The sequence below is a fragment of the Neomonachus schauinslandi genome, chromosome 6, assembly GCF_002201575.2.
Source record: "Neomonachus schauinslandi chromosome 6, ASM220157v2, whole genome shotgun sequence".
In the NCBI taxonomy this organism is placed as follows: domain Eukaryota; kingdom Metazoa; phylum Chordata; class Mammalia; order Carnivora; family Phocidae; genus Neomonachus; species Neomonachus schauinslandi.
In genome coordinates, this window is record NC_058408.1 from 57,585,953 (window position 1) to 57,658,041 (window position 72,089).

The window sequence follows — 72,089 nt, forward strand, 5'->3', positions numbered from 1 at the left end:
TCTGGTCAGAATTTTCTATGCTTTCAGAAAATAAAAAGTTTGTTTTCCCTGAACATGTACTACATACACCATTCATTTCTTTGTTCAACAAATATTTATTGTACCAACTACTGTTTTAGACATCTAGGATATAATAATTAATAGCCAAAAGCCTCGTAAAACAGAAACCTAGTAGAGTGGAAAAGCAATAAGCAAATAACAGAACACAAACAAACAGATATAAATTGCCAGGTAGTGGTGAGTTCCATGTAAAAAAAAGATAAAACAGGGAAAAGGGATAAAGTATGTATTGGTATTACTTGTTTAGAGTGGTCAGTGATAGCCTCTTTAAGGGTTGACACGTGAGCTGTAACAAAATGAAGTAAGGGAGCAGCCCTTCCATGGTTAGATTTCTCTATATATGACTTGTATCTCCAAGTAGACTGTAGACCCTTTAAAATGAGACCCAAATCTCTTATTTTTTTTAATTTTATTTATTTATTTATTTGAGAGAGAGAGAGAGAGAAGGAGCAGGGGGAAGGGCAGAGGGAGAGGGTGAAGCAGACTCCCCAGTGAGCAGGGAGCCCAATGCGGGGCTAGATCCCAGAACCCTGGGATCATGACCTGAGCCGAAGGCAGATGCTTAATAGACTGAGCCACCCAGGCACCCCCCAAATCTGTTATTTTAATATAATGACTCTAACACAAGCACTGAACATTAAAAGTACTCAGTAAACACTTAGGTGTTTGAAAAGACATTTTATAGTAGTTCATTCAACCCTTTCATATTATGCCACCAAACTGATAATTCAGCTCTTTTTGAAACTGTACTGCTTTAGTGCAAAAGGAGCAGACAGACATGATGAAGATGAGAAGCCAGATACTCTTGTCTAGTCATCTGTCTGCAAACCTCAGCGAGGTTAATGAGGACCACACAGTAGCAGACTCTGAGACCACCAGTGGATGTGAGGAGGAAAGGGACCACATCGAGAATCCTCTCAACCCATCAGAAGGCATCCTAAATTAATCAGATTAACAAATGGAGTGATGCATAGAGAAAGAAGCCACTTGCTCACAGTTGTGTAGCTAGTTAGTGAATGCACAGAACAGTACCAGGTGTCTAACCCGCCACTGAATGGAGTGTTCTTGCTGTAACAAAGATCTGCATTTCTGGAAGAACTGTTGCTTGAAAAAAACAACTAACGGATTTAGTTATACTGGCACTACAATGTCACGGTAGCTGGATATAAAATCTTGTGGCTGTTGGCAATACTGCCTTTCTAGGACAGCCTTTCTCTGCAAAAGGAATCCTGCCCTCAGTGTCCCTGATAGATGACCACGCAATCCCTGCCTGGCCTTTCCCTCTGATTGTGCTGCTGGACAGCTCTCTTTACCCATTAGAAAGGTGAAAAGTTAATCTAAACGATTTTCTTCATTGTCTACAAAGGCATACACCGTGGTGAAATCAGATGATTTTATAATAGATATTTTAATAGAAAGAGTATTTCTATTCAATACCTGGCCAGTAAAGTTATAATTTAAAAATATATCTGCTAGAAATGTTAAATAAATGATCTGTCTGGATTTGTTATTTCTGATGCCTCAGAAACTACCGTCCTCAGAAACAGAAAGATCTAAAAGGTTGGATTTTTTTTTTCAGTTTTAAATTTCATTTTTATTTTTAGTTTATGATTAACATACAATAAAATTTACCCATTTAAAGTATATAATTTAGTGGCTTTTACTATGTTCATAAAGTTCTGTTACCATTACCACTATCTAATTCTAAAATATTTTCATGACCCCCAGAAGAAAACCAGTACTCATTAGTTGTCATTCTCCACTCTCCCTTTGCCTCTGCCTCTGCTAACTACTAATCTACTTTCAGTTTTTTATTTTTTTATTGTTATGTTAATCACCATACATTACATCATTAGTTTTAGATGTAGTGTTCCATGATTCATTGTTTGTGCATAACACCCAGTGCTCCATGCAGAACGTACCCTCTTTAATACCCATCACCAGGCTAACGCATCCTCCCACCCCTCTCCCCTCTAGAACCCTCAGTTTGTCTTTCAGAGTCCATCATCTCTCATGGTTCGTCTCCCCCTCTGATTTCCCCCCCTTCATTCTTCCCCTCCTTCTATCTTCTTCTTTTTTTTTTCTTAACATATATTGCATTATTTGTTTCAGAGGTACAGATCTGAGATTCAACAGTCTTGCACAATTCACAGCGCTCACCATAGCACATACCCTCCCCAGTGTCTATCACCCAGTCACCCCATCCTTCCCAGCCCACCCCCCACTCCAGCAACCCTCAGTTTGTTTCCTGCGATTAAGAATTCCTCATATCAGTGAGGTCATATGATACATGTCTTTCTCTGTTTGACTTATTTCATCCAGCATAACACCCTCCAGTTCCATCCATCATTGCAAATGGCAAGATCTCATTCCTTTTGATGGCTGCATAATATTCCATTGTGTATATATACCAAATCTTCTTTATCCATTCATCTGTCGATGGACATCTTGGCTCTTTCCACAGTTTGGCTATTGTGGACATTGCTGCTATAAACATCAGGGGGCACGTACCCTTTCGGATCCCTACATTTGTATCTTTGGGGTAAATACCCAGTAGTGCAATTGATGAATCATATGGTAGCTCTATTTTCAACTTTTTGAGGAACCTCCATACTGTTTTCCAGAGTGGCTGCACCAGCTTGCATTCCCACCAACAGTGTAGGAGGGTTCCCTTTTCTCTGCATCCCCGCCAACATCTGTCATTTCCTGACTTGTTAATTTTAGCCATTCTGACTGGTGTGAGATGGTATCTCATTGAGGTTTTGATTTGGATTTCCCTAATGCCTAGTGATGTTGAGCACTTTTTCATGTGTCTGTTGGCCATTTGGATGTCTTCTTTGGAAAAATGTCTGTTCATGTCTTCTGCCCATTTCTTGATTGGATTCTTTGTTCTTTGGGTGTTGAGTTTGATAAGTTCTTTATAGATTTTGGATACTAGCCCTTTATCTGACAAGACATTTGCAAATATCTTCTCCCATTCTGTCAGTTGTCTTTTGGTTTTGTTGACTGTTTCTTTTGGTGTGCAAAAGCTTTTTATCTTGATGAAGTCCCAATAGTTCATTTTTGCCCTTGCTTCCCTTGCCTTTGGTGATGTTTCTAAGAAGAAGTTGCTGTGGCTGAGGTCGAAGAGGTTGCTGCCTGTGTTCTCCTTTAGGATTTTGATGGACTCCTGTCTCACATTGAGGTCTTTCAACCATTTGGAGTCTATTTTTGTGTGTGGTGTAAGGAAATGGTCCAGTTTCATTCTTCTGCATGTGGCTATCCAATTTTCCCAACACCATTGGTTGAAGAGACTGTCTTTTTTCCATTGGACATTCTTTCCTGCTTTGTCAAAGATGAGTTGACCATAGAGTTGAGGGTCCATTTCTGGGCTCTCTATTCTGTTCCATTGATCTATGTGTCTGTTTTTGTGCCAGTACCATACTGTCTTGATGATGACAGCTTTGTAATAGAGCTGGAAGTCCGGAATTGTGATGCCGCCAGCTTTGCTTTTCTTTTTCAACATTCCTCTGGCTATGCGGGGTCTTTTCTGGCTCCATACAAATTTTAGGATTATTTGTTCCATTTCTTTGAAAAAAGTGGATGGTATTCTGATGGGGATTGCATTGAGTGTGTAGATTGTTCTAGGTAGCATTGACATCTTCACAGTATTTGTTCTTCCAGTCCATGAGCATGGAACGTTTTTCCATTTCTTTGTGTCTTCCTCAATTTCTTTCATGAGTAGTTTATAGTTTTCTGAGTACAGATGCTTTGCCTCTTTGGTTAGATTTATTCCTAGGTATCTTATGGTTTTGGGTGCAATTGTAAATGGGATCGACTCCTTAATTTCTCTTTCTTCTGTCTTGTTGTTGGTGTATAGGAATGCCCCTGATTTCTGTGCATTGATTTTATATCCTGCCACTTTACTGAATTCCTGTATGAGTTCTAGCAGTTTTGGGGTGGAGTCTTTGGGATTTTCCACATAAAGTATCATATCATCTGCAAAGAGTGAGAGTTTGACTTCTTCTTTGCCGATTTGGATGCCTTTGATTTCTTTTTGTTGTCTGATTGCTGTGGCTAGGACTTCTAATACTATGTTGAATAGCAGTGGTGATAGTGGACATCCCTGCCGTGTTCCTGACCTTAGGGGGAAAGTTCTCAGCTTTTCCCCATTGAGAATGATATTCGCTGTGGGTGTTTCATAGATGGCTTTTATGATATTGAGGTATGTACCCTCAATCTCTATACTCTGAAGAGTTTTGATCAAGAAAGGATGCTGTACTTTGTCAAATGCTTTTTCTGCATCTATTGAGAGGATCATATGGTTCTTGTTCTTTCTTTTGTTAATGTATTGTATCACGTTGATTGATTTGCAGATGCTGAACCAACCTTGCAGCCCAGGGATAAATCCCACTTGGTCATGGTGAATAATCCTTTTAATGTACTGTTGGATCCTATTGGCTAGTATTTTGGTGAGAATTTTTGCATCCATGTTCATCAAGGATATTGGTCTGTAATTCTCCTTTTTGATGGGGTCTTTGTCTGGTTTGGGGATCAAGGTAATGGTGGCCTCATAAAATGAGTTTGGAGGTTTTCCTTCCATTTCTATTTTTTGGAACAGTTTCAGAAGAATAGGTATTAATTCTTCTTGAAATGTTTGATAGAATTCCCCTGGGAAGCCATCTGGCCCTGGGCTTTTGTTTGTTGGGAGATTTTTGATGACTGCTTCAATTTCCTTAGTGGTTATAGGTCTGTTCAGGTTTTCTATTTCATCCTGGTTCAGTTTTGGTAGTTGATACATCTCTAGGAATGCATTCATTTCTTCCAGGTTATCTAATTTGCTGGCATAGAGTTGCTCATAATATGTTCTTATAACTGTTTGTATTTCTTTGGTGTTGGTTGTGATCTATCCTCTTTCATTCATGATTTTGTTGATTTGGGTCATTTCTCTTTTCTTTTTGATAAGTCTGGCCAGGGGTTTATCAATCTTGTTAATTCTTTCAAAGAACCAGCTCCTAGTTTCGTTGATCTGTTCTACTGTTCTTTTGGTTTCTATTTCATGGATTTCTGCTCTGATCTTTATTATTTTTCTTCTCCTGCTGGGTTTAGGCTTTATTTGCTGTTCTTTCTCCAGCTCCTTTAGGTGTAGGGTTAGGTTGTGTACTTGAGACCTTTCTTTTTTCTTGAGAAAGGCTTATATTGCTATATACTTTCCTCTTGGGACTGCCTTTGCTGTATCCCAAAGATTTTGAACAGTTGTGTTTTCATTTTCATTGGTTTCCATGAATTTTTTAAATTCTTCTTTAATTTCCTGGTTGACCCATTCATTTTTTAGTAGGATGCTCTTTAGCCTCCATATGTTTGAGTTCTTTCCAACTTTCCTCTTGTGATTGAGTTCTAGTTTCCAAGCACTGTGGTCTGAAAATAGGCAGGGAATGATCTAAAAGGTTGGATTTAAACAACTTTGCCATAGCCATGACACTAAACTTGGGCCCTGTTTAAAAAAAAAAAAGTTATGCCATAAAGAATAAGAATAAATGTAGGCTTTCAAAGACAAATTGTGTGTAATTTTTCATCTTTTTCAAGCAAATTATTAAAAGGCAGGAATCTGGAGTTAAAAGACATGATGAGTGAAGTGAGTGAAGAAAATTGTCACCAAACATATGGTATTAGATTTAAATTAAGCAGAAGCTAGAGAGGAAATAAACTATATTTCTCTTCCCCAAGCCTGCGGCTACATGTACATTGGTGCCATCAAGGATGTTGACTCTTTTCTGCAAATGTTTAATTTTTCTTGGAAACCACAGAAACTAAAATGATTGAGCAGTGTTTCTTCATGAACAAGGATATTCACCCTGGTCTAATCTCCAAAATGCACAAAACCAAAAGACCCACCTGGTTAGCAACAAGTCTGCATGACAAATTATTTTTTTAAAGAAATACAGTTTCATTATTTTCACATACATAGAAAAGAGTATATGAGATTGACAAAGTATAATCTACGAACAGTCCTTTTAGAAATTGCTTTAAGGAATAAGTAAAGATGATTTGCAATCAGCAAATCATTATTAGCCTACAAAGACCTTGAGAATTTATTTTTCCCTTAAAATCACCGTTTTCCTGGGGTGTCTGGAGGGCTCATCAGTCAAGCGTCTGCTTTTGGCTCCAGTCATGATCTCTGGGTCCTGGGATGGAGCCCTGTATCGGGCTTCCTGCTCAGCACGAAGTCTGCTTTTCTCACTCTCTCTCTCAAATAAATAAATAAAATCTTTTTAAAAAGTCACCATTTTCCCAGATCTTTTTTCTAATTTACTTAATCTATTAATAAGTAAACAGAAAATAATTCTTGCTCCAAAGCCTCAAATTTTTAATCACTACCTTTTTAATTCTTATTTACCTGATTTTCACAAATACACTAAAATGATAAAACACAGGAGTATCCAACTTAGTTGACTGCATTCCATCAAGACAGGTGGTCAAATGCAGAACTTTCAAACCCATTAAATTAGGTCAAGGAAAAAAAATAATTAGCACATAAAATATGTGAAATCACCCACTCAAGTACTGAAATAAGACCAAGTAATAACATTCCCTCCCCCCAATTTTTAGAACATTCTCAACCCTTTTTTGATAATTTAATAATAATTTTAAGAACATTTTTGACCCTATTTGAATAATTAGAATTTCAATACTTATAGCCCAAACCTAAATTTTCCACAATCATTGGCAATGGATTTCTGTAACATTTCAACATTAAATTAAATATAGAAATGAAATTTATGTTACCACATGGCTCAGTTTTCAATTTCCCATTATCACTAAACTTTAAAACCACTCTAAATTCCTCTTAATTTTTTATGAGTAGCATTTAGTGCCTGAGTATTGTTTTACATATTTATACAGCAGACCTGACCTATATTTTAGAACTAATTCAGCAGAACTTACCAAGAGTATTCTTCCAAAGAGCCACCTTGAGTGTTTAGAATTTTCTACTCCCTTTGGATTCATAAAGATAGTTAAGTTTGGGTATAATATTGTTATCAAAGGAATGGAAGAATATTAGAGAGAATAAAATTCATGTCTAAAAAGTCCGTCTGTCCTTCATTTTCAAAAAAAAAAAATGTTGGTAAACACATAGTAGAGATAATTGGGAGTTTGAAAGATGAATGAGGATAATAATAAAAGTTGTGTCTGGAGGGTGAACCTGGGATTCACACCCTCAAAGCTGGTGTCCGGCCTCAGACAAGCAGAGTCCCACTGCTGCTTCCACCTGGGTGGTCTCACCAAGGAAGATGAGCACTGGGACTTTACCCCAGAAGACTTCCAGGCCTACTGGAGGGGATGAGAATTGACACACACAGACCAGGTAGGAGAAGTCTCCACAGGACGGATGAGGGCACCTTGGCATTGGTAATACAGAATTTCTAAAGGGTCAAAAAAAAAAAAGGACAAGATTTAATGAGGTTTTAGAGGTGAACTCTATGGGATCGTTTCAGTGATGGAAGCCCAGAACTGCTGTCCTTGCAAATGGCCCCTGTGACAGAACTAACTGCCAGCTGAGGTGCCTTCCACACCTAAGAAGGACGCTATGGAGGACCTGGAAACTCAAGACCTACCTGTGTGTCTCCCTTCCATACTCACTAGCAGGGGGAAACGGAAGGGCAGCTTTCCCAAACACATCAATGCAAACAGTTGACTAGAGTCAAGACACATGGATTCAAATCTCACTTTTGCCTCCTCCTCACTCAACCATGTTGTCTGGTCCTCTATCTACAATAGACTCCCTTCCCCACCCCCATCTCATCCTCACCCTAATCCCCACCCTGTCACCCGGCTACTTTTCCTTTTAGCACTGATCACTCCCCGCTGCTGTATGTTCACTTGCATGTGTGTTTCTTTCTTTGTTCTTATTTTCTGTCACCACATCTAACATGTGAACTCCATAGGGTAAGAATTTTCCTTTCCACATGGAATCCTGGTAGCTAGAACACGTGTGTAGAGGCAGTGCAGATCATAACAGGAGATTCTCTGTGAAAAGGGGGAAGGAAAGGAGCCCATGTCAACTGAACACCCACCCCTTGCTCTGAATCAGGCAGCTTCTGGACCTCTCCAAGCACTGTCCCTCCATCTTCACAATATAATAAGCTTACGGGTGGGTTTGCCACCTTGCAAAGATGAAAGAAAGTAGGTTCAGAGAGGTGAGGCAAGGTGCTCAGAGTTTCAAAGCCTGTAAATATTGAAGGTGAGTTTCAAATCTGTATCTGTCTGCTCCAAACCCATGACCTTCCCACAAATTATAAACTGTAAAGTGCTGTATAAGCATATGAATTGTCTATTATTACTATTTCATGCTTAAATTATACTAGAGCTATTTGAAAAAATAGTTATAAGAATAAAGTAGGGCCTCGAGAACTACCTGATCTGGACTCTCAAAGACTTTCAAAACTGCACTTCAAACAATATTTTTAATGAATTGCTACAGGATAGGGGGCCATGGGTAAGGAATTAGCTTCAAAATGCAAAGAAAATAATAAAGATACTCAAATATTTCTGTGGATACAGAGCTGCAAAGTGCTGTCTTTTGGGGATCAGGGTCAGGGGAAGGACTAGTTCATATTTTTATAAATGCTATAGAAGAGGGAATACACATTGAAATTTCCCAATTGCCAACTAAGTATTTCTCACAATACAATGCCAAATTGGTGGAGAGAAACTGCAGAATGTTCTTTCCTAGCTGTGTGAAGAAGCAGAAAAGCAGCTGACAGAAACATAAAGTGTACTATATTTACAGATTAATGGGTCCAGCCACCAGTTAGAATCTGAGAAAGGCATCTAGAACCTGAGCAAACGGATGCTGGACACTATAAGCCCATGCAGCCTTGGCCAGTTTCACCAGAGTCTTAGGCATTGTTGGAGAGATTAGTATATGCACCAGAGAAATCATGAGCTTTATAAAAATGACCAGGCACCCACATCTGGGACCTTCATCCCCCCATGGAAAACAAGGGAGGTCCCAGAAAGTTTTCATCAAAATGACAATCAGTATAGAGTTGAAATCAGAGGAAAGTTTGACAAGATAATGACTTTTCAGACCAAAAAACAGAAAACTGGAGAAAAAGGAATCTTAAAAACCTTTAAAATCATGAAGACAGCATGACCCTGAAGTCTGAGAAAACGTTATTGTTACATGGACCGCCCTGAGTCCTGTTTCGCAAATCCTGTCGGTGCTGTGCCTGCAGAGAACCAACTGGTAAAAATTCGGCAGCCATTACCCCATTCATTCAAGGGCCATTAATTGAGGCCATCCAGTGAGCAGGGCACTGTTCTCGGGATGCAAGGGATATATTAGTACACAAAGACAAAAAATCCCTGCCTTCCCAAAGCCTGCATTCCAATGAGGAGACAGATAACAGGAAATAAACATGATGTATAAGAAAATTGTGCAGCAGTTTTAAGTTGATAAAGATATGGAGGGAAATGGAGCTGAGTAAGAGAGTGAGAAGTTCAGCAAAGTTGCAATATTAAATACAGTGGATACTGAGAAGGTGATATTTGAGCAAAAACTTGAAGGAAATGAGAGTACAGCCATGGAGATATCTGGAGAAAAACTTCTAGGAAGAGCAAAGAGTCAGCGCACAAGCGTGGAGGCAGGTGCCTCATCTCCTTGTGCTTGAAGAACCTGTGCCGGCCTGATGAAGGGAGTGCAGAGAAGTCACTTGGGGGTGGGTGGACATAGGGGAAGGGAGGTGTGGGTGGATTGTGAAGAGCCTTGCAAGCTACTGGAAGGACTTGGGCTTTTAGTCAGAAAGAGAAGGATTTGGGGACAGAGGAGGAACATATTCTAGCATGTGATTTTAAAGATCACTGCTAAGTTTGCAAAAGGCTAAATGGGGCAAGTGAGGAAGCCAAGAGGCTCTTGCAATAATAACGATGCTGACTAGACCAGTCTGGCAGCAGGTGCAAGTGATGAGAAGTGGCCCAATTCTAGACACATTCTGAAAATGGAGCCAACAGGATTTCTTAATGGATCAAATATGGGGTGTGAGAGAAAGAAGTGACCCTAAAGTTTCTTGGTCCACCACTGGAAAGAGAGAGCTGACATTAGCAGAGAGGATCACTTGATAAGCATGTCATGGGAACAGAGGTAATATGGAAACTGAAAGTCTCACAGTCGTTGCGAGTTGCTTACTGCAGAAAGTGATTAATAACACTTTGGAGGTTGGTCGAGGGTGGGTAGAGATGGGGAACCCAAGAAAACTCTTCCCATGAGGTTTCCAGTACCAGCCTCTGCTGAGCTAAAGTAAGTAGTTAAAAGAATTACCTATAAGATCAGACATATCTGAATATGAATCCTGGGTCTGTCACTTACCAACCTGAAATCTTATGCAAGTTACCTAACCTCTGCGAATTTTAGTTTCCTTGCATGTGAGGTGGAGAGACGACTGAGCTGACAGTGTCTTATGAAGACTACATGAAATAATGCATGGAAAATGCTCAGCACAGTGCTCAGCACAAAGTAATAATAAATATTTTAGTTGTTAATAGCTGCAGTGGCAGTAACATTTATAGTATTATAATTATTATAGCTGTCAATCCAATGGGTGATTAAGATACAGATCACAAATTAAGAATACAGGAAAACACTGCCATTAATCAAATACTGGCATGATACTCTTAGTGTTTCTGAGCTGAGGCAGAAAGCAACTGCCTAAGCCAATATCCAGAGTGGTTAAGATACTTCTTCAAGCTCACAGTATACTTTATAGTAAGAACAGGACTGCAGCTAGAATACTGTCTAGAGTACAGAAAATGTCCTTGAAGAATGAAAGGGGTAAATTGGGGACAAATAAAAATACATGAAAACTTACCAACTCCAAAAGATGGAAGGATGTTGGATGCAGGATAAAAAGATAAAAAGATTAAGAAGTGGGGTAACCGGATGATGGGTATTAGGGAGGGCCTGTGTGGTGATGAGCACTGGGTGTTATACGCAACTAATGAATTGTTGAACACTACATCAAAAACTAATGATGTAATGTATGGTGATTAACATAACAATAAAAATTTTTTAAAAACTAATGATGTACTATATGTTGGCTAATTGAATATAATAAAAAATAAGTAAATAAATAAAAATAAAAATATTAAGAAAGAATAAGGTGAACTCATAACTGACAGATACATGAGGAGAAATCAAGGAAAGTAGAGGGTTGTTGGATTTACAGCCACTCACTCATTCTGGGCTTATTGTCAGGGAAGACATAACAGTTCGCGCACAGAATGACTTGGGTCCAAGACAATTAGTGGCAGTCCAGCACACAACTGTGCCTGTTTCCTGGGGACCTTAGTCCCTGAGGGCAGAGAGGATGCAGCTGTAGGAATAAGGTTTGCTTGGAACATTCCCAGGAAGGCATCTTGGAGGAGTGGAATTGGCCTGGATTTGCAAGTTCATGCACATGCCTTCATGGAGAGAGGGAGAACATTTTGGGCCATCTGTCTCTGGAAGAGATTCAGGCTCTGTGGGGACATAGGATATAGTGGTGTAAGTCCAGAAACACAATCTGAGGTCTGATGGGCAAGCTGCTTAACTGACATCTCATTTGATGGATGAACAAGGCAGCGCCAGCCCAGCAAGTTCCATGAAGAGGGGCAACAGGTTTTGAACTGAGCAGGGGTCAGCCCAACTCAATCGCATTTGATACATTTATTGACTGTCTGCTCTGTTGCCTGCCAGGAGCTCCATAATTAGCCAGACAGACATGGCTGCTGCCTTCGCCTGACTTACACCCCGTCTAGAGAGCGATATAGACAAACAGGCAACGTCTATATGGTAAGGTAAGTACTGTCATAAAGAGGAAAACTCAGGTCCAGTAAAACTTATACAGAAACTTTTTACTGTAAGAGATGAGAGAGAGAGACAAACAGTGATAAACAAAGGGAACTGAGACCCCGGGAAAGAAAGCCATAGAAGGGCGCTGTGGGGCCTCCAAGAAGGGCAGATAGCCCAGTCTTACAGAAATCTTCCTGGAGAAAGTGACAGCAGAGCTGAGATTCAAACAAACACTAGAGGCTGTTACCACAGCACTTTGTTAGGGTATCCATTATTGGTTATTGGATTTGTATTGGCTACCCACAGTTGTTGCCAAGGATTACAAGAAGTTAGAAAAGAAAAGGCAGCAGGGTGAAGGAATGTAAGAAACAAAATCCAACCGGTTTTATTTCTTTTTTTTTTAAAGATTTTATTTATTCATTTGAGGCACAGAGATAGAGAGAGAGAGAGCATGAGCAGGGGGAGAGGCAGAAGGAGAGGGAGAAGCAGGCTCCCCGCTGAGCCAGGAGCCTGATGTGGAACTTGATCCCAGGACCCCAGGATCATGACTTGAGCCGAAGGCAGACGATCAACCATCTGAGGCACCCAGTTGCCCCCAACCAGTTTTATTTCTAATCTTCCCAGAGAGACTGACTTGACAACACCGGAAACGTATCACTCAGCCTGCTCCCCAAACACCATTTCCAGATTACATTTATATCACTGCCACCATGCAGAATTTTAAGCAGGGTTGTAACAACAACAAAAAAACAAAAATCATATATGTATATAATACATATTATATATATTATGTAATATATTATATGTATCATATATGCCATATATATCAAATATACAAGGCAACCTACTGGTGACATAGATAATAAATTCAGTAAAAGACTATGCAAAGATGTGTTACATTGCAGTCATTCTGAACTAAATAAGATTTCAAGAAAAAAGGACAGATACATCATCTGACTGCCCCAAGGTGTGATTTGTGATGTTGATATTGATGAAATCTCAAGAAAGAAGTGATACAATATTCACTATTACTCTAATTCCCATCAGAATGGACTGGTTTTTATATTCAGAGTTTCAGCCTGCATTGATTGGCAACTGGGAGCACTTCCTCAAATATGTATTTGTTCTGAAATCTTATACCTTCTGGGTTATTTCTTGTGCCAAGCAGATTAGATTAATTGGAGCAAAACAGGAAGCAATTGTTGGTTATATCTCCAAATGACTTCATTTCTGGTTAATAATCAAAGTCCCCAAAATTATATTAATTATTGCTTCATCATTCTACATATGTGATGAGGAAAAGTTGTTAATTTGTTACTGTTAATTCCTGTCATGACTGATTATTACTGTTAATTATTACTGATTCGAACCATGGTTTGGAACTACACTGAAACCTTCATTAACGGAGACTTTTGAGAATATGCTCTCTTGGCTAGTGGAGCTTTCTGGTTAGCTGAGAAATGGCTAAAACACTTTTTAGAGCTTCCTAAACAATGTCCTATAGAACTTGAGAGTTCTGTGAGATGTAAAAAATGTTCTGCTAGAAAAAGTAGGGAGGAGAAAGAAGAAGAGGAGAGGGAGGAGGGAGGAGAAGGTAGAGAAGGAGAAGAGGGGGAAAGGGGGCAGAGGAGTAAAGGAAAGATGGGAAGAGGGTTGGGTCAAAGGATGATGTCCATGCTCAAATTTGAGAAGCATTTTTTTTAACTGCAGAGCTTCTGTATATTGTACACTGTAAATCTCCAAGAAAAAATTATGCATCATTTCCTAACCTTATATCACCAAGAATTTTTTACCGAGACCCCTAATATTATAGATCAGAAAATTTTATAAAGTTTAAGAAATACTGTTCTAGGCTATTTCTTGTGTGAGAAATAGTGGGATACTCTATTTTCCATAGCTCTTTGAAAAATAGCTTACCGCCCTTTAATTATTTGTATGTAATCTCTCCTATTACTCCCTATTCTGCTTGAGAACTATTATCCATCCCCTGGCAGAAAGGAGGTAATCAATAGATGTTTGCTTGAAACATAGTGGGTATTCAATAAATATTTGTTGAACTAGGGAACAAATCCTTTGCACAGTACATTAAATATATTTTAATGAGGGCCTTTATGAGCCCCAGTTTCATCTTCTGTAGAGGAGAGAGGTCTGTCTAGTAATCTCTAGGGGGTCCCTACAGCCTTGATCTTCTTGATTCTGTGACTTCTCAACTCAGGACCATCGTGCTGAATAGTATCACCCTATAGAATTACAAGTAGACTTTTGAAGAGGTTGATAATTAGGATTCATCACACTTTAAAGAGCTTGCCCCAAAAATGTCTCCTCAAAACAGTTATCTGATATCAGTTTGGTCTTTTGCCTCTTCTTCTCAAAAACCAAATGTAGAAGTATAGTTGGTTACCAAGGGTTATAGTTTATTTCATGTTAAGTCATCAGTTTTGGCTATAAAATACATTCCATTTTGATAATCAAAGTCTGGAGGCTTTCTCATAATGATTTCATGTTTCCACCCTAAAAAGTGGGCTGTGGAACTCATTGAGGAGAGTGCTTGATGCTTAGTTACTCACAGGGATTTTCTGCTAGGAATGATCAACTGAATAGCTTTTCTGATTTTTTTCTAATAAAATTTTTCTCTCCAACCCCCTTATTATTTCATATATTTTGTCAATCTTATTTATCATTATTATATCACTGGTTGAGGATTTTTTTTTAAAGATTTATTTATTCATTTGAGAGAGCGAGAATGAGAGAGAGTACATGAGAGGGGGGAGGGTCAGAGGGAGACGCAGGCTCCTCGCCGAGCAGGGAGCCCGATGCAGGACTCGATCCCAGGACTCCAGGATCATGACCTGAGCCGAAGGCAGTTGCTTAACCAACTGAGCCACCCAGGCGCCCGAGGATTTATATTTTTATTCTTCAAACAATACAACAGCATGGCTTCCGAGAATTAAAAAAAAAAATGCCCATCCAATTTAATCCCGGTTGTGCTAGATCTAATTTGCAAAATATAAAACAATAATATGAATATTTTGTATGCAGACAACATATCACCCAGAGGTCTCATGACTTGTAAGATTTTCTATTATTGCCTTGAATAGAACATCTTCTCTAAAGCAACCAAAGTACTCTGTAAACATCCTTCCCATTAGTCATATTCCCCCAAGGAAAGAAACGAGTTGAACACACCATTGCTCTAATTTCACAAAGGTAGAGAGAGAAGCTGCAGAAGCAAAATGATTTTTCAAGGTTATCCACAGTCCCACTGTGCTAGTGGTTTAGAAAGAAAGAGAGGCCTGGCTTCTAGCCAGCCTAGAGAATTTGTTCTCTCCAAGTCATAGTTTCATTCAAAGTACAAGAGAGCAAGAAATTTAATATCTGGTGTCACTGATACATCAGCCATATGAGGGATGGTATAGCAGCATTAATATGCAAATAGCTAAATATAAAGTGACTTTTCTTACCAAGAACAGTGCTCCCAACTGCTCAGAAAAATTTATGTCTATATGAAAAGAGAATGAAATTGCAAAGTATAGCATGTTGCTCATTAATTTATTTTCATTAAAATTGAAGGGGGAAATGGAGCTGCATTCCACTCTTAGGACGAATCCTTGGAGTTTGGGGAAAGGGAAGAGAACAAATGTCCCTACAGGCATATTGTACCAATATACTTGCCCCAAATGCTCTCTTTCCAAAGGATTTAAACTTCTGAGGAAAATGACGATAAAGGGCTAAAAGGTAATCCCACAAAACCTCAGTAATTAGCCCTGCATCATTTTCTTCTCTCTTCGACCAAAAGCATTAGTTGTTAGAATCAAGCATGGAGGTCTTTCCAGAAGCTGGCAAGCTGGCAAGTGGAAATGGAGGCATGATACGTTATAATTAGCTGACCACCTCAGAAGCCACTCCCCACGTAGAGAGAGGACTGGAACCCAAACCCTTCCTTTCCCCAGTGATCTTTGTGGATTTTGTTGCTCCATTCTGCACAATGAACGAAAATATTACCAGAAAACATTCCCTTGAGCCTCTGGAATAGGTGAGGAAAGTAGGAAAAGAGAGAAACAAAGCGCACTCATCCAGACAAGAGCAGAGATGGAATAACTGTTTATCATTCCCTTATAAGAACAATGAGAAGAACTATAACCCACACCTGTTAGTGCTCCACCACTTGTAAAACATTTTCCATTATTTTCTCATGTGATCCTCATAGCCATCCTGTGTGTTAAGTAAGATGGCTATGTTTTTGTTAAGTAAGATGGGTATTTTTTCTTTTAGTTACGGAAAATTTTAAACACAGAGAGAAGTAGTGTTATTAACCTGAATAACCATCTCTTGGATTTCACAGTATGAGTATCTTGTAATACATCTACCTTTTTTCACTGAAGTATTTTAGTAAATTATAAGCGCCATGGCATTTATCCTTATCACACCGAGCAAAATTAATAATAATTCTCCAGTGCCATCTCATATCATAATCGAAGAGCCCCAGGTATAAAATGAGTACTATTTTCTTATTTTACAGATGCAACTTTTTTGATGTAACAAGGTGAACCAACAGGCTTGAGGACACACAGATAAAAAATGAATCTAAGAACTCAAGTTTAAAAATTCTGATTTCTGGGTCCCAATTCTTCTCACTTCGAAGCAAAGTTCCATAGAAATGCTCTCAATTGGAAGACAACAGAAAAGCCACACAGACCTCTGTAATATTTGAGCAGGAGTGATCTTAGTAAATGTGAACTGAATACATGAAATGTATCTCCAACTAGCTCTTATATTGTTTTTAGGGCCTTTCTCATTCACTGTAGCGCTATGCTTTGCCCTCCCTCAACCCATTCTCCATTGTTCCTAGCCCAGACCCTGGTCAATACCACTCTGATCTGCTGGCTGCCCAAGTGCCTCATCCGTATCTCCCTGTCCCCATCCACAGAGCCAACGCCATCTTGCAGCCAGCAAACATCTTAAGAAGCCCTAATGGACTCATCTCCCCGAGATGAGTTGTTACTCATTGTTAGTGGCATCATGAACCCCTCTGGGTATTCCTGGACTAATATAGAAATAGTAGTATTTTGTTGCCTCATGGAATCTTAAGAAATTATACTGATGTCATGAGTCTTGCAACATCATGAGCATTGGCAATTTATTCCCGTATAGCTCAAAGGTGAACATTCAATTTATACAACATCCCATCTTTCCCAGAAAAAAAAGTTCCTCTCCCATTTAAACCTTTTATAATCTTCTCCCAGTTTCAGCCCTCTCCCCTTACAACTATCACACATGCCGTCAAGGCTGGATTCAGTGTGCTATCCAAGCTTCACGTCTAGGCCAGAAATGTTTGCATTTTCTTCTTCTGGATTCTTGACATCTTTTGACAATACCTACCAGTGACTACTGAAACTGTTCTAGATGGATGTTGGTATGTTCCAAATCTGAACATCAAAGGCATCTCTTAGATCTACTCACTTGTTTCACCTAAATGCATCAGACAAATACAAAAATTATATAAATTTTATGTCACCCAAGGGAAAAAATGCAAAACATTCTAGACAAAAGGAAGTTCTGGTCATTATCAGGCAATTCTGGAAATGTGATAAGACAAGGCCATGTCACATGCCCAGTTTTGGAGAACTAGAGAGGAGCAAATTTGAGCAGAACAGATCTGATTCCAGGCCCAAGATGCTCAGGCAGGAATCCAAGTTAGCTCCCCTAGATCCATAGAAGGCACATTACACAATACTAATAATATTATTAATAACTGAAGACTTTATGTGTGATATCTCCCTTCCAGGATTTGCATGTGTTGACATACAATGTGTAAGAGAATATCTTTAAGGAATGAATATCCCTGATGCTGGAATATCAAACACAAAAAAACAGCCCAGGAGGCACCCCCGGCACCCTTGAAGCCATGCCACGGTTACATCAGCCACAGTTCTTGACTACAAACAACAGAATCCACTTGGTTAGCTTAGGAGGAAAAAAAGAATTTATTAAAAAGATATTTTAGTTCACATAATCATTGAACTAGCTGAAAAAAAAAAACATATTAAGAGTTGAAGCTTCCAGGAATAATGCCCAAAACCACAGAGAACTGATCAGTGGAGAAACCACCTGCTGAGTATAAATGCCTGGAGCTGGGATTTACTGTAAGTGCCCCTACCACCAATTCTGCTTGGATCTTTGACGAGGGAAAAGCTGTATGCCTATGTAGCATGTGCCAGCAACTCTGAGCCCCACAGCTCCACAGCTGCTGTCTTGTGGTGTCCACATCTGAACTGAAGTTTTATGCTGGTGTCTGATGGGCAGAGTCCAGGCCCTATCCTAACACTTACTGAGCACTCGCTGTATGCCAGACACTGTTCTAGGCTCTTGACAAGAACTAACCCATTGAAGCTTCACAACAACCCTACGGGATTATTTTCTGATTATCCCTTCTTCTGGATGAGGGAACTATAGCACATAAAAATTCTATCACTGGTCTAAAGTCATAATCTGTCAGTGACAGAGTTGAGATTTGAACTTGGACAGTCTGGCTCCAGAGCTCAAACTTTCTTAATCTGTTTGTTTTGGGGTTTTTTTAAGTGATACCTTCACATGCTCACATTCTAGCTGCAAGAAAATATGAGTTCTCTTATACATTGGCTCATCCACCCAAATCTAGAAAGTTGTTCAAAAGATGATGGGTAAGCACATAAGAGACAACTACTGCAGATTTCTAAAATAGGTAAGGCTGTTCTTTTTCATGTTAGTATCCCCTGAAAGTTGCTCTCATGGTCATCACTAGAAGCCCATGAATGTGGATATGTACCTATGTGTATGTACCTTTTTTTACACACTGTGACAGTCTCTAAAGACAGGTACCACTCTTGTCCCCACCCCATGCATTATGTTGCTCCTCTCATCAAAAGGTAGAACATTCTCCCAAGCCCTTTGCATCTGGGCTGACCTTGTGATCATCACTGATCAATGGAATGCAGCAGAGTGAAAACATGCCTAGCCTTTAAAAGGCTGGCACCTTCTACTTTCGCTCTGGGGGAAACCAGTTGCCATGTAAAAAGCTCAACTACCCCTAACCCACCATACAGTGAGGAAGCCCAGACTAGCCACATGGAAAGGCCACATGGGGAACTAAGGAGCCCAGTGGAGAGCATTAAGACCCTGGATATATGTTACCCACAGAACCACCCCATATAGCCCCCCAATCATTCAAACAATCTCTTTGAGACTCCAGACATCCTTGCTCTGACCTGTCCAAATTCTTGATCCAAAGAATCATGAGCAGGTAAAACGGTTAGGGTCTTAAGCCACTAATTCTGGGACAGTTACTCAGTAATAGATAATAGTAATAGATAACTTAGACACTAGCACTGTATCCTCTACTAACTATGTATATAAAGAAAATTTTGCATCTCATTAAGTATTCTTCCATAGCAGTGGTCAGCAAACTCTTTCTTAAAGGGCTATATACTATTTTAGGCTTTGCAGGCCAAGAAGCAAAATTGAGACTATTACGGAAGTGCTTATATAACCATTTAAAGTGTAAAAGCATTCCCAGCTGAAGGACCATAAAAAATCAGGCAGTGCCCCAGATTTGGCCTGTGGGCTGCAGTTTGCTGACCCCTGTTCTAGAGCACGATTTTTGATGTTTGCTTTGTACTTCCTCATAGGAACTTCTTGTAACTTATTTAATCAAATCCCTGTTCTTAAGCATTTAGTTTATAACTTTTCACTATTTAGAAGTAAAACTTCCACATGTGAGGGAAACAAGATGTCCCAGAATGAAGCATGTAGCTATACGGGGGGCTCGGCAAGGGGCGGGGGGGGCTGCCCGAAAAACATCATCTATGGGAATGACAGCAGGAAAGGTTTTTATGTGCCTTTTTGTTTTTATAAAAAGAAAAACTTGGAAAGGCTAAAAGAATACATTTTATATCTGGATTTTTACAATTAAAAATGGTTATTATAGTAGGAAAAAAAGTAATGCTTGAATAAACATTGTGAATAATGCATCAATAAATCTTTGTCCATATCCATGGTTATTACCTTCGAATGAATCCCTCAAGCTGGAATTGTTAGGTCAAAAAGGACACACATGATGCCAAAATACCCTCTCAAACCATTAGACTATGTGCAATCCTTTCAGCAACACGTAAGAGAGTTCTGCAGCAGGTCATGACTATCTGAAGGGATTGTTTTTAGAAAAACTGTTTGGATTTCATATCCTTGTTTGAGTGTGAGCCTAATAAGTCCCTCCTCCTCCGTCTGGAATGATCTCTTTCTCCTCGGGCTTTGTTAGAATGACCTCATTTGAGTTCAGACTATCACTGAAGGCATGCTCACTGCATCCCTAATAGAGTTTCACAATCCCAGCGCCCGAGAAGGTGCCGGGAGGAGGAGGGCTGCTGGGGATGCTGGCCCCAGCCATTCCCTACCCAAGCACCTCACCCCCCTTCCTCCTTCCACCTCCCAGCAAGAGGTGGCTGACACGGAGCTGTAGCTCCAAGCTCGACAAACAACCATCTAAGAGCACCTGCTCCTTCCTGCCACTGGGCCAGTGTCTGTCTCTCTTTCTGTCCCCTGGCTTCCCTGTGCTCCCTCTCCTGGCACGTGTTCTCTCAACTCTCAGCCTCCAATGGGCCCCCACGCTGAGCACAGCAGGACAGAGGACTCGCGGAGCCCTGCTGATGTGGGGCCCCAGACAGGGCAATCAGTCTGAATAGACTCGGCAGGCCTGCAGGCTCTAATCTCGTAACCTGGCTGTCTCACAAAAATTCGCGGGTGCTGACGCCCGTGGCCTCCAGTTATTTTTAAACCATGATAACTGCCATTACCTTTACCTCAAGGGCATGAAAAACAGAGATTTGGCAGAGCTGCCGCTTCTCTACTTCTCCTATCCGTCTCCTCTTCTGGACTGCCCCCTCCGCCCTCCCCGCAAACCAGATCCTATACAGTCCTCGAGATACTGTTCTCACGCCACCTTCTCCAGGAAGCCCAGCCTCACATTCCCCCATCCGTTCAGCTCCTTGGAAGAGCAGGCCTTACAGTCGGTCCATGGCCTTCTCGTCACCTTGAGTTCCCTGGCTTGTCCCGTTCGCTATCATTTTACAGATGTCAGCCTTGTCAGTGCAACCAGATAGTCTCCTTATTGAGAGCATGGAAAAGGATTTCATACTTACCTGTGGCCCTTAAAGCAACTCCAGGCGATGCTGGGCGAATAGCAAGGGGCCCCATCAATGATGCTGACCGATGGGCCATCATTTTAGGATTCCACTGAGATAAACTCCAAACCGCCCGCCCCAGAAGTCCAGAGGTATGATCCATATCCAGCTGCTTGCAACTGTACACCAGTTTTCACTAAGCCTGGACACAAAGTGGGGAGATGGTAAAATAAGAAAAGTATCAGATTAGGAAGCAAAAAGTCTGACGTCCGGTGTGGATCTCACTCGGGCACATGTGAATTTGAGCTACATCTGTAAAGGGAGGAAAATAATAATACCTTCCATTTCAATAAAGGTTTTTTTCTGACACTCAAATGAAGCACCCTGCTTTATATACATTACTTATCCAATCCACAAACAAATCTGAAAGATAAGCATTATAGTCCCCATTTTACAGATAAGATGATGACGACCTCAAAGTTAAGTAATTTGTCCAACATCACAAACCTAGAAAGTAAGAATTTGAACCCAGGTTTCCTTGATGCAAATTAAAAGAAAATAAGAGGAGAGATATATTTTTCTATTTTTTGTTGAAGTATAATTAACATATAGTGTTATATTAGTTTCAGGTGTACAATATAATGATTCAACAATTCCATACGTTTCTCAGTATTCATCAAGATAAGTGTACTCTTAATATCCATCACCTATTTCACCCATCTCCCGCCCACCCACCTCCCCTCAGGTAACCATCAGTTTGTTCTCTGTATTTAAGTGGCTGGGGGTTTTTTTGTCTCTTTTTTCTTTATTTCTTCATTTGTACTGTTTCTTAACTTCCACATAGGATTGAAATCAAATGTTGTCTTTCTCTGACTGACTTATTTCACTCAGCATTACACTCTCTACCTCTATCCATGCTGCTGCAAATGACAAGATTTCATTCTTTTCTATGGCCATATGCCACATTTTTTTAACTATTCATTTATCGATGGACACTTGGGTTGCTTCCATATCTTGGCTATTATAAATAACACTGCAATAAACATAGGGGTGCATATATTTTTGAATCAGTGTTTTCATTTTCTTTGAGTAAATATCCAGTAATGGGATTACTGGATCATATGGTAATTCTAGTTTTGATTATTTGAGGAACCTCCATACTGTTTTCCACAGTGGCTTCACCAGTTTGCATTCCCACCAACAGTGCAAGAGGATTCCTTTTTCTCCACATCCTCTCCAACACTTGTTGTTTCTTGCCATTTTGATTTTAGCCATTCTAACAGGTGGGAGGTGATATCTGGTTTTGATTTGCATTTCCCTGAGGATGAATGATGTGGAACATCTTTTCATGTGTCTGTTGGCCATCTGGATGTCTTCTTTGGAAAAATGTCTTTTCAGATTCTCTGCCCCTTTTTAAATTGGATCTCTCCTAGATTATTGTAATCACCTCCTAACTTCTATCCTTGCCCTTCAGGATTGAATTGTAAAATAGTAGCCTTTCAAATATAAGTCAGAACAGGACAGACCTTGCCTCAAAACTCTCCAGTAGCCCCTGACAACGGCCTTCAAGGCTCCACCCAACCTGCCCATTCCTCCTCCCCCTGGCCCTACAATATCCCTCCGACCTCATTTCCTACTACTCTCCCCCTCGCTTGCTCAGCTCCAGACACAGGGACCTCCTTGTCCTTCCTCAAGTGCTCCAAGCATCACCCTGCCTGGGGTGCTTGCACATCCTCTCACTACTCCCTGATGGCTCTTCTCCCACATGGATCCACACGACTCACTCCCTTGCCTCCTTCTGGGCTTCAAATGTCTGCTTCTCAGAGGATCTTTCTCTTACTACCCTACTTAAAGTTGCAGCAAGCCACTCCTGTTTCCCTGAACTCCCCATACAGCTTCTCTACTTTATTTCTGGCTATTTCACTTAGTATCATCTGACATATAGATATTTTTTTTCATTTTGAGTATGCCCACAACCCACTCCTGCTCTGCTCTTGAAGGTAAGCATGAGGGCATGGATCTTTTGCCTGTTTAGTCCACTGTATCCCTAATGCTTAGAATGTGCTTGGCATGTAGTAGGTGTTGAATTGATATTTATGGGGTGATTGAAGGAGGCAGAATGCTATTGTCCCCCTAAATCCATTCTTTCATTCCTTCTGGGCACATGGCCACTCAACTAGTGACTACGTTTTCAGCCACCTTTGCACCTATATGTGGCCATGTTCTTACTAGTGGACTATGAGCAAAAGTTATGTGTACCCCAGTCCCAAGAAACACTATAGGAAAGCCATGCAGGCCCCAAGGAGCAAATATGCTCATACACCATTTCTGGTACAGCCATGGCAAACACAGACATCCCCTTGCAGTCCAAGCCAGGAGAAAAGAACAACTACCCACTAATCCTTACTTTCTCCCCATGTGTTTGAAATGCCATCTTTATCTACATGAATAATACCCATTATACACTTGGGTTTATTTCTAGACTTTCTTTGTTGCTGCATTGATTTGTCTTCATATTCATGTACCAGTGCTAAAACTGTTTCATTACCTGCTATGACTAAGTTCTCCATGCCCTTCATTATACCTTTGTCAAGAGATTCATAACAACGTTTTCCTAAGAAATGCACTTTAGAAACATTCCTTGGGCAGCAATTTGGAGATGGAGTGGAGGAGGACAAGATTAAAGCTATTACATTAATCCAGATGAGGGATGAGGAGAGGAGTGGCGGCTCCAGGGTAAGAGATTATCCTCCCCCACCTGACCCCCACCCCTCACACCCTGACCCTCACCCCAATAATCTCAGCAATGCTTCCCCAATTCCCAGGCTTTGACACTGTGAAAGTCACTTAGTATGAAGAGGCTGGGACAGATTCAAGAGGTATTCAGACATGCAAATGACTTCACTCCTCCTTGGATGGCAGTGACTAGTGAAACAGAGATGATTCTCAGATTTCTAGCTTTGGCAACTGGTGTCATTCCTGGTATCCACGGAAGGGAAGCAGATTTAGAGAATAACTATAGTGAACTGAGTCTGAGAGTTTGCGGGCTATCCAACAGGCATAGTATCTAGTTGGGGAGAAAATCTGGGGCTTGAGAGTTGGACCTGCCAGTTCTCTCTTGATAATGGAGCATGAATTACAGCTGCCAAAAAAAGATCATTAGAGGAAGGCCTCGAGCACTGTCACCAACTCCCTGGGCTCTGACTGACCAGTAGCATTTCTAACTAGCCCAGAGAGAAAAGCTAGACTGGGTTGCATTGTGTACTCTGAAGCTGGACAAAATATGGAATCTGAATTCAATTCTATCGGTAAATCAAATGGAAAGCCTTGAGTCAGCCATGCAAAGCTTAAATTTTATTCTCATTCATATCATGTTCTTATTGTTCCAATGCTCCCAAGCTGGTCCCAAATTTGTTATTGATTTAGTCTATGTGAAAGCTGCTCAGAGCCTTGAAATGAGGCTTGGTTCTTGGGTCATTTCAGCATAAATGACCTTGGAATATTTTTCTGCCTAAAACAGCTAAAGGCTTTCTCAACATGTACTGATACAGGAAATCATCATTCATTCCAGGGCTCTGGCCCCAAAATCTTCACAGTTAATCCTTCAACCTAACTTTAGTTTTGGGCATATATGTCTCCGTTTCCTCCTTTTTTGCAGGAAACAACATTATCCTATTCAAGTCTAGCATGATGCCTGGTACATGGAAGATAGTCCAAAAATGTTTGTTGGAATGGGCTAAATAAAATATAGATATCAATTCTTATAGTGAAGGGAACGGGAAATAATGGGGCATCAGGGTTGGTGATGACATTTTAATCACAGTGTAAGTGGTAAGTAATAGGAATCCCATATGACTCTAATCTATGCCATCCACTATTATGACGATGTATGAATCAAAATACATGGATTATTAGGGTTGTTTTCTCTCTGGCTATAGAACTCTTCATGGAAGGGCAGCTGGCACCCACTGTAGAAGGTATGTATGGTCAGAAGAAGGAAGTACAGCTCTAATTACTTTGTGATTTCTTTTTTGGAAGAAAAGTATGTTAGGGAAAGATATTGGATTGTCTGGCTGAAACAAACTGTATTGTTTGCTTGTGGGTGTTCGCCTGCTATGTTATTCTTCCTTTCTATTATCACAGGTCATTATAAGTTGCCTACCACTCTGGAAAATAGTTGTCCTACCAAGTTCCTCAAATCAGAGCCTCAAAAGACTGAACTGAAGGTATAAGCCCATGCAGAGTAATAATATCAAACACTTAGTGATCACTTACCAAATGTGCCAGGCATTGTTCTAAGTGTTTAACATGTATTAGCTTGTTTAATCCTCACAACACCCAATACGGTAAGTGCTATTACCCTCCTCGCCCCCCACCTTTTACAGATGAGAAACTGAGAGACAGAGCAGTTGAGTAGTTTGTCCAGGTAGCCTGGCTCCAAAGCATGTACTCTCCACCATTATACAGCATGCATCTCCACAAGCAAGGTGCCAAGATGAGGTTTGGATAGGGTTTGGAGTGACTCATACTCACTCCATTTGTCACCACAAATTCCTCCTCACTCTTCCCAGCCAAGAGTAACATTGGAGAACTGGCTTCCTGCTGGATCAGGAGGCACTTTTGATGCTTGTGTGCTGGGGATTCTGTAAGCCCCTGAGTCCCCTTTTGAATCAATATGGATTATTTGAGTTATTAAGAGCTCGAGGAGGAAACTCCATAGCTTAATGACAGACGAGGACAGAAATAATTTGTTAAAATGCTGAGTCTTCTACCATTTACTTGCCCAGGAAGTTTGTTCTTGTTCCAAGTGCCATCATTTGCAAGGGTTTCGTTTTTTTCTCAACATAATGGGACTTTCTGGTAGCAGCTTATTACAGAAGACATCTTCCAACTCTAAACTTTCACACTAATTGTGTAAGAGGTGGGATATAAATATGGGTCAACTTGGCTTTACAGAAGGGAAACAGATCCTCTTTTCTCTAGCTTGTTTGACTTTCCTGAAGCTCTTCCAACAAAAAGCAGTAAGCAAAGGTCACAAATCTGATTTCTATTCTGCATGTGTCCCCACCAGGATATCTTTGTTCTGAAGAAGAGCTTTCCACCTTCCCAGAAAGAAGACAAACATGTAAGGATTAGGTTGACTTACTGCAAATGGAATCCTTTACCTCTAAACTTGTGGTTCCCCACCTTTCCATTAAAACTGGTTGGTTAATAATCAAGGTCAACCAGGTCATCTCTTACTCTACAGGCACCAGCATAGCCCCCCAGCTTCTCTCCACAGCTCAAAGCATGGCTGATGGGAGGGGATCCTGCTACTACAGATTCAGACCAGCATTCTTTCCTCCCACCACCCCTTCTCATCAATTTCAAGTTAGACACCATCCCTTCTTAGTCACTCTATTCCTGAGAAGATTGAAGTCAAATGATCTCTTGGGAAATTCCTGACCTGTTAGCTAAGAAGCTGAGAGAGGCCCAGGCCTAAACCCAGAGAGGACAGTGACTCCATACCCTTTGCCACATGTTCTATGCATTCTATTGTAATATCCAAGTATGGCAGTGGGCAGCCCACAGTTCTGCTTTAACCTCTAATTGTTCGATTTATTCTCAAAATATATGTTAAGTATCTACTACTATATGGCAGCTGCTATGCCAGGTGCTGAAGAATTGAGGGTGAGAAGACCTGACCCCTGTCCCCACCGAACCAATGGTTGTTCCTTATCTCTCCTCCCATCTCAGTATCCCACCCCCTTCTGCCTGAGAGATACCATCATTATTGTCCATCAACTGTCCACTGTAAGGATCTACTATCTGGAACCTGAAACGAAACAAGAAATGGCTTGGCCAGGTACAGGGGCACAATTCTAGGACATGACTCTAATTAATGACTTAATTCAATATTTGATATTTGTAGAGTCTTCCTGCTTTGCAAAGATGATCTCTTGTGTCTCTCTTAATGCTTTAATCCTTAGCCAGTAGGTAACATCAGAATAAACCCCCTTGTGGGTTTTTGTTTGTTTGTTTTTCAGAACATACCATTCTTCGAACTTAACCAAGACAGAGAATCATATTCTGGACATTCTTCCCAGGATTGGCACCCAGTTAGGAATGCTGTTAGGCTTCTATCTTCTTTCATTTAATAAAGGCTCCTGCAGATCTAAGCTACAAGTCTGACCCCATTGGATTAAGAAGAGTGGATTGTATTTTCTGTAGCTCATTTAAGAGAACTGGAACTTGAATCTTTGACCTTCTCTAAGACTACAAGATTGAATTGGATGACTTTATGGAGGTGACTGGGATGAAACTTGACTAAAAGGCTTGTCCCCCACCCCCGACATTGCCTAGAAAATCACACAACATGTATAGGTTTCCTTCTTTAGACAGAGCTAGTACCATGCAAATTTCTAAAGCTGGAAAAGCTAGCTACCATACACCTAATACTCAAATTCTCTTTTTTTAAATTACCCCTGCTTTCAATAACATCCCCACTGCCCAAGTTTCATGCAACTAAATGGTGGTACGCCATACAATAGAGTACCATGCAGCCATTAAAAATCACATGTGGAAAGGCATTTGTCAAGCATGGAAAAATGTTCAGGTATTTCCCCCAGCTCTCCAGTTCTCAATTTTATACTAAGAGTATAAAATTTGCCAAATATTTTGTTCTGGTCACTGTTTCCTGAGCATGTAAACCACACCATTTCCTGTACTAAGTCAAGGTTTATGGTCCTAGTTCTAAGAACTGGTTCATAAGTAATGAACCAGACTATTTCCTGTTAGACCAACAATAAGGAAATAAACTATAATAGTCCATTTCTTTGAGAAGCAGTGAAATGGATGTTTACCCATCTGATGGTCTCAAAGATGCAAACTTCACACTGGCATTTAGAAGACATCTTTTGGGAGGTGACTGTTAGTTAATACCTTTGTTTTAGAGCAAGATATAAGCCCTGGCCCATCACTGTACAGCTGGGGTATCCTGAACATGTAACTCAACTCAACCTCTCTGAGGCTCAGTTTCTGCATTGGTAAAATGGGACTATCATAATACTTGCCTCATAGGGTTAGTGGAAAGAGTAAACAAATAGTATGTGAAGAATTTAGTATAGTGCTTGCTACTTAGGAAGTTCTCCATAAATGTCAGGTATTATTCAAGACTCTCTAACTCAATTTTCTCCTCCAGCCTATACTTAAGAAGGGGAAGGGGACAGGGGAGTTGGGAATCTTACCCTCATGAGTAAGAACAGAGCATTGTCACTGTCTGCAAGGAAGTCAAGGGTTAAAGGTCAGCTTTGTGTGATCCTCTGACTTATTTCTCTCATTCAGACCAGCATTCTTTCCTCCCACCACCCCTTCTCATCACTTTCAAGTTAGTAACCATCCCTTCTTAGTCACTCTATTCCTGAGAAGATTGAAGTCAAATGATCTCTTGGGAGATCATTTTAGTTAAAAGTTCTTTCTCTTTTAAAAAGAGAAAGAAAAGAATACCAAGGATGAAGTTTACTCTTTCCACTAACCCTACGAGGCAAGTCTTATGATAGTCCCATTTTACCAATGCAGAAACTGAGCCTCAGAGAGGTTGAGTTGAGTTACATGTTCAGGATACCCCAGCTGTACAGTGATGGGCCAGGGCTTATATCTTGCTCTAAAACAAAGGTATTAACTAATAGTCACCTCCCAAAAGATGTCTCCTAAATGCCAGTGAGAGGGGTTGTCACTTCTCTGTGAGATGTAGTGAGGAAGGGACATCTGGGGGCACAGTTACCTGCCCTGTGCCAAATCTTAGAGGACTTTTAACTAAAGAATACCAAGGATGGGGGCGCCTGAATGGCTCAGTCAGTTAAGCATCTGACTCTTGGTTTCGGGTCAGGTCATGATCTTAGGGTTGTGGGATCAAGTCCCACATTGGGCTCCATGCTCAGCATAGAGTCTGCTTGTCCCTCTCGTTCTGCTCCTCCCCTGCTCACTCTCTCTTTCTATCTCTATCTCAAATGAATAAATAAATAAATAAAATCTTTTTTTTTAAAGATTTTATTTATTTATTCATGAGAGACAGAGAGAGAGAGAGAGGCAGAGGGAGAAGCAGGCTCCCAAGGAGCAGAGAGCCCGATGCGGGACTTGATCCCAGGACCCTGGGATCATGACCTGAGCCGAAGGCAGACGCTTAACCATCTGAGCCACCCAGGTGCCCAAATAAATAAAATCTTTTAAAAAGAGAAAGAAAAGAATACCAAGGATGAAGTAAGAGGGAAAGAAGAGAGAACAGCCAGTAGAGACCACAGGGCCTTGGCAGTGGCAGAAAGATATGGGCAATCTGAAGAGGCAGAGATGGGCCTGAGCAGTTGGCCTGGCAATCAGTGGGAGGAGGCTGAAGTAGGCTACCTGGTGCAACTTTTTCCCACTGGGAAGCCAAAACTACTCTTGGACTTGGTAAAATTCCTTGTCCATCGGGCACTTCGGCCAAAAGGGCAAATTTAATTCAAAGAAGTAACAATATAGGGAGAGTCTTTTTTTTGGAGGAAAGTTGTCTGCAGGCACTGATGCAGAAATGCAGATGGGAGAGAAAATCCAGTGTGTCTGCTCTGAGAGAAAAAGACAGCTGCACCCATAACTCCTCCAAGTCAGACTGAGATCCCTGCTCTGATGGATTACAGAGTGCTCTGGGGCACAAGGGAGGCAGCTCAGGAGTACTCACCAAGAAATGTGAGCTTGTGTAAGGGGCTTCTGCAATCCAGAGCATGATACTGCGGAAGGGAGTGGGAAAGGAGGGGCAAAAATCAACACAAGATTTACAGCAAGAGCATCTCCTTTCCAGCACTGCTGACATGTCCTGGGCTTTTTGCCAGCTCTGACCATCACCTATTCAGAAACCAGAGAGAAAAGCAATTTCCCTCCCTTGGATTCTTGTTGACTTGTTCCTCCTTCTCTCAAAGGAAGGTTTTGCCTTCTTTTGCACTTTCCAAGAAATTACTATCCTGGGCTCAACTGAAAATGAGGATCATCTTATTTCAGCTTGTTTACAAGGAATTTGGGAAAGTCTGAATGATGACAACCCACCCATGACCTGACGGTATGTGGTGTGTATCTCTCTGCCCTGCCCTGTTCTGTGATCTGACTGGGCACCCACTGTGAGTGGCTAGAGGATTAGACTTCCTTCCAGCTGCTCTTAGGTCCACCCTTCTCCTTAAAAGCCCTACATTTCTACTCATGAGATCAAACTCTTTTTCAATTTTTTTTTATTTATTTGAGAGAGAGGGAGAGGGAGGGAGAGAGCACACTCATGGGGGAGGGAGGTGGTGAGAGGCAGAGGGAGAGGGAGAAGCACACTTCCCATTGAGCATGGAGCCAAACATGGGGCTCCATCCAAGGACCCTGAGATCATGGCCTGAGTGGAAGTCAGACACTTAACCGACTGAGCCACTCAGGTATGCCAAGATCAGATCTTGTGAAGTCACAAAGATAAAACACTGTCTCATCATGGCCAATTTATATACTTATTCTGAGAATGGAGTCTGGGGAAGGTTCTGCAGGTGCTAGCTGAGCTCTATGCCCACTCACATATTGGACACCAGAGAAGAATATCCTGGGGAAATGGGACATGAGCCCGGTGAGCCTCAGGAGATGGGGAAGAGGGTAAATGGGTGCCAGGTCTACGTGGCAGGATTCATTCATTCAGTCAACATTCAACATATATCAACAGATCATCCACTACATGCCAAAGGACACAACAAGGAAAAGACAGTTCCTCCCGCCAGGATACCACAGTCCACTGAGAGGGAAAGGCAATCAAAAGGTCATTACAATACAGCATGCCCATTGCCACCATGGGAGAAAGCCAATGTGGAATAAAATAACACAGGGGCAGGAAATGACTCCGAGTTGTGGGGTTGAGAGAGGATTTCCGGAAGGAAGGCAGAGCCAGAATTAAGAGATCCATGGCCATCCATAGTGTTTCCCTGGGCTGGATGGCAGAGGATGGAGGGGAAGGGCTGGAAATCAATACCTAAGGTAGCCAGAACTTTATTGGCATGCCACCAAGAACATCCACCTCTCATTCTTAGCTTTTCTATTCCCTCCAGCTTGCTTGATCTGCCTTCTCCCATCAGATTTGTACACCAAACAAATAAGCACTATAGACCTCAATGAGAATAGAACAAAGGGCTTTTTGGAAAAGCAACCTCAGTAAAATGTGCCGATTAGTCCCCACGTCTCTGAAGAAGCTCCCTGGAAGAGGACAATGCTCCCCCAGCCGCACCCAGGAGGGAAATTAGGTACAACCGCACATAGACTCTCTTCCCCCCACTTCCCTCTTCTCTCCCAGCTTTTGTTTTGACCCTTGGGAGAAAAGAGGAAGAGAATTGGGTAGAGGGAGGTAGAGAAAGTATACAAGGGTGAAAATAAAGATAAAGAAATGGTGAGACATGAGCAGTGCTGAGCTATATCCTGCTCACATGCTCACTGAAAATGATCCTCGGGACCTTTCTTAACAGGAATATTTCTCCCTGCTCTCCCAGACCAGAGATAAGGAAGGAAGGTAAAGGCAAGACACCTGACTCCAAAGCACTGTGAAGGAGGAGGTGGTTGGTCAAGAAGGTGGCCATGGTCAGCTGTCTCTCTCAAAACCACACATCCTCTCCCCTCCCGTCCCCATCTCTCCTCCTCCCTCCTGCCCTGGTCCAGCTATCTCAGGGGCCTGGAGTTCCCTGCAGTTGCCTCCTTCTCTGACTCTCTTCTGTTCTCTGAGGATGCCTGCAAAGCTGGAGCTGCTCCCCTCCGGCTCCTGCAGAGAGCTAATGGACTTCCTCCTGAGCCTGGGTGGGGCCCGGATGCAGAATCTTGGCCACAGTCCATTTCTCAAAGGCAGCAGGCTCCAGGCTGTCCATTAACAACAGCAGCTAAGATTTCAGAAAGGAGGCTGGTCAGTGTTGTGTGAGACAGAGAAATAAAAGACACACATGGTCTCCTTTCTCTTAGCAACAAAAGAGCAACAACAACAATAATCCTCATCCGTGAATTCTTTCCCGACAGCCTTCAGCCTCTCTCTGCCTCTGAGTTTCCTTCACACAATTGGTCAACATTTCACAGACACCCTTGTAATATTATCACCCTTTTAAAATAATGATAATGTCTACTAGAGGCCAAATCTTTACACCTAGTGTTTCTATATTTCAAAATCACACGACAAGATTACTATCTCCACTTTACAGATTATAAAACTGAAGCTCAAGTTCATCACATTGCAAAGCCCACACTCTTTCTTCTGCTCCGGAATGGCTTATTTCCCCAAGTGTAAGCACACTGAGGGCTTCTTTGAATCCTCTTTAGCATTTAGTAGTGCCCTGGATATAGGAGGTCCTCAAAGCTTTCTGTAGCTCATGAAGAAGTTTGGTTGTAAAGGAAGATGTGATGAGGGTGTAAGTCACAGACACACATCTGCTTTATTATCTGCAAAGCCAGTCTCTCTTCCCAAATGCACGTAGTCATTAGTAGGAGGCTAAATTTAAAGCCTCAATAAAACAGCCAGTTGCTAAACAAAAGCAACTTAGATAAATCTTAGTAGATTTGCATTCTGCACTGACAAGGCATTGAATGCCCCCAAACAGATAGGAGGGGAAAAAGAACGGACGGAGCAGGCACTAAGCCAGGACCATGTTTCCCAAACCTTTTCAGGCAATGACATCCCTGTGACCTTGCAGGGATAAGGAAGTCCTCAGTAAATGCCACATGTCCTAAAGACTGTCCATATGCAGCCAAACGAGCTTCACGCTGATGAGCAAGAGACAGAATTTGAGAAAGAGCTACTTCTTATGTATTCTAGCCCCTTCAGTAATCTGAAGAGAATAATGTGAAAAATAAATGAAGATGAAGGTCTAGCCAATTAACAGAACACAGAAAAGATCCTAACGCTGGCTTCCCCTCACAACGTTATTTCCTATGAAGACATCCATAAAGAGCCCATGACCAGGTGCAAAAACTGGCCCTTAACCTTGACACAGGCCTTAGCCCCTGGGTCCTCCCGACACAGTGGACCACTGTCCTCCTTGTCTTGAGCTACCATCCTCTGACCTGAACATTCCCTTAGCCTCCATGTCAGAACTGTAGTAGTTTTCCTCAGTAGTTTCCCACAGTACCTCCCCCCTACTTGAGGACCCTCCAAAGGGCGCAAGAGAGAGTGACCAGAGGCCGAGAGCATATGAACCTCTGAGTCAACTGAGCCATTGCTGGTTTTGCCTAATAGGAGGGAGTCCAGACCAGGCCAGGGGGTGAGGTCCTGCAACCTCGAGATTCACAGCAAGGATCTACCTCCTTTACTTAGAGAAATCAAGTTTGAAATAGTCAACGAGATTATTTTTCCTAAATATTGCCCAACAGATGAAACTATAACCCTTTTTCAACCAAGGGATAAGCTGTGCCTTTCACTGATTTGCAGTGTCTGACCTAAAAGAATGGTCTTGGAATAAGTTGGTAAAAGAAAATCCAGCCTTCACACCTGCCTTGTTTTTATTATTCCCATCCAGCAGTCTGTCTGTTAAGAATGCTCATGATATATGTGGCCTAATTCCTCAGGCACATATCTCCTCCCAGAAGATATCTCAATAAGTGGAGACAAGCTGTGCCTTCCAATAGCTGGAGCGAAAGAAGGAGAAAAGGTTAACAAGAGAAAGGATGGGATCAGGAAAGGGATAGGATCAAGGAGCTCACAGCTCCTGCATGGCCAGCTCCCAAGTGCTGGTGACCATACAATGACACCCCACCACGCAAGGGCCTCCTGCAAGGGACCCCTCTGGCCCTTGCACATCAGACCAAGACGTCTCCCTCATGGACCATGCTGCTATGTTTTCCCCAGACTCCCTCAGAAACTCTTCTGCCATTTCCCATATTTAAATTCCAACTTAATGCAATTTTATTTACTCCTTTCATGACATTTTAAAATCTCTGCCTTGACACCTTGTCTTGACATAAGCTTCAAGGTAATATGCAGTAATATTTCTGGGATGAGAAGCCCTGAGCTGTGATTAAGTTTGGGTGGTTGAATAATTACCTAAATGAAAGTATCTTTTTTGTTCTGAATCCGTACAATTCAGAGAGGCTTCTAATAGGCTAAGGGAATTTGCTCCTGGTGATCATTTACATCATCGTCTCCAAATTTGTTTAATCATTCACTCTTATGAGTGAAAAATTTTGAGCATGTGTCTCCAAAAGACATCTATATTCACTTATAAATTTTAGACATAAGTCATTGTCAGTCCATATAGCATGTATTATTAGAGCTCAACTTCTTTCTTATTTTAGATACAAATAAACAGCAATAAAAATTCTGATACATTATTCCTGCAGTACAATAGGTTATCATGCAGAAGGGATGTTTATACCCCACTTTGGAGGCTAACTACAAAAAGATAGGAGACCACTCAACTCATCTTTGACAAAGCAGGAAAGAATGTCCAATGGAAAAAAGACAGTCTCTTCAACAAATGGTGTTGGGAAAATTGGATAGCCACATGCAGAAGAATGAAACTGAACCATTTCCTTACACCACACACAAAAATAGACTCCAAATGGTTGAAAGACCTCAATGTGAGACAGGAGTCCATCAAAATCCTAAAGAACACAGGCAGCAACCTCTTTGACCTCAGCCACAGCAACTTCTTCCTAGAAACATCGCCAAAGGCAAGGGAAGCAAGGGCAAAAATGAACTATTGGGACTTCATCAAGATAAAAAGCTTTTGCAAAGCAAAGGAAACAGTCAACAAAACCAAAAGACAACCAACAGAATGGGAGAAGATATTTGCAAATGACATAACAGATAAAGGGCTAATATCCAAAATCTATAAAGAACTCATCAAACTCAACACCCAAAGAACTAAGAATCCAATCGAGATGGGCAGAAGACATGAACAGACATTTTTCCAAAGAAGACATCCAAATGGCCAACAGACACATGAAAAAGAGCTCAATATCGCTCGGCATCAGGGAAATCCAAATCAAAACCTCAATGAGCTATACCAGCTCACACCAGTCAGAATGGTTAAAATTAACAAGTCAGGAAATGACAGATGTTGGCGGGGATGCGGAGAAAGGGGAACCCTCCTACACTGTTGGTGGGAATGCAAGCTGGTGCAGCCACTCTGGAAAACAGTATGGAGGTTCCTCAAAAAGTTGAAAATAGAGCTACCATATAATCCAGCAATTGCACTACTGGGTATTTACCCCAAAGATACAAAAGTAGGGATCCGAAAGGGTACGTGCCCCCCGATGTTTATAGCAGCAATGTCCACAATAGCCAAACTGTGGAAAGAGCCAAGATGTCCATCGACAGATGAATGGATAAAGAAGATGTGGTATATATATACAATGGAATAGTATGCAGCCATCAAAAGGAATGAGATCTTGCCATTTGCAATGATGTGGATGGAACTGGAGGGTATTATGTTGAGCGAAATTAGTCAAACAGAGAAAGACATGTATCATATGACCTCACTGATATGAGGAATTCTTAATTGCAGGAAACAAACTGAGGGTTGCTGGAGTGGGGGGGGTGGGAGGGATGGGGTGACTGAGTGATAGACACTGGGGAGGGTATGTGCTCTGGTAAGCGCTGTGAATTGTGCAAGACTGTTGAATCTCAGATCTGTACCTCTGAAACAAATAATGCAATATATGTTAAGAAAAAAAAAAAAGAAGAAGAAGAAGGTAGTGGGAGGGGAAGAATGAAGCGGGGGAAATCGGAGGGGGAGACGAACCATGAGAGACGATGGACTCTGAAAAACAAACTGAGGGTTCTAGAGGGGAGAGGGGTGGGAGGATGGGTTAGCCTGGTGGTGGGTATTGAGGAGGGCACATTCTGCGTGGAGCACTGGGTGTTATGCACAAACAATGAATCATGGAACACTACATCTAAAACTAATGATGTAATGTATGGGGATTAACATAAGAATAAAAAAAAAAAGATAGGAGACCACTATGTGATCATCTTTACAGTAATAGTAACATTTCTCTGTCACCTCAGTGGGATCCTGTTCTGAGAGATATATGTACAAGGTTCTCTGAGCTAATAAAAAATGAATTCTCCAGCCTAATCTAATGGGAAGTGCTGTGACGTAAACAACCTCAAATTGTTATCCTAGCCATTAATTTCAACACCCTCTCCTGCCTTTGATTACATGCTTTTCAGAACAATAAAGGTGCAGCAAAATTGACTGGTTTGCTTTCCACCTCCATCCCCTGGTTTACCCCCTTAGGGAAATGCTAATGAGCCAGGACACTTGAGAGAGAAAGGAGGACAGCCATAGACCGGGCAACAGTGTTGAGATCATCACATGATGTCACAGTCATTGTTACCCTCAGACCGTGGAAGGAGTCCACTCTGTCACCAGGACTCATCCATGTCACTGCAGATATGTCTGTCCATAAAAAGGGACAGGAGTTGAAAGAGCCTGTTTTAGTGAGAAAAGGCAAAAAGTGAGGTGTCAATATCAGCCAAGGTCACCATTCACTGTAGACATACCGTGCCTCTTGGGGGGGCACAGGGAGAGAGGGATTGAGCTGGGTCTGTGGGGCTGCAAAGATGGACAGGACCCAGCCCTGCCCTCAAGGTGCTCACAGTCTGTAAAACCACTAAACTTAAGAAGGAAGGGAGATCCTAAATGTCTTGTGGCAGGTTCTCTGCTCCCATAGCTAGTTATCTCCCTGTGACCTTGGAGGTAGGCACCACCATACTTGTCCTGCCAAGGGGTAGGGGGGCAACCGCCATATGGACCTTATATAAGCTATACAAACTGTGACTGGGAGGAACTCCTCATACCAATTATTAGAGTATTAAAGAGGTGATACAAACATCCATACTATAAAGTCTTCCTTATCTGAGTAGGGAGAAGAGCAATATCCCAAGGCACTTACAAAGTTAGACTGTTCAAATGCCCATGGAGACCTAGAACGAGGTCAGCCTCCCTTGCTGAAAAGCCTGTAAGCAAATGCCAAATACTACAGAACACTAGGGATTGTGTGAAACTTGTCATTCAAGCCATTTTTCTAATAAAAGCTCCACAGTGTCTTTGGGATCAAAAACAAACAAACAAACAGAGAGTTGGCCAGGCATCAAGAAATACTCAGTCTCTTTGCCTATGAAAGCTCTTGAACATCCTGTCTTCCCTTTCTCGTGCCTGTGCCTGCTCAGACCAGGCCTTGTCCTTCCCAATGAACAATGATTAACCTCCCAACAAATATTTATCAAACACTGCCTTGTCACTGTCCTGAGAATATGAAGTGAGCTAAACAGACAAACACCGCCCCCTGCATGGAGCTCACATTAGCATATATACATTATATAAGTGGCAGATGCTGTAAGTGCTATGAAGAACAATAAAGCAGGGAGGGGGAGAGGGAGGAAGCTGACCAGAGGAAGGATTGCCACATCCTGCAGAGACCCTCGTGGGGATGAGAGTCTAAGGCTGAGGGATGACCCAGGAGTGCAGGAATTGTGGTAATTCGTGTCAAATGGGCTCAAGGACCAAATGCACTCAGGTGTGGTAGTTGTGGTGATGCTGTGTGTGTTGGGAAAAGAGGAGTGGAATAACCTCAAATTGTTATCCTAGCCATTAATTTCAACACCCTCTCCTGCCTTTGATTACATGCTTTTCAGAACAATAAAGGTGCAGCAAAATTGACCGGTTTGCTTTCCACCTCCATCCCCTGGTTTACCCCCTTAAGGAAATGCTAATGAGCAGTGAAGTGGCCAGGACACCTGAGAGTCCACAGGGCAGTCTCAGCTCCCTCCTTATTCCTGGAAGAAAAAAAAAAAAAAAATATATATATATATATATATAGAAGCCAAGGGAGAACCATTGTCATTGAAACAACAAAAGAATATGTAAATTACTCACAATTATCACTGTCGATTACCTTAGAGTCATTATTTTTCATGATTTCAGCAATTTCAGCAAGTGACAAGTTACTGCACAGAAGCACAGACTTTCCCAGCCTGAGCAATTCATGATGCTCTCTTCCCTCCCCAGCCCAGGTCCGCTTTGGACAGCAACCAAGCTGTCCTGGGCTCAACACGCCATCTGGTGGTCAGTGCTGGGAATTCTCTAACCTCCCCCCCTCCACCCCCAAGACCTTCACTAGTTAACCCTCCCAACCGTTTTATAATCTATTTACTCAGGGGTATGACAAGAATGCTCTCTCCCTCTCTTATCCATCTCTTATCACTAAGAGTGTAGAAATTTCTACCACAAAACATCAAAGGTATTCAACTCTGGATTCCCTTGTGTCCAATATTTTCTTAATTCTCTGAGAAAAACTTAGAATTCCATACACAGAAAAATCCCAATTAGAGTAAGACCCAACGTCTTTTCCATGGCCATTCTACCTCCCTGACTTCTGTACCGCTTGTTAACCCCAGTCCTTGAAGATGCCCAAGCACATCCATGCCCAAGATAAATTTATAGACTTTCAATGTAAATCAGATTTACAAAGAGCCAGTAAAGCCCTGAAAATTGCTGAGAAATCCTCTTCAGAATCTTCATATACCTTTTATCCCTTTTTAATTAAAAGTGTTTTCCCTCAGACACTAGCATTAAAAATAGACGTGGTTTAATCCTATTTTTTCTGTTTTGTTTAATCTGTGGCCTGGTACCATCATGGTCTTAGCTATTAATTTCAAATAGATGTATCCCAGTTGCATTTTGAGATATACATGTCTGGGAGCCTAATCACCAGTAAGTACACTATTTCTATGTGAAAATAGCCCCTTCTGGGTTCCAAATCACCAACTTGCAAATGACATTTTAATTATAACCCATCTGCAAACTGGGAACAGTCTTAAGGTTGCCTTTCACATTTTTAGGATCCCAAGTTAATTTTGCCATGAACTTTTCCACTCTACAGCAAGGAAAAAATTAAATGCCTGTAGCAAAATCAGCAAGGAGGGATATATGTGGCCTGAATACAGTTAGTTCCATTAGGAATGGGATTCAGAAGATCCCATGCTGAGCATGACAACTCTAGACAGCTGTGCCCATGGGAGCAAGCCATTCTTACCTTCAGGGACGGAACAGAAGGACTCGTAGATGCCTTGGGCTCACATGATAAGGAACTAACTCTGAGACTCGGCATCTCTTGCGCAGCTGGTACTGCACTAATCTCACTCCTAGGCCGGCAACACAGTCAATGAAGTGTAGAGCAAGAAAAAAAACCTTCCCAGTTTGCGATCTATTCATCACTTTAGTTTAAAGTAGCCTCTCTTCTGTTGTAAAAGTTTTTGTGCATGTAGATCCCCAGGCTTCCTGAGCCCCTCCCTTCCCAATTCACATTAATAAATTTCCGGGAAAAAAAAAACAAATTCCCATGTCACATGCTTCCAACACTTTTCTTGAGTATCTGGTGTGTGGCTGGCTCCAGGCAGAGGTGGAGTGTGGTCCCTGCGGTGAGAGGCTGCCGGGCTGGTGGCACACTCAGGGTCCCGAGCAATGCCTGAGATCGAACAAGTGAGTGGGTGACCAGTTCTGCCCAGGATGTCAGAACACTGGCTACGAAGGATGAGTACAGTTGGACACAGGATCAAGAGAAGGAAGAAGTCCAGACAAGAGGAGCACCATAGGCAGAGACATTGTCACACTTCAGATCCTCTGCTATGACTGAAACGTGGAGCAAAGATATGTGGATAGCAAAGACCATAATGGGAATGATATCACGGCATGGGAAAGGGGACTCGATCGGCTTGTGTTGAAAACGATGGCCTGGCTTCAGGGTGGAGGAGCCAGTAAATAAGGTTGAGGGTAGAGACAGCGAGACTCGCTAATGACAATAGCAGCTAACCGACTGTTTGCCAGCATGCCGAGTATGTGCTTAATCCTGTCCACAACGCTATGAGGCTGGTACTCTTCATGTCCCCCATTTACGATAGGAGACTGACACCGAGAGAGTCCTCCTAACATCACACAGCTAGTGGATAGCAGAGCCAGAGTCTGAATGCAGGCAGTCTGACTCCAAAATCCATGCTTTTGTAGTAGTAATCCAGGGAAGGATAATGGTGACCTGGACCTGGATTAGTAGCACCAGGGAGTGCAGCAGGTAGAACAATGCCCCCACTCCAATGTCCTCATCCTAATGCCCAGAACCTGTGAGTTAATTACATGGCAAAGGAAGATTAAGGTTGCAGATGGAAACTTTGAATTCACCTGAAGCTGGGGAGATCCTGCTGGACTCTCTGGATGGGCCCACAGGGTCCTCAACTGTGGAAGAGGGTAGCAGCATTAAGAGGACGATAGATAGGAATGCGATGATGAGAACAGGGTCCTAGCCTGCGACGTTGGTGGATTGGCAGGGGGGAGGAAGGGGCCATGAGCCAAGGAGTGTGGGTGGCCTTTGGAAGGTGGAAAAGGCAAGGAAACAGATTCTCTCCTAGAACCTCCAGAAAAGCAGCTCTGCCAAGACCTTGATTTTAGCCCAGTGAGGCAGATACGTCAGACTTCCAACCTACACAAAGGCAGGATAGCACAATTGTACTGTTTTAAGTCCCAATTGTGACAGCAGCCGTAGGAGACTAACTCAGGGTTAAAATCACAGCGTTCAGAGAGCCAGTAGATAACCAACGGCCTGCATAGGTTTCCACGATGGTGTAAAAAAGGACATGAACTCGGAAGGCTCCAGTTAGTTCCCGGAATCCGCAGCCACTTAACGGAGTCTTCATCCTCCAAAGCTTAGTGCCCGGCATTTACTCCATGTTCACCTTTTGGCTCCTGTACCTGATGTCCCCCCTGAGGCCTTCTATTTGCAGCAACAACCTCCCCAGCCACTCTGCATTTTCTCCTTGCTCCACTCTCCCCTTCCATGTTTACCAGATTCAGAACTTCGGTAGACAACCGCCCCCGCCCCGGTCCAAAAAAAGTATCACATGATCCTTGTCTCCTCCTACCTCCTTCCGGCACATTTTTCCTATGTTGTCTCAAGAAATGGACCCAGAACCCTCTTTGATGAGATTTTGTGTAATTAAGAATATAATAACGAGCTGTGTAGACAGAGACATCCCCTGGGGGAGCTTCTATCTTTGGGCACCTCTGAGCACTAACAATCAAGTGGGACCTGGTGGGACCCCCTAACCTAGCGAGGGAGCAGGGGAGGAAGGAGGGCTTCGGGAGAAGACTCTGGTATCCATATTGATGTCTGCAGAAAGCCATCTCCCATCACACATCTTAGCTTTTCTGCATTTTGATTTTGCAAGCAGAGAAATGTCTGACTAAACAGCCATGACCTGAGCTCAGGCAGGCTTGACTGAGAAGGTGCTTACACTTTGACAACATCAGACTCACAGTCACCTGAGATGACCCAGCAAAGGCAAGGAGAGAAGAAAACATAAAGGGGGAGGATACTAGCTTTCTGATATCTAAATGTGTGCTGCTGAAGAAGTAAAAGCTTTTGTGTGATGGAAACAGACATGAAATTTAAGTCACAAATACATTTTGGAAAAAAAGAGTTATCCTGTTTCTTCTACTTGGCTGTAAGTTTGTTTTATGTGTATATAGAATGACTGCATCTATTCACAAAGTAGTTATTGAGCTGAGTGCTTTGGCAAATACAACATCAACGATAGAGTCCCTGACATCACAGGACTTATCATCTGTTTGAGAAAACAAAGCACACAACCTCAAATACCATAATAATAATAGTAGTACTAGTAGCTTCAATAACTTTTTTTAGCAATTTTCATTTATGGTTTCATCTATGGTTAAATCCCAGAAAGCAGTGCAGCAAATAAGTCTGTAAGATTTCAGAGATGGGAAAGAAAGTAGGTCAGACAGGGCCTGGAAGCCTGCATGGAGGAGGGGATATGTGCATTAGACCCTGAAGATGGGAGAGAGAAGTGGAAGGAAATTTTAAACACGTGCAAAACCAGATAAGCAGAATCTTCATGACAAGGCTCGGGGGCTGACAGTGAGTAGACCAGTTTGGCCTGAGTGGAAGTTGGAAGGAGGGATGTGGCCCGATCACAGAGGACTCTCACGCTTCTCAAAAGATGTACTTGTGGGGGGCATCCGAAACCACACATGACCAGGTGCATTTTTCCGAAGTCCCAATTTTCTCTGACACTTTGGAAAGACAAGTTATGTCTTTTAGCAGGTTTTAAACATTACTTTCATAACAATGCAAATGCTAATATAATTTTTTTGCAAATTTGCATAAGTTTTTAAGATAAAAACAACTCAACTTTGTCACTTGCAGCAGGACCTCAAGCCCCTGAATGTTCATCTTCCTAGACTCGTCCTTCCCACTCACCGCCAACCTTAGTCAATTTGCTAAGTTGAAATCAAGTGTAACCCCTCATTATTTCCCCATCTGACTCCTCTCCACACTGGCTGACGCTGCCCTTCTCTCGTCCCACTCAGGTCACTGCCTTTTGTCCCTGGCTGGTCCTATGCCTCCGTCATTGCTCCCTCTCCTTCCACGCTTCTTCAGCCTCTCCTTTCCCCCTTTCTCAGGCTCTAGCTACACCACTCCCACTCCCCCAACCCACCCCCGGGGTCTCCTGGAAGGCCACACGTGCTGTACACACACTGCCTAGTCCACCTGACAAACAGCTCTCCTTTGAGAAAACATTTCCTGCCAGTGTTCTTTGAGCAACCCATCTCTTTACACCTCGTAGTCCTTGCAGGAACCAAAACTTCACTGAGTTCTCCTAAAGGGAATTCATTTCCTTCCGTTTCTGGGATAACTCATCATCCTCCATATTTGGCATCCCTGTTTCCCAGCTTCCTTGAGAATCGCCACAAATCTGCCAACATCTTATTATCTGAGAAAATATTCAGAGGTAAAAGAGATATGGCACCATTTTCTTAGATCTTGCATCTTCCAGATGGCCATCCCAAAGCACAAATTGTTTAAATTGGCTCAATGAACATTTATTGACTCACTCTGATGTCTCATGCATTGTTTTAGACACTATGGATAAAGGAATGAATGAGACCCCATCCTGCACTGGAGAAATTAACAATTTTGTAAGTATCTCTATTTCAAGCCCATTCCTAGAGCCAGTTCTTAGCAATCAAGGGATCGGGTTCTCACTCTCTCCCTGGATGCACCAGGAAATAGGCCAAGGAGACCCCCAAAGAGAAAGCTCCCCAGCTAATCTAACCACGTGGAGAGAAGGCAACATCACCGGCACATGAGAGGTGGTGGTTTTGCTCTGAAACAGCGGGTCCCTGGGGACATCGCTTCCCCTTCGGGCTGCGAGAGCACCCGCTTTTTGCAAGGTCTCTTGCCAAACTGGACAGGAACAGCCAGGTATTTAAAATTTAAAAACAACTTGATTTCTCTGAACAGGGGCCTCTGAATATAAGACTATTAACTTGAGAATTATAATTAAACCTTCCGTATTCCCTTTAGCTCTAGACAGATTAACGTGGCCATCAGTCATTTATGGCCACCCTCGCCTGGGCTGACTTCTGACCCATTGCTCTCCTGTACCTACCCCGCCCCCACCCCTTTAATTATTCTGTTCCCACAGGACGGGGCCAGAGCGATTGCTTTCAAGCATCAGGAGATAAGTTTCTTTCTCCCAGAAATCTTCCTGGACTCGTGTGTCACTCTTCTAGCACTCCACCAAAGGAGGTTTGTCCAAACCAGATAACTTTACCTGACCCTATTTGTCTCTTGTTCACAATTTTTAAGCTCCTAGAATCCCTGTGAGATGTCAGCCAGCTAGAAAAAGCTTATAGAGTTGTTGTCAGGGGCTGCAACAAGTTAGCAGCTATGGGCAGAAGCAGGTAGACTGCATCAATGTCCGCATAGCTAAGCAGTAGGCAAAGGGAGGAAAGAGACACTGGAATATGAATCCATGGGTCCAAATCTGGAAAGTTGTAGGAAATACTGGGAATTGGGTCAAAGCGCTAGCATATTTGTGTCCCTGAGAAAATCTATCAGCCAAGAGGCAACAGTGTTTCTTGAGTTTCATGAGAGAAGTTGCTCCAACAGCTGCCCAAGAGGATCCACCATCTTGGAAGCCAGAAGGACTCCAGTCTTTCTGGTCAACCCCACCACCAGTGTTCAGCAGCACCTCTAAGTGAAAAGAAAAGAGCCTCTGAGTCTTTGCCATTATCATCTGGCCAAATGGCCCATGGACTTCTCCTTAATGCAAACATTGAGCCACTGAGGATGGAAGAGGACAGTCATGGATCCTGTGTACCTCTTAGAATTCTTCTCTTTCTTTTATTTTGCTAGTAGCTCCCAAATTGATTAATTGATCTTGTAAACCCAACTAGACTAAATTCCCAAAAGGCAAAAAAAAAAAAAAACGTTTAATTATCTTTTTGTGTCTTCCCCAGCACCTAGAGTCATTCCAGGCACAAGATGGCCTGAGACCCCCTGATGCTACTCCTTGCTTACTTCCCTTTGCACCCGCTTCCCTAACCGACCAGCTCTCATCTGACCCTCAGCCTTCTCAACAAGTTCCTCCACAAGGTCAATACCTGCTTAAGCGTAAGCACATCAGTACACTTCAGCTGACCCAGGCCCGTAGATCGACAGGGCATTATTCTGAACTCGTGTAAACGCTCTTATTATAAACATGAGTTAGTCCTCTACCATGTGTCATCCTGTATTATCCTCCAGTAGCCGTGCGCACTTCTGTTCTGCCTCCCAAGGACCCGTCTTGCATGGTGGTAAAGAGCTCTCTGAATTTACGTAGCTAAGTGTCAGCCGTATAATAGCCGCCAAGGGGGCATCAACCATTTCACTTCTTGTTCCCCCCTGATTGTCTAAGGCAATGAGAGATGTCTGATACATAGATACTGACTGACTGAACAGCTTCCCCAGAGTGGCTGCATCCTGCCAGGGCTGGTAAAAGCATTTCTGCTCAAGAATTCTGATGGAAATGCTTTGTTATGGCCGCTGTTTAGGATCAAGTTTTGAAGCATCATCTCGTGGCCCTCCTCTGTTGTCTCCAGAGTTACATTACATATTCTTCTAAACAAAGAAAGAATCCCCAGAGCTGTTCCAGTTGCTAAACGCAGCACGGCTGCTTCTATGGGTCAGCAGCTCACCGTGCCACAGGGCTGGCAGCGTTCACTCAGCGGGGCCATGACCGGACACCCCGCAGTACCCAACAGAGGCGCCGCTGCTGCTTGGGGACATGCCTCACAGCCTGGAGCGTCCACAGCCTGATGCTGCTGAGCGTGCAGAAGAGCTGCTTTATTCCGGGGACTTTGAGCCCTTGGCCACATCTCATCCTCAGAACCTACAGTTCGGGAATCAGAGCACGTCCCTGCCAAACAAAATCCTCAGCAAGGCAGCCTGGTGACCATCTGGATACCAGGGCAAAGCAATGCCAAGCTGTGTCCCTCAGTCTGAAAAGCACCGTTTTCGCTCCTGACTGTGTCCCACCAAGACTTATGCAGGGTGAGGGGGTGTAGGCAGGGAGGACCCTTTGAGCAAGGCACGTCTGTGAGTCCTGTAGGGCTTAAATTTGCTTGTTTGAGCTGAAGGGAAAACAGAGACTCTGTTTTATCTTGGCAAGTCAGTGGGCTCCTCCAGAACAAAGATAATGTAGGGTTCTAGTTACATCCCCAGCGCCAAGCTTACACACAGTAGGTGCTCAATGATTCTCTGGTGGCTGACAATGATTGATGAGTCGCAAGCCCATTAAGCAGGGGTGTAACATTGCATTCCCCACACCACCACCTGTCACCCTCCCTGTCTCCTCTCCCCTCACCTCTACCAAATGCTGCCAATGCCCCAGGAGTAAAGGAAGAGCACTCTCTCTCCCCGTTGGATCTCGGTTTATTGATGTTGCCCCTGAGAGGCCAGAAGATGGGGGCTTTGATGGGAGGCACATGGCTGTTCCAGCAACTAAATGAAGGTCATAAGCACATGTATGTTGGTTATGATGCTTCTGAAGGAACTACCTCAAGTCCCAGAATGATGCAGGCGGCATGGCTCTTTTCTCTGGGTGTGGTCACCATGCGCTTTAATGACTGAAATGGAAATCAGAGTGAAGGGGTGTCCTCAGTCCCCAAGAATGCCTGCCACACACACACACACACACACACACACTATTTAACTAAAAGAGAAATCAGCAGTTACTACTAATGATCAAAGTGAGACAGGACCAGAGATAAGTAACCTGCCTAAAGTCACACAGCTGACTAGTGTCCTTACCAGATTCCTGAATTCCAACCCAGTGATCTTTTCACTTAATTATGAGATTACTTTGTTGTTTTGTTGTTTGTTTCCTTGCTGGCTTGCTTCTGTTTAATATGTCTTTGAAGAAGATCCAACTTCAGATTTTTCTTCTCTGAAAAACTGCAATATTTCCCAGGTAAAACCCAGCTCTTCCAGGTAAGGGGCTCGTTCTCCCGGAATCCTGCCTCCCTGACGTTCCCCAGAGGGACACTGTCTCACCCAACAGGGCAGGAGGACCTGGAGCCCTCAGCTGCCCATGTGATAAGTGATGAGTATGATCCCCACACCCAGGGAGGCTGTGACTCTTCCCTGTCTCGATCTAAAGCCCAGACATGTGCAGTCAGCGTTCATGATGCTGAGGATTCTCCAATGCAGACACAGCGACTGGTCTTAAGGTCAGGGAGGGGGGCTGTGCACATTCATCTTGGTCAGTGTTAGAGCCCAAGCCCAGCAGGGAGTGTCCAAGTGAGGGGACAGTTATGCCTGAGGAGCAGTCCTGACCAGCCATTTTGCTGTGGTCCCTCGGACGTGGGCTGCAGAGAGCGGGCTGCAGAGCCTCCGCTCGTCTGCATCCAAGCCCAGGCACCAATCTGTTCTAGGACGAAGAGCGCCGCCTGCTGCCTCTGAACGCCCTCTGCCTGCAGCAGGGATACTTGGCGAAAACCGCAGTGCTGATATTTTTAAGTAGTTCAGTGTCTGAAGCGGTCAGATTCCCCACAACAAGGGGAAAACACGGCACCTATAAAATTGGTCCCCATACTCCATGTCAGACAGTGAACCAGTGACCTTCCCCGGGAGAACCCTGGCAGAGCCCTGTTAACACACGTCTTTCTCCTTCCCTACTGTGTGCACACTCCCCTCCGACTCAGAACGGAAAGAAGCCTTGGAGACTTCTAGTTCAGCTGTGGATCTGAATGGTAAAGAGGCATGTTCAAGGTCACACATGGCCCCATTTTATTCCAACACGGACTTCTCTCACACCAAGTACGGGTTGGATTGAATTCACACAATTCAGATTTCTTTGTCTTCGCCTGCAGTAGAAATTTTGCAGAATCTTCTTTCCTGCTGCATTGATCTCACCATGCTAGCCCCAGCTACAGCCCCCTCTCTCTCCTGCCTCGGGCTTTGTCGTGCAGCTGTTTGTCTTCAAATGTCATCTCCCCTCGCACAGCCCAAGTCCCATGAAAGGAAGCTCTGTGGCTGAATCTCTGCGTCCAGGAGGGCTTGCCACCAAATTAGCTCCCCACATGCCACTTTCTTCTTAAGGGCTTCAGAAACTGATCACTCTCCTGGCCTCTTGAAAGCTTCAGCAGTAACCATGTTACAATATATAAATGTATCAAATCTATATGTTGAACACCTGAAACTTACATAAAGTGTCAATTACATCTAAAAGAAAATAGATTTTTCAGCTGTCACCACCTTCTCGTCTTCTGGGGGCCCCATCTCCCCCAGACTGACTGAAAAGGACACAAGCTTCCGAGGTCCTCTGGTAGCCTCTCTTCCCTACTCACGGTCCCCCAAAAATCTCATCAGCCATTTTTAATTTAGCAGTTTTATTTCTGATCACTCCAACAAATATATGATATAACAAATAGAATGATTTTACAATTGCCAAAGTTTCCCCGAAAGCTTCTGAATGTTCATCTTTTAAAATAAAAGAAAAGATCCAGTCATGAATTCTACTTCTTTTTGCTCTCATCCCACCCCCAGTAAAGAACGTTGCAAGGAAAGCCATCCCTTCACAGCCTGGAGATGGGGAAAAGGCCAAATGCCACAGTTTCCACCAAGGGAGACTCCACGGCCTCCCATAAGCCCCTCAGTGTCTCACTCTTTTCATCTGTAGGATGGGCATAATAAAAGTGCTTACTGATAGGAACACAGAAGGATTTACTGAGATAAGAAGTTACTTAGACCTCAGTCAGCACTCACTACATTCATTTGCTCAACAAACTCCACGTGGTCATCAGGCCCATCTTGCTCCTCACTTGGTCCCCAATGTGGTGTGTGGCAAAAATGAGGTCTGCACTCAACAGGTGTTTGATTAATTAGGCAATTTATTTCTCAAAACAAGCTGTTGATAAAGCAAGAGGAGAAGGAAGGACAGAACTCTTGAAGGGAGGTGACAGGGCTCCAGACTGAAATACAAGCCACCGTAGTTTGGGGGGAGTTCCAGGGAGTCCCCGGAGGGAAGCTGCCTGGGAAAGGCTGGGAAGAGAGGGAAAGAAACATCGAGACCCCCGCAGTTCATTTCATGAAAGATGCCATAAGTCAAGGACGCTTGATGGGGAAGGGACAGGGACGGTCTCTTCAGTAAGTGGTGCTGGGAGAGTTGGCCATCCCCATGCAAAGGATGGGATGAGAACCCTGTCTTAACACCACTCACAAAAATTACCTCGAAATGGATTAAAGACGTTTAAGCGTAAGATCTGAAACTGTATCTACCTTAAAGTTACACAACAGGATATATCTCAGTTATATTTCAATAAAACTGGAAAAAGTGAAAAAATAAAGTTTAACAAAAATTTTTAAAGCTGGGCATGAGCGAAACCGACGGCCTTGGGTTCTGCTTGCACGTCCCTCCCACAGAGCTTCGCCCACAGGCCTGGGGCTGATTCCCTCCCAAGAGCGTGGTGAATTCCAGCCCGGGGTTAATGACCCCTGCTGGCCTTCCGCTCCCCACGCGGGCTCCACGTGCTGAAGGATCCCCACTCCCGCGCCGCCCCACCTGCAGTGTCATGTGGGGGGTGATCCCCGCCGGCTGGAGGATGAGGCTCCTCCCTGGCTCTCAGGTTCAAGTCTGCGCGGCGCATCCTGCCCACAGCGCCTCCCTGCAGGGTTCACCTGACTTTCTTCTGACGCGCAAGCAGAGGCAGCTCGACTCTGTAGGCGGCCCCGGCAGGTGCACTTGGCGGTGGGGTGGGGTGGGGGGGGTCCGCGGACACATTCCATTACTCACCCTGTGCTGAGGCAGCAGAACCTTCTCCTTTGCCGGGTACTGAGGACGCCCATCGGCCAGGCAGCCAGGGATGAGCAGCGGGGGATATAAAGGGTGTCTTTTGAGCAGCAGGCTGGCTAGCAGGTGAACCATCTGGAGACACTTAAGGGGAGGCAGGTCCATTTTGTTCCACACAACATCACTGAAGAACCATTTGGGGTTTCACACCCTAAATAGGCGAAGGAAGCCATTTAGCAGAATGCTGACGCCCCCCAGACTGGCATCTTGGACAAGCCCTGGAGCAAAGCTCAGGGAACAGAATGATGCTTTTTAAACAGGACCCTGAGTTTACAATCTGTCTCAGCTGTGCCACAATGGTGACGACCACGACATGGTCTCATATGCAGCTCACAGGTAGCTTGTCAACCTCCAGCACCTCGAGATAAAGCTCTCTAATTGTTATAAAAGTTAGTACTGTGAAAATGCATTTTCTAAATGACCACATATTTTTTCTATCTTTTGATTGTTTTAATAACAGTATAACCCTTTAAGGCAAGTTTTTTAAGTCCCAGGGGTTCTTTCTGTGCTCGTTTGTGCCTGGCCAGTGTGGATCGGGCAGTGCATCTCCAGCGGCTGTGTCCCCAGACACCCAGGCTACACGAAGCCTCTCTGGTGAGTGCTGCCCGCTCGGCTGTATCATGAAGACCTGCAACTGTGAAGGTCACTGCTACACAACCGTGGCTCTCAAATATTGCTGGCGAACTTAATTATCCAGAGCACTTGTTCACATTAGAGACACCCATGCCCATGCTATACCTGCTGAATCTGAATCTGTGAGGTCAATTTTATGCTCCTAGGTGTTTCTGATGCTTTAACCAGATCTCAGGTGATTCACCCACACAGTAAGCACTGCCGTAGGACAAAGGCTATGACCTCCTGGCAACATGAGTTAAGGTTCTGAATGAAGAATGGAACCCAGAGCTGTGTCCCAAGAGCAGTTGGCTGATCAAGACCCTCCAAACAACCTTGAAAGTCTTCTCTGCTACCCACTCCTACATTGTTGCCATAGTGACTGACATCGGAGGTGATGAAGGGGATAACCCCCAGACAGAAGCCCAAGTCCAAATTCCAGTCTTGCTAATGTTCAGGCAGGGCAGCCATGGGGAACTCGCTTAACCCTTCTGATTCACAGTTGCCTCATCCATAAAGTGGAGAAAGCTCAAAGATCCCCAAAGGTCCTCCCAGATCTTCATGTAACTCTCATCCTTCCCCACCCATTTCATACATATATGCAAAGTCAAAGTTGGAAGGTATCTTAGATTACCTGGTCCCAGCTACTTCCTCGGAGCCACCATTTTACACATGGAGAACCTGGGTCACCAGGCAAGTTCAGTTACTACCCTGACCCCGGAAGTGCAGAGCCCTGACTAGAACCCAGAGCTCCTGGGGCTGAGTTCAGTGAGTGTTGCACTATAGAGTAACAGGGAGCATCACTCCTAGGTTGGGTGGCCCAGAAAGCACACTCTGAGACAGATATTTGTCCACGGGAAGTTTACTGGGGGTGCACTCAGTAATTATCCAGAGCACTTGCACATTAGAGACCCCCTTAAATACCTTTAAGGGAATGAGAGAAGCAAAATTAGGCAGAGGGAGAAGTTGATTGATACAGGAAGCTCAAAGCTGGACTTCCCTACAAAGTTGTCCTGAATCAAGACAAAGGTGCCAGGCCATATTCCATACCAACCAGTCATTGGATATGGGCTTCCCTTGGGGAGGAGCTATGACCTCGGTCTACCTTCAGATGAGCTTAATTCCTAGAGGGGGACTCAGATGTGAGTCCGTACAGCCAACACTCTTAGCACTTGGGACCAAGATACTTGGTCCCGTACAGGAATTCTGGGCAGCATTCCACAGCATCCTATACAGAGCAGCTTTGTGCCACCTGGATCACTTACTTCTATGATAAGTGTGACCCTTCTGGGAGCAACTTCTATACTCTTCTGGTGGTTCTATTCACCAGGGGGAACTACCAAAGGAAGATTAATGGGACAAACCACTATTACCACATCTGATCTTGAGGCTGCAACTGAACCTCACCATCTGTGTTCTCTTCTATCCATTCTGCATTCCTCTCACCTTGAGCCAACGTCTCTGTTGTTCCAGGTAGCTTACTTGGTGGAGTGACCCAGACCCTCATCCCTAAGGGGACCAAGCCCCTGGTCACCACACCACACCGTCCTCTGGCATGGCTGCTACACTTGCCCATGTACCTCGTATCAGGCACGGGAGTACCAAGAGATGCCCCAGTGGCTACCTGAGAGCCAAACATTCTGTTCCTTCCCCTTTCCATAACAATAGTACTACTTCCTCCTGATCACCAGGGTCAGTGGCTCCTGTCCAAGCGGCAACTTCTTTCCTTGCCTGCTAATCTGGTACCAGAAGTTGGAAGAGATCAGATGGCCCCTGTTATATACTCTGATGAAAGCACTACCGGCCCCCTGGAAACCAGCCTCTTTAGACCCACAGGGTCTGCATCTGTGGGGATGGGGAACACAAATCCCACGGGGGGGGTCACTGGGAGGGATGGTAAGCAGGACCACTCCTACCCCTTAGTTCCCAGCCTCCTCTAGTGGTTGTTTATCCAGTATCTACAGTATATACCATATGGATTGCCCTGATCCCTGCCACCATGGAGCCATGGCTCCATTCACATAGCCACTGCTCAGACACTGAGGTGGCCAGAGAACAGAGGTTCACTGACGTCAACGGGCTGATTCATTTTGTCTGCTTGGTTGTTCAACTGCCTCTCCTGCCACGGCTTCGCCTCTGGTGCTATTAACATGAAATGCAATGACCCTAACCCTTTAGGCCCCCTCCCAGCAGTCCATCCACATGCCTCTCCCCCAGTCCCCCATGCCCTAAATCTTTCCATCTTTTTCTCTGCAGGCCCCTAACCAGCAGCCACACCATTCACTATTTCTCGTGAGTCTGTGGATATTATTACTTCAGCCCAGACTCTTTCCACACAGAAAGGATGGCCAGGACTACCACTCAAAGCCCTGCATATTGAGAGGCTTTCCCCTCACTTCTCTCTTTGTGGGCCACTGGCAAGTGGGGCTGTAGTCGAGAGCAATCCACTTCAGCTTGCACCCGCATGCAGAGTCAGGCCATCTGTCACCCACACTTGACCATTCTCCTCCCTAAGCTGTTCATAAGTGAGGCTCCGTTGCAGCCATAGGCATCTGCAGCTGAAGGAGAAGCAAGAGTAGTGACCTGAGGTCTGAGCCACTTGCTTGTGTAGCTTCCTTGAGATCCCTGGCCATGCCTGTGCTTGATACGGGATGAGCCGCTTGGATTTTCCAGACCCAACTGAAAGAACACAACACACTCCCTTCAGCTGCAAGCAATTCCCGACAAGGACTCGGCTGTGAGTCATCAGGAGGTGACACTCTGGCAGCAAGGGAATGGGTACCTCGACCCTGACAGGGAAATCTGGACAGTGCACTCAGAATCCTCTCTGGCATCCACTCAAAACTTCCTAATAAACCCGTGAAGAGGAAGGAGATACCTAATACCTTGCAGGTCAAGAAACTGATGTATCTCAAGATTAAACACCATCAGTTGATGGCAAATCAATCCAGCATTAGAACAAGAGTCCCCGAACCTGCACCGTCCAACAGAAATGTCGGGTGAGCCACGTATGTAATTTTAGATTTTCTGGTAGCAACATTAAAAATAGTAAAAGGAAACAGATGGGGGGCACCTGGGTGGCTCAGTCGTTAAGCGTCTGCCTTCGGCTCAGGTCATGATCCCAGTGTCCTGGGATCGAGCCCCGCATCGGGCTCCCTGCTCCGCGGGAAGCCTGCTTCTCCCTCTCCCACTCCCCCCTGCTTGTGTTCCCTCTCTCACTGCGTCTCTCTCTGTCAAATAAATACATAAATAAATAAAATCTTTTTAAAAAGTAAATAAATAAAAGGAAACAGATGGGATTAATTTTAGTAATTTATCTTATTTAACCCAAGAGATCCAAAATATTATCGCTTCAGCATGTAATCAGTATCACAAATTAATGAGATATTTCACATTCTCTTTACCATGCTAAGTCTTTGAAATCTGGCATGTGTTTCACAATACATCCCAACTTGAGCTAGCCACACTTCAAGCACTCGGCAGCCACACGTCATTAGCGGCAACCGTATGGGAAGCTATAGTTTTAGACTCTATCCAGTTCTCTTCTCTATCTTCCCTGAGATACTCCTTTCGAATTGGCAGGACCAAGAATCTGGGAGGGAGATGCTCAGACAAGAATCCTGCCTCTGGTGGAGATCTATGTCCTTGCCATTTATGAAGCTTCCAGAATCCCCACTCCTTTAGCACAACATGTTGTTCGGCCCACATTTAGCTTCACAGGTGTTGCTACCACTTGCTGGGAAGGTTCAGTTTGAAAAGAAAAGAAAAAAAGCAGTAGTAGACAAATGTTTAACTCCATCTCTGTGTGTACCCCATAATTTAATGCTAAATCCAGCTCGATTTGGTTTCTGTGGCAACCAAGAGAACCAGCTCTCCACAGCTCATATGTCCAATTTCTAAATGTAGGGTGCCTACAACACACTCAGCATCCCAAATGTCTGAGCTCTGATGTTCTCAGAAGCCCCTGATTCTGAGCCCGATCCACAGGTACAAGGATGCAGTGCAGGAGCTTCGATTAAAGTCTTTGCCCAACACAGCATCTGTAGGAAAGGTAGGACTAGGCAGCTTTCTGTCCTAGCAATCTTTAGAAATGGGAAAGCTCTTCACTGGTCTGGAAAGACTTGGAAGAGGGACTTTGTGAAGGTAGAATGAGGCGTTACGCCTGCTGTAGTTATTGCCAATCCATGAAGCCTTAGCAGATGCACCTGTTCTGCATGGATGGGCCCCTTGGGGCACTAGTGAGCCATCGAGAGCAAATTTTCTTTTTTCTGTCTCCTTCCTTTCAGCAAGCAGCACCCATGGGATCCAGAGGGAGTGGATTTATATCCTGGCTCCAGCACTGACTTAGATGCTTGAGATGCTTCTTTGTCTCTGGGCCTAGAGATGTGAAGTCATCCTAGAAAACCCTCTGCCATCCCTGGCCAAAGCCCCAAGATTGGAGGGAATGATTTAAGGATCTTCTGGTAAGTGTTAGCCCCTCCCCGTTCAGTACTGAGTCCCTTCCCATTGGCTTAGAACCCCAGGACAGACCTGTTTCCTTAGAAGCCTCCATATCAGTGATCTCCACAATTTTCTGACCACAAGCCACAACACAAAATGCCATGGGTCACATCATGACCCAGGACACTGGTCTACCCATATCCCCAGTGAGTTCCTCCAATCTACTTTCCACACTCACTCTATCCAGAGTGACCTTTACAAAACATACGTCGTATCTACTGCTCTCACTGCTCTCATAATAAAAACAAAACCCCATTCCCTGGGCTGAGGAAACCCAACAGGACCCAGACCCCATCTGCTTCTCTAACCTCATCTTGTCCTCAGCCCCCTGCACACCCTCACGCTGTGCTGTTCCAGCCCCACTTTCAGCGTGGCTAACCCCTACTCATCATTCAGATCTCAGCTCAGCCATCACTTCTTCCTGATGTCTCTGGCCAGGCACAATCTTTCATTTATGAACATTAGATGTTTCTCATGTGACACACTTGTGACACTTGAATTTGGCGGCAGGACTATTTGAGTAACATCTAGCTCTCCCACTAAACTTAAAGCTCTAAAGAGCAGGAATCTTTTCTGATTTTTCCCAGCATTATACCCTGGTGCCTATTACATTGTTTGGCATAAGGTAAGAGCTCTATAAATATTTGTCACATGAATAAATGAATAAACGAATTTCAAGTGACAGCTCCTGACAACTGGTAAATTTCTGTAGAATTCTCTGTTGCAAAGATCCTAATGCTGAGGAGACTGGGCTCAGTTTCAAGAAGTGCTGTGATTGACTGACAATGGTTAACACAGGCCCCTGATTAGGAAGTAGCCACATGAGTCCTGATTATTTGCCCTTCATGTTCTAGAATTGGATTTTCTTGGGTAAGACCAGACTCTGAGCAGTCTCCTTAGGTCGACCAAGGGCTGGACTGGAAGCCCCAAACCCATCCAGATCCTCTTGGCACCCCCAAGAGCTCCTCTGACCACTTTTGGTTTCAAGTTCTAAACCTGAAATATCTTTTCATGTTCGGGTTACCAATCCTCCCTCCTAAGGAGATCAAGGCAAGAGGGTCCAATCTTTACAAAATATGTTCCTAACATTTGCAGGGAAAATGATGTGGTTGCAGATCCCCTAGACTAACCAGGGCAGGGCAACCCAGCTCCAAGACAGAAACACTACCCTGAGTGAAGACCAGGATCAACCCAATGGCATGACCCACGGGTCCCCTCCGCACCCTCCATCTACCCAGGCCTGGCCTGGAAAGTGGCCCCCACTTCCAGATTGGCAGGCCAGGTGTCTGTTCCAGCAACAGAATCAGCTATCCCATTATTTTGCTTGGGATGGGTGAAGGAGGAGCCAAGGGTCCAGGGAGAGTCTGCTATTCCATGGTAGGGTAGCATTTTGCTTGTTTTTTTGTTTTTTTGTTTTTCCTTTCTTCCTTTTCTTACTGCTCTTCTCTGCTACCTAGCTGGCTCAGTCTTTGGGCTTCTGCACAGCCCCACTGATTCCAGCCAGCAGAAGTGAGGAACAGCAGCCCTACGCTGAGAATGAGAGGATGTGCCGCTCAGACTCTCCCCACCGCCCACACTGCTCCGAGCAGTGGTCACTTTGGACCAAGGGCCTCCTGCCTCCACGGGCCCAAGGAGGCCGTTCTCCCTGCTGCTCCACACATTCTGGGGCTCTCCTTGCGGCCAACAGCTCTGACTGCAGCTTTACAGCTTCTGCAGGCAACAGTCAGCCCTTTCTCTCATATTCGGCCAACGATGTAGTTTGGGATCTATTTTCAGGGGGGATTGTAAAAAAACCTACACATTAAAGAAGTAAAAAGCTACACATGCCCTAGAGCCAGGCTGCATGTCAGTGGTACCCAGCAGGCAGGCAGCCCTTTACAACTGTCACTTGGGGGCTTCATTTCAGGCTCTCAAGACCTGGGGACAGAGGTGGTCCGATCACCCAGTTTTAAGGGCTGGAAGGGTTCAGTGACTAGCCACTATCGGGAAGAACTGGAACTTGGACTCAGGACCTAAAATCCTGACTCCCTTCCCTTGCTCGGCACGCTCCCCATCTCAGGCGGTGGCAGCAATGGCCCTTCCCTGGGATCTCGGTGACTGAGAGGTCACGGCACCCTCCAGGAAGCCTCCACCGCTCAGATACCAGGACGTGACCCGAAGCTGGGAGAGGGGACAGTGTTTGTGTTTTAGTTGGTTTGGACAAGGAAGGAGCCGGGTGACCCGAGAGCAGACAGCACAGCAAACTGGCGGGGCTGCCTGTGAGTGCGTGCCCACGTGGCCCATACGCTGTCAGAAAGACCGGGTTTGAAATCCGACCCTGCCTGTGTGACCTCGGGTTGCCTCTCAGACCATCAGTCTCTTCACCCATGCTCACCTCTGCCAGGTTATGCCAAAGGTACAGCGCGTGGAACGAAGAATGCCAAGAAATACAGAGGGCTTTTACTGTCCTTATCAGTTTTTCTAAGTCGGTTTAATGCACCCTGAGATGCTGCTACCGTGAGACACTGTCACTCTTGGCTGCCTTGACAGAAGACGGTGCAGGGGTGTCATACCCTACAGTGGGGGCCGGGGTGGAGTTGCATGTCCGCGTCAGAGCTTCGGCGTTTATGATCTGTCAAGCGTCGGTGTTACTCCCCCATGCATGTTGTGAACTCTTCAGGGCACAACCCCCATTCTAAACAGCCCTACGGGCATAATTCCCAGTTCCTACCCCCAGTACTGGGCAAGGGTGGGCTCGGCACAAACTGTATGGTGTAAACAGGGGTTCCCACAGAGGATGACCCTCGGGGTTCGGTCCCCTCTCTGACCAAAGCTGTGAAGGGCTCTGGGCTGGTCTTACCTCGTCCCCGGGACACTCACGTAGCACAGTCCTTAGGTGTGTTGCTGGAGACCCCTCAGCTGGGACAGCCACGACAAAATCACACAAACGCTCTAGGTGCCAGGCCAGAAACATGGCGCCCGGGGGAGAAGACTAACACTCCCTGGGCATCTTCTGTAGGTCAAGGACACAGCAAGTGCCCGTTCTATTTTGCCTTCATAGAACCTTTAGGAGACACCCCAATTTTCCAGACAAGGAAATGAAGGTCTACGTGGGTTAAGTAGCTCATTTAAGATGGAAGAGCCAGGATTCAAACTGGATTAACTCCCAAAAAAATGCTTTGCCAACTTCACACCACCCCCCGCCCCCCTGGGTTCAAAAAGGCAAGAGGCTTTAACTCTGCCACCAAAAAAAAAAAAAAAAAAAAAAACCCGAGTTCAATTCACTCCTGTCTACTGAGCCCCTGGGGGACACCCAGAGACCTGGGGTGGCGGGGGAGGGGAGAGATGTGTGGAAGTGCCTCCTGGAAAGGCAGGAGTCCTGCTGCCCGGCCCCCACCCCACCGCCACAAAGCCCCCCTGGTGGACACCTCCACTCTCCAGGGGCACTTAGCTTCAGCGCCCCTTCTCCTGCCTGCGGACAAGCAGTTGTCTCGGGCACATTGCGCCTCTCCGGGAGGCTGAAATGACTCTTCGGGAAGGCACGGGATGTGTCTCGGAAACCTGTCAGGAAGAAGGATGCCAGTAGAACTCTCTCTCTCAGGCGCCTGGGTGGCTCAGTTGGTTAAGCGACTGCCTTCGGCTCAGGTCATGATCCTGGAGTCCCGGGATCGAGTCCCGCATCGGGCTCCCTGCTCGGCGGGGAGTCTGCTTCTCCCTCTGACCCTCCTCCCTCTCATGCTCTCTGTCTCTCATTCTCTCTCTCTCAAATAAATAAATAAAATCTAAAAAAAAAAAAAAAAGAACTCTCTCTCTCCCCGTTTGCATGCTGATTTGGGTCCATGCAATTCATTTGTATGCTCATTGCCTTTCCACGTGTCCTTCCCTCGGGACTTCGCATTTTCCCATGTGCAATAGGGCAATGCATTTGCCACTCTTGCTTTCCAAAATAATTCTGGACTCGAGTGTTGCTGCCTGCAGTTGCAGGGCTGTCAGAACACAGCCCTCTGTTTGCCAAGACATGCCTGGAAACGAGTTCCTCTGGGTACAGTGTCCCGAAGGATTGATATCCTGAGGAGGGATGCCCGGGGAAGGTCTGAGCACAAGCAGGGGGTGCCAGAATAAACATTCGCTGGAGGAATTATTTCTAAAACGATTTAGGGATAAAGGATTAGAGAGAGGGAGTGCGAGGGAGTGCGAGGGAGTGTGAGTCTGTTTTGTTCCAGGCATTACTACAGGTGTTAGGGATGTATCACGGCAAATAAGACATATATAAGATGGCATATGAATGGTGTAAAGATGACAGAGATCGTATATATATGAGGATAAATGAATGAATTAAAGTGGTGACAAAATGTGCTCAGATCAAACAAACCAAGACGAAGTTGGGTGCCTGGGTGGCTCAGTTGGTTAAGCGACTGCCTTCGGCTCAGGTCATGATCCTGGAGTCCCGGAATCGAGTCCCGCATCGGGCTCCCTGCTCAGCAGGGGGTCTGCTTCTCCCTCTGCCCTCTTCCCTCTCGTGCTCTCTGTCTCTCATTCTCTCTCTCTCAAATAAATAAATAAAATCTTAAAAAAAAAAAAACCAAGACGAAGTCTCCCTCCCGGTCCGCCGCCACCTGGAGAACTTCCCACTGCCTCAGTTGGAGGGCAGCCGACCTTTCCCTTTCAAAAGCTTTCCTCCTCCCCAACGCCCTCCCCAGCCCACCCCAAACAAGCCTACTCAACCGTGTGGGAGAGTCTCAGAACACCACATACCCGCCAATGAAGCAAAAGGCACATAAGGTCACATTTCTCAGCGCCCCTTGGTACTGGTTCACCCATCAGTGGGGTTTCTGAAACTAGTTCTAGTCCCCCAGGCTAAATCAGAGTACTCTGATTCAACAGTTCTGGTCATTTAAAACACAATACAAAACAGAAACAAACAAAACCACACAGCTCGTTTTCTAGGCCTTAGATTCACACACAGTCCTCAGAAAGAAAAAAAAACTTCCATCCCTGCAACCAGCCACACCAGTCTGGGCCTGACTTGTCCCTCGGGCATCCCTGCCCCTGGCCTCCCAGTCCCCAAATCCAGTCCTGGAAAGTCTCCTGCCCACAGGATGTTTTTTTTTTAATTTACACCTTCTAAAAAAAAAAAAAAATCTTATATGGCCTGACCTCACCCCAGTGTCCCTTTCTAGATCTTTCCTTCCCAACCCAAGTTCTGGCCTTCCCTCCCAGGTGATTCTCAAGTCTGACCTCATTTCAGGCTCAACATGGGCAGTCTTTTCTAACAACCATTCCAGGATTACACACTTTCTCTGACAACATCACAGGATTTAAATACAGTTTCCTTGGAACTGAACCCATTGGTTGTTTTCTGTTGGTGGCCTGAGTCCGTCCAGTCTGATAACTTCCTGGGACCCAGATCACTGATGCAGCTGGGATCAGCATGTCTGATAAAAGGCAGCTGTCACTTCACATCCTACAAAATGTTTCCACAAAAACTGCCCCCAAATGCTAAAATCTTTCACTAGGGAGAGCTGATTCATGGAATCTAAAATAGGATTTCTGTAGAACCAAATAATTCTGCTGAGGAAAATAAAAAAAGAAAAACAAGTACTGACTTCTTCAAGTTGTTCCTTTGAGGACAAGTCAGGGCACACAGCATTGGAAACACTGGATGACCAGTTTGGATAAAGGGACTGTTGGAGAAGAAACCCTTGTGGGTCCTGAAAGTCTCTGCAAAAATGCACATCTCTTGCGTGTTCACTGAGACCCTCTCCAGGCAAGAACTATCCAGCTGGACGCTGAAACTGGAGCCCGCCAGCCCTGCAGAGACCAGAAGCTCTGTGTACCCGCCAATGGTATCTGTTTCCTGCCATAAATTTAGCAAAATATTTGGTGACAATATCACCATAACCTCTTTGGGACACAGGACTTTGGATCTCATACCTCCCTGCCTTCCTGGGCACTTTTCATCATCAAGCCTTCTCTCTTATACGTCCGACCTCCTTCTGACAACTGGTTTCTTCCAGTTGACTTTTAATACCTAAACTTTTCACAAGAAAAATGAGCTTCACTCAAACTTTCCTTTGCTTGCTCCTCCTCTCCCTGCCCTTCAAATGTTCATTTTCCTCAGGGGTCAGTCCTAAGAACTACATGATTCTCTGCTCTCTTCTATCTCTGGAAAACCTCACCCATAACCCATTGCTTCCATTACCCACCAATGGTAATGACTCTTAGGTTTCTCAGTTGACCTCAGCTCCATGCCCATCAGCTCCTGTTAGATATCTCAAAGACACCTCCGATTAACCCACTAAGGCACCTCCCATGTTTCAATCCCCCAAAGAAACAAACAAAAAGGATAATACTCTCTTTTTCTAATATCTCCTGATTTCTGGAATGATACCATCCTTTAGCCATCAACCCAGAAATCATCCTTGACATCTTCTCCCTACTACTTCCCATGGCTGAGCTATCACCAAATCTTATCAATTTACCAACCCCTCAACTCTCCATAAGCCTCCCCACTTCAGGCCTTTCACATGCTGATCCACTGCCTAGAAAGCTCTTGCCTCCTTCTTCTTCTGGTCACCTGGGTCTCAGGTCAGTGATCACTTAGGTAGGGAAGCTTTGCTGACATCTCTGTTGAGGTCAAGTCTCCCATTTACAGCTGGACCTCCAGCGACCTTGTTACTGTTGCAATTTTGCAACAGTGATGTGATGGCTCCTGGAAAGTAGTTTGTATTTGTGCACTGCTGCCTGGTTCACACCTACCCTAGTTCCCATCACACAACTATGTGCCATACAAGTATTTGTTTAAAGAATAAATAAACAAAAGAGGTTTCCAAGTTGTTATGAATATGACTGGAGTGGTTCCCCAGCACACTGTCACCCTCGGACCATCATCATCTGGAGCGGGTTTCATCAAAAATCATTCTGTAATTAAGAAGCTAAAGAAAACAAGGTAAGAAATGAGCAAATGCTTTCTTCTTATTCCTCATACCAAAAAAAAGTAAATTAATTAATTAAAAGAAAAAAAATCCTAAAAGCTGCTCGGGAAATGCCAAACAAAATATGAGGTGACCATGGAGGGCTTGATAGTAAAGGCAGAACATGGCCTCAGCACCAAGAAAGGGCTACAGAGATCTGTATTCCTGAAGCCATGCTCAAAAGACCCTATTTTCTTAAGGCCGTGTTTATTCAATCTTGCTCAGTTTGCTAAAAACTAATTCCCAGACAGCCAATTCCATAAACTGACTTTTGGGCAAACGACCTTGCTTCCATATTTCTCCAAATATGATCCATGCATTGCCTGCATTATCACCCTGTGGAATGCTTATTAAAAGCACAGGCCATCCCAGACTTATTAATGGTGGGGTCCAGGAATCTGAATTTTAAATACCCTAGATGATTCTCATGCAAGTTAAATTTGAGAGCAGGACTGTGGTTCTGGAGAGTAGACACCAATGATTTGCACATACACTGAGCCAGCCTTTACTTGTCTCTTGGCAACCCCCAAGCAATGACAAGAACCTGCCAAACACTATAGTGAAAACCTCACTCCTGGGGAAGCAAAGATATATCCTGCTTTCTAAATTCTGTAGGAACAGTTTGCTTTAGAAAAATATCATGTGGACACCAAGGAAGTTGAGGGAAGTTGTTCCTGCTGTGGAGTTGAGCCGTTCTTGCTTGTGAGAGCCTCTGGTCTGTGGGCTAGGTCCAGAATTGACCTTGGGAAGCAGGGCCTGTGGGAGACAGAGCCTTGCAAGGTTTTGGCATTCAGGTGTTAGGACAAGGCTTCAGCCATGGACCACCTCATGACCCTGAGTGGCAGAACACTTCCACATGGACCAAGAGGGTCAGGAGATAGACAGAAGTCAGGGGAGAACGGCTCTGCTTGAAACAGGACAGAAAACCCCATCCTGCAATAAATCCCTGTCTCTTATATTTATTTCACTTCAGGTAGGAACATTTATGAATACAGTTGTCTCTGGGAGGCATTCATCAATAGAGGTGAAAGCACCATCCACCATAGGAGGTGGACCATTATAATAACAGGTCCTCTTTATGGTGTGGTTACTATATGCCCGGAACTCCACCTTCATGGACTATAATTCATGTCCATGAAGAAAAGCAGATGGAATTATTGACATCACACAGAAAGGAAAAGAGTCTGCAAGCTTTAGTCATTTGCCCAAGGTCACGCAGCTAGAGGAGTGGGGCTGGGATCTGAACCCAGATCTGTGCACTTTCAGCAGGACAGGTGGTAAATTAAATTTATGCATCATGATTAATTCCATTCCATCCTCATCTAAAGTCTCCTCCAGCAGGCTCCTGCAATTCCAGCTTCCCCTCCTACTTCCACGTTAGAGCTCTCTCAACCTTTAAGCTCTGCCCAGATCAAGCCAGAACTCGATTTCTTTTTTTTTTTTAACCCCAGCATTATTGAGATAGAAGTGACATATAATATGTGTAAGTTTAAGGTATACAGTCTGCGATGACTTGATACCCGTATATATTGTGAAATGATTACCACAGTAGGGTGAATTAACACCTCCATCCCCTCCTATAATACCTTTTTGTGTATGGGTGGTGAGAACAGTTAAGATCTACTCTCTCGGGCGCCTGGGTGGCTCAGTTGGTTAAGCGACTGCCTTCGGCTCAGGTCATGATCCTGGAGTCCCTGGATCGAGTCCCGCATCGGGCTCCCTGCTCGGCAGGGAGTCTGCTTCTCCCTCTGACCCTCCTCCCTCTCATGCTCTCTGTATCTCATTCTCTCTGTCTCAAATAAATAAATAAAATCTTTAAAAAAAAAAAAAAAAAAAAAAAAAAAGATCTACTCTCTCAGCAACTTTCAAGTATATAACACAATACTATTAACTGTAGTCATTATGCTGTACATTGGATCCCCAGGTCTCATTCATGTTATTACTAGTAGTTTGTACCCTTTGACCGATGTAGTCTCATCTCCTCCACCCACCTCCCCTAAAGAGCCCCTGGCAACCACTGTTCTACTCTCTAGATAATGAGGATTCACAGGACTTTCAAACTATTTCTCCAGGTCCCTCTTTCCAATATTCCCTTCATGTGTCTGGCTTTTCTTTTTTTTCCCTTGCATGCATCTGTACCTTTTCATCTTCTATATAGCTTTGTCTCAGTTCATACCCCAAAGGGAACATTAACCTTTGTAACCAAGACTTACATGTACAAGCATCCACTTTTTTAACAAGCACTGGATGTGTCTTAAATACAAGCAAACATTTTATGTGTTGGGCACTTACCATGTGCAAAGTACTATTCAAAGAGGTCAGAGACACAGACTCTGCCCTCAAAGAGTATGCAACCAAATGCGAATGGACATAAGTAGCACAAATCAAATGGAAAGTAAAAAGAATTACAAAGAGTAGAATATTTCCATTAGTTTCATTTTAACATCTCTACTTCCACATGTACCTCATCCTGAATCAATCAACCCAATAACATCTTGGCTGACCTCTTCAATACAAACCTGCTTCTATCCCAGCCCACCTTGCCTGACCTTTAAAATTCACCTTTATCAAATGCCTCCTCATCATACTTCAAGTCCTCTGCTCAAGGACCTCTGATAGACCACTGCTGTTACTAGATCAAACCCACTGCACTTATAGGACACTGGAGACCATCCTTGACTGACTGACTTCTCTCGCTGGTCTATGAGTGATTCTAGTGATGTAGCCCTATGAAAAGCAGAAAGGAGAATATCTCGCTTGGCTTCAATGATGTCATGGCTCAGCACAGGGCGCTTGCTTACCCTTGCTTGTGCAATAGATGGTTTTCAGACTATTGTGAATATAGTTGGAATGATTCCGCATCCTGGAGAGGTTGTGCACAGATTGCGCTCCGTGCATTGAATCTAGTTTTCTCATCAATTTACCTTGTGCTTCCCAGAGCTATTTTTCTCCTATGTCTATCTCATTGGCAGAGCTTCCATTACCCTGGTTTTCATCTTCTTTCACCCCAGACCCATGATCACTGCTCATCTAACCATCTGTGGATGCACCAAGAGGAAGACTACAGTGGAATAGTTACAGTCAACCTTGGAACAAACGTGAGCCATTAGCTCTTGTGAAAAATTTATCTGTTTAAGTTAGTGTATTGAGTTTGCTTAAAGTAGGATCCCATCCTAACTTACCAAAGGAATTTCAAATCTGTTGCCTGGCAATCAGCAGAACCAGGCTGGCCCCTAAAGTGGGCAACAATTAAAAAAAAAAAAAAATAGAGTTCCCTGATGAGAAGCTCCCACTTGGATCTTGTTTGAATAAACCAGCTGTGAAAGACATTTGGAAATCACTGGGAAATAGGAATACAGACTAAGTATTTGCTGACATTAGGAAATTATTAGCAATTTTGTTAGACTAAAATAGCATTATAGTGATAGGGGAATATGTTCTTTAAGATACATACTAAGTATTTAGGTACAAAATAAAATTGTGTCTATAATTTACTTCAAATTCTTCAGCAGAAAGAAAAATGGGTAGGTAGATAGATAGATAAGGTAAATATGACTAAATTTTAACAATTGTTAAAGCTAGGTGATAGGGGCGCCTGGGTGGCTCAGTTGGTTAAGCGACTGCCTTCGGCTCACGTCATGATCCTGGAGTCCCGGGATCGAGTCCCGCATCAGGCTCCCTGCTCAGCAGGGAGTCTGCTTCTCCCTCTTCCCTCCCCCCTCTTATGTGCTCTCTCTCTCTCTCTTTCATATAAATAAATAAAATCTTTAAAAAAAAACTGACTTTATAAAAAAAATCTAGGTGATAGATATATGGGTGTTAACTTTATTACCCTCTTTCTACTTTTCTGTAGATTCAAACATCTTTTATAACAAAAGTTTTTTATTGGTACCAAGGCAAGGAAAAGTAATCTAATATTTATGCGCTGGGCCCTTTATAAACACTTTCTCTTACATTATCTTATTAAATATAATGATAACAAGTGAAATACTAGCCCCATTTTACGGCTGAGTAAAGATTGAGGCTTAAAGAGATTCATTAGTCGTACATTCAAAAAACATTAAACATCTGTGATAAATCAGACACAGTTCTTGCCCTTGAAAGACTTATTTACCATCCAGCAGAGGCAATCAGCTACGTAAGGTATAATGATAACTTCTGCTACTTCCATTTATTGAGCACCTAGTATGACAGACACTTTAAATGCCTTAACTCAATCTTCACAACTACCACCTGAAGTTAGTAGTATTATCACTCCCATTTTATAGATGGGAAGACTGAGGCCCAGAGAGGTTAAGGACATTACCCAAAGTGTCATACAAAATGTACAATAAAGTATCATGGGTGCCATGACAGACATATATGTAAGATCCAATAGGACACAAAGGAGGACGCGATCATTCTTCCTGAAAAGGAAGCCATCAGGAAAGGCAACAGGTAGAGGCTAAATAATGTCAATTCTACCTACCAGGTGACATAACTGGAATCGGAGCCATGGTGCACCTAACTCAAGGTTTCTCAACCTCAACACTATTGACATTTAGGACTGGGTAATTCTTTGTTGTGGGAGGCTGTCCTCTGTGTTGCAGGATGGTTAGCAGCCTCCCTGGCCACCACCTACTAGCTGCCAATAACCACCTCCTGCTGGGCCATACAGGAATGATTCAGACATTGTCAAATACCCTGTGGGGAACAAAAGTCAGTCCATAAACTACTCTTTTATCTTTAGCTAAGTGTAAATGGGATCCCCAAAGAATATCTTGTCCCAAGGTCCTCCAAAACCACCATGTGACTGTCACTTCCTCAAATAGTATTGATCTGTGACTTTTTTAACATAAAAGATGGGTATTTAACCTTTAATTAAACTAATCTCAAACTTGGCTATGAAGTCATCTCTAGAGCTAGAGAAGAAAATCATTTCTACACAAACATGCTTTTTGTCAGACTCCACTTTCTGGAGTTAAATTTAGTTTTAGTCAGAGGAGAAGGTTCCAAAGGTATTTTGCCTATTTTCCTTCCTGAACTGTTATGCTTCTGAATGTTCCCAGAATTTGAGAAGAGGATTCTAGTCATTTTCTCATTACAATGTTGAAGAGGTCTTTTGTATATATCCAAGAGCCCTGACAAATTCTTTATGTAGATTTTGAAGGACTTTCCCATTGAATCAGACATCTTTTCAGCAACTAGAAAGACAAGAGGCACAAAGAGATCCAGTCATCACCCCAGACATTGAAATCATGAGGATCAAGTATATTCATGTGCTTGCTCTTCAGGTACGTGAATAACCTTGCAAGCATCCTTCAAATTGGCGTTTGCAGACTACGTGATTGATAACGACAGTTCTGGAGGCAGGAAATCAACATGAAATACAGCTTCCCAGCTCTATTCCACTCACCAACCAACTCAAACACCAGTCGGTCCCAACAGCACCAAAACTCATGAGATGTTAGATCAGTTCTTCTGAAAATATGGCAGGCAGATAAACATCTAGAAAAACTGAAAATGGGAGCCAGCCCATGTTGACTCACATCAAGGATTCTATCATCATTACTGGCAACACAGGTAAGTGGAATTAGGGCTAGAGAATATTTTTTGCAAGACACCTGTCTCTGGATGTAGACTTTATTTCCAATTAAGCCTATCTTTCCATTAGAGTTCTTATCAGGGCTGACACTATGGTAGAGATCCAGATATATCTTCTTACATCTCAGGCTGATTTTGTGGGTGTTCAGAGTGGTCTGGTAGATATCCAGCTCAATTCAGGGGACCAGTTGGAATAGGGTCCCCTACTCCTCTGCCATCTTTTCCTGAATCTCCCTGATGAGCTGTCTAAAAGAGGCCGAGTTCAGAGCTGACACTATGAAAGGGTGAGTGAGTGATTGTTTGGGTGGAGTGATACCCAAGTGCTAAAAAAAGAACTTTGAAAAATACTTTTTTCATCCCCTGACTGATCCCTGAAATTTTTTTAAAGCATACTTCCTTTGGCTTAAGGCTTTGATCTCTGACAAAATGAAACATAAAACAGAGAAAAACTCTTGAAGTGGTTATCGGACTCTATAGGGTGAATTTACTCTATAGGGTGAATAAATTTCAGATACTAGAAAGAGGTTTGAGGGGGGATATGGCAGTAAGATAGATAGATAGATAGACAGATAAACAGACAGACAAATGTATTACATGTATTTCTCAAAATATTTTGGGAGGAAATATCAGTAAACCTGGCTTAGAACATTTTGCAATCCCATTCTCCCATCCAAGTACTACCCAGGCCCGACCCTGCTTAACTTCCGAGATCAGACAAGATCGGGCGCGTTCAGGGTGGTATGGCGGTAGACTTGCAGTCCCATTCTTTCCACCTCAGAAATAAGAACAATTACACAACAAAATAAGAAACATTTTCCAGATAATTTGCAAAAGAAGAAAAGACACCTTACCGATAACTTGCCTGTAATGGATAAGGAGAGAAAAACAGAGGGAAAGCAGGAAGGACAACTAAGTATGCATCCCCTTAACTTCTCCTAGAGCCTACTCTAGATACTTTGCATTCTGTGTCCTTTGTGCTTTCAGAGGTCAGCAAGCATTTCCATTAATGACACTTTCTCATGCATTGCTGGCGGAATGTAAAATAGTATCGCTGCTTTGGAAAATAGTCTGACAGTTTCTCAAAGAGTTAAACACAGAATCACCATTTAACCTAGCAATTCCACTTCTAGGTATATACCCAAGAAAAATGAGAACACATATCCACACAAAAACTTATACACAAATGTTCACAGCAGTATTTTATATAATATCCAAAAGTACAAACAACCCAAACGTCCATCAACTGATGAATGGATAAACAAAATGTGGCATATACATACAGTGGAATATTATTTTGCAACAAAAAGGAATTAAGTACTGACACACGCTACAACATGGATGAACCTTGAAAACATGAAGCTAAGTGAAAGAAGCCAGACATAAAAGACCACATGTTGCATGACTTTGTTTATATGAGATATCCAGAAAGGGGAAATACACCAAAGTAGATTAGTGACTGCCAGGAGTTGGGGGCAGAGGGGAATGTATTGTGAAGGATAATTGGTACAGGTTTTCTTTTGGGGGTGATGAATTGTTCTAAAATCAATTGTGGTGATAGATGCACAACTCTGTGAATATACTAAAAACCATGCAATCATACTCTTTAAGTGGGTGAAGTGCGTGCTATATGAACTATATCTCCAAAAAGCTGTTCTAAATAAACAACATTTTCTATTCCCTACTTATTTTTGGCTGTGCCCCTCTTCCCAAACCCAACACATACACCACAGGCTTCCTCCTTGACAGGGGTAACAAAAAAGGAGATTCAAGATTAGGAACCTAGAGTACACAGCCATTAAGGCCCTTTTCAGATTCGAGAATATAAAGTATCTATAGATCATTTACTGTATTATCTTACTGCTGCTATGAAAAATTACCACAAACTTGGTGGCTTAAGGCAACACAAATTTATTATCTTACAGTTCTAGAGAGCAGAAGTCTGAAATGGTTCTCACTGGGATAAAATCAACATGTCATCAGGGCTATGCTCCGTCTAGAAGCTCCGAAGGAGATTCTGTTCCCCATCTTTTCCAGCTTCTAGATGCTGCCTGCGTCCTTGACATATGGACCATTCCTCTGTCTTCAAAGTCAGCAGTAGAGAACCTTCAGATTTTTCTCTGACTCTATTACCCAGGATAATCTCCCCATCTCAGATTTAACATAATCATATATGTAAAGTTCTTTTGCCTTATAAGGTAACATATTCAAAAGTTCCAGGGATAGAACATGCCTATCTTTAGGGAGCCATTATCTTTAGAACCTACCACATCTACCATGTCAAGCAAGTGGCTACAGCATTAGAGGGGACAGGGGACCTTAGGTAGAGACCATGGAAGAGAAAGAAAACAGGGTAACTAGGTCCTCCACAGCAAATGCCTACAAAGATCACAGACTCAGTTCAAGTCTACCCCAGGCACATGATCGGCCCCTCCACCTGTCTCCTTATGGATGTAAGCAAACAATCAACAGAGATAGTTTCAATTTTTCAAAAAGAGAGAAAGAAAAATCCAGATTTGTAGTGGTCCTTGAAGGAAACTTAGGAGCCCTTAGAAACGACAGCAGTGATCTCTAGGAACAAGGACCGGTTCATGAACAAAGATCAAGACCTGACAGTTATACCTTCCTTTTTCCTTTGAGAGGGACACTCCAGTTGAGAAATATGGACATGCAGCATATCTGATCTACTTCAAAGTGTCAAGTTTGAGAAATTTGGCCTACAATGTAAGGCAATTCTCTACATAAACAATGGACTAAATAAACTTTGTTTAAAGGATATTAATGAATGGATTGGTGTCATCTAGTAAGTAACATTGCATTATCAGCGGCTTAGAGGAATGAGTATCATGCTTGTGGATGATGGGAGCAGAAGGGAGACCATGAACAGGATGCCTGGGTGCACAGGTGCAATGTAGTCGGATTAGATCCTGGGCGCACTCGAGGACAAAAGACGCTGGGTGCTAGGTTGAGGCCTGATCATCAGGGGAAGTGGCATGCTCAGAACTCTGCTTTAGATGATCTGTGATACTAGAAAAATAAAAGATACTGAAATGGGTAAAACCTAATGTGAAAATACCAAAGTTCAAAAAGGTTACTGGACACGGCTGCTTGGAGACTAGAGTAAAGATGCCTAAACACCTGCAGATGGATGGAGCCACAGGGAAAGGCACCAGTGGGCAAGGAAGTGGTAATAAAGGAAGACAGGAGGCATGATTAAGGAGTAAAATTTCAGGGAAGCTATGAAAGGACAGGGTCAAGAGGACAAGTGACAAAAGCAAATGCAAGATGACAGAAGAATGATTTAGTAAATTATAGCACAACCATCACATAATAAGACCACGGTCATTAAAATGAGGTTCTCAAAAATATTTAATGGCATGGAAAATGCTCTCAATAGAATATTTTTCAAGTGTTCTTCAAACTAATGTACAGTAGAACCCCAATTTTGTGATTTTTTTCCCTAAAGTATGGCTAGGAGAAAAATCAGAGACCTCAACCTTAACAGCATCCATCTCTGGGAGGTAGGATTGTGCATGATTTTATTTTTCTTTCTCACATCTCCACATTTTCCAAATATTCTACAATGGACATGCATCCCTTTCAAGATCAGAAAAATAACTCAGAGCACAGGGAGAAAGGTTGGTACTTTAGGAGGAAAGCTATCTTTTTATCTCAGACAATATAGAAGAAGTTCTTGCTAAACAACATGTGTGGGAGCAGAAATACTTGGAGAAAGAATGGGAAGTGGTGTCAATGAGGGAACTCATGCTAGACAGATGTTTCAGTCAAATCAAGAAGGCCATATTAGAGGGTATTTCTGCAAAAAAGCAATTTTCCCCTTAAGTAAAACAGACATTTTTATTTTGTGTTCATTTGGGAACTTTAGAGCCTTTTAAATGAGGACTGTCTGGGGGAAGCATGCTGAAATTAATCTACAGTCCAGCTTCTCTCCAAACTTAACAAAAATCATTAGGAGCCACATGAGCCTCTGCAGGGGCTGACTACCTACGTGAATAAAGCACAGTGGGGCAGACCTCTCCATTTCACTAGTGATCACGCCCAGCCACTGTGACATCAGCTGTCACTCACTGGCAGTATATGTGCCCTACAAATTACGCAATCAGCAGTAAGTAACAGCCCACGGCCTGCCAGTGGTCAAATCTGCCTCTGCTCTGTCGTCTGAAAAATGAAGGCATGCTTTCCACATCTGAGGGTAAGGCAGTAACACTCAGATGATGTAAACGTAGGAATTACCAAAGTGCTTCACCACTCTGCCCAATCAATCCAGCAGTCTGTCAGTGGCACCAGGAGGATGTTTCCTGCTGGAGTCTGGTTTTCTCCATTGCACACATCCTAACTCCCTGTTAAAATGGTCTCTCAAGAGATCTGTGGGTCCAGTGCCGTCACTTCACAAGTAAGGACACTGAGGCCCAGAGAGATTGACTGGCTTCCCCAAAGTGTCCCAGCTGGCTGGCGGCAGAGGCAAGGAGAGGAACCCGGCCCACAGACACCAGACTGCTTCTCCTTCTCTCTCTCCCTCGCCCCTCTCATCGGCCCTCAGGAGAAAGGGGTGCCGGGATGGTGGAATGGGCAGCACACACATCATCCAGTGGAAATGGTGAAGATACCAACTGGGAATGCAGAGCATTGCCACAGGAGAAGCAGATAGGCCCCAGGGACAAAAAAAAAGAGGTGCCACCCAAAGGAATGTCAGTCCTGATGATCCATAGTAAAACTTCTGGGATAAATCCATTTACATACTTCCTAAAACCCATTTGTATCTTGAGCCAGTACCACCTCAAGAATTATCACGTGCCATATATTTACTACCAATTTTTTAAAATAACACAGTACCACGGGTCCTTTCTGAGAACCACTGCCCTGGCATTCTCATCAACATAGATTATAAGCCAAAAAAGTAATAATAACGATAATAAAATCCCTGACCACACCATACTGATGGATACACTGAGCTCAGACTAGGCGGCATTTGGCACAGCCATGGTGGCAGAGACTAAAAAGTCTAAGCAGAGGATTAAAATGAGGTATTACAATTGTTAAAAAGAGAACCACAGGCCCAAAATGTAGTCACTCATGTCAGGAGCACCTCATCAGCAAACCAAGACTTAATACCTAATCCAACTGCAGTTTCCACCCCCCACCCCCATGCCAGAAACATGACCTTTCACCAGCCAACATCGGAATTTCATGGTTGGCACCAGGAAATGGAC